The sequence below is a fragment of the Nicotiana tabacum genome, chromosome 6 (assembly GCF_000715075.1).
Source record: "Nicotiana tabacum cultivar K326 chromosome 6, ASM71507v2, whole genome shotgun sequence".
In the NCBI taxonomy this organism is placed as follows: domain Eukaryota; kingdom Viridiplantae; phylum Streptophyta; class Magnoliopsida; order Solanales; family Solanaceae; genus Nicotiana; species Nicotiana tabacum.
Window position 1 is genome coordinate 108763102 of NC_134085.1, and position 72089 is coordinate 108835190.

The 72089-nt window shown below is 39.1% G+C and overlaps 3 protein-coding genes across 4 annotated transcripts; 1 reads left to right on the top strand and 2 right to left on the bottom strand.

Moving 5' to 3' along the window:
* The first annotated feature begins 450 nt into the window (after positions 1-450).
* LOC107778693 (putative aarF domain-containing protein kinase At5g05200, chloroplastic) lies at positions 451-29679 on the top strand. Its single transcript, XM_075255123.1, has 11 exons — positions 451-630; positions 712-838; positions 1707-1849; positions 25724-25837; positions 26110-26298; positions 26411-26566; positions 27160-27425; positions 27516-27613; positions 28397-28575; positions 28852-28968; positions 29297-29679. The coding sequence occupies exons 1-11, from the start codon at positions 565-567 to the stop codon at positions 29468-29470; spliced, it is 1629 nt and encodes a 542-aa protein (XP_075111224.1). The 5' UTR covers positions 451-564; the 3' UTR covers positions 29471-29679.
* A 4333-nt stretch (positions 29680-34012) lies between these two features.
* On the bottom strand, positions 34013-39599 carry LOC107778692 (uncharacterized). Of its 2 annotated transcripts, none has more exons than XM_016598979.2 (3): positions 39188-39599; positions 37345-37492; positions 34013-36907 (listed from the first exon to the last, which is right to left on the bottom strand). In XM_016598979.2, exons 2-3 carry the CDS (start codon positions 37463-37465, stop codon positions 34437-34439), a joined length of 2592 nt encoding a protein of 863 aa, XP_016454465.1. In that variant the 5' UTR covers positions 37466-37492; positions 39188-39599; the 3' UTR covers positions 34013-34436. The 2 variants fall into 2 exon arrangements, with proteins under 2 accessions (XP_016454465.1, XP_075111225.1); XM_075255124.1 differs by lacking the exon at positions 39188-39599 and adding an exon at positions 39026-39097.
* A 21669-nt stretch (positions 39600-61268) lies between these two features.
* Positions 61269-65542, bottom strand: LOC107804223 (uncharacterized). Its single transcript, XM_016628073.2, has 2 exons — positions 65414-65542; positions 61269-63089 (listed from the first exon to the last, which is right to left on the bottom strand). The coding sequence occupies exon 2, from the start codon at positions 63064-63066 to the stop codon at positions 61447-61449; it is 1620 nt and encodes a 539-aa protein (XP_016483559.1). The 5' UTR covers positions 63067-63089; positions 65414-65542; the 3' UTR covers positions 61269-61446.
* Between the last annotated feature and the right edge of the window lie 6547 nt (positions 65543-72089).

A 72089-nucleotide genomic window follows, 5' to 3' on the forward strand; every position in this document is an offset into this window, starting at 1 on the left:
TAATGTTATGTTAGTACCAAATTAGTTATGTTAGTAAATATTGCATTTGTATTTTCATGATATGTATCATAGTCATTATATTTTCAAAGAATTAGCACGTCAAACTTTGCCGCTGATAATGACATATCTAAAGGCGGTAGTGCCCCTGCGACGCTTAAATCCTGGGTCCGCCTCTGCCCGTGACATCCCGATCACATGACATCAACTTTACAAGCTAAACAAAAAAAAGCCGATCTTATAAGGTTGCATATTTTTAACAAACCGACACAAATTTTTTTGGGTAAAAATTGAACCAATAGTCAACCGTAAATACCCCTAGGTACAAAATTAAAAAATAGGAAAGAGAAAACAAAAATCAGGTGTTAAACCTGTGAGGAAATGCTACGTGGCCTCCTATCTTTCACTGTTTCTATCCCAGATATTTACAGGACGTAAACTATGAAAAAATTGTGTACAGTAAGTTATCACATACTACATCATTTTCCCACGTAATAAGTAATTTACTTGTACTAATTAATTAGCTAACAAAGAATTGTGAAGATCGAGTTCCAAGGAAAAGGGGAAATGGCAGTAGTTACAGTGTTAAGGGGCGTCTCTCATGGCCGCTTACCACTACTCCCCCACTCTCAGGTTTGCTTCTTTTACCATGTGGGTATCCTCAAGATTTTGAGTCTCACTATTCTTGAGAATAAAAATTGAATTTTGTTGCAGTTGCCAATTGTAAGCGTCACAGGTAGACCAAGAAACATTGGTTATTATGGGAATCATCGTCCCAATTTTTTGCGAATTTATGCTCGTTATTCACAGGCTCAGGATCTATTTACCACTCGTCTTCAAGGTACTTCTTTTTCTGCTCTCTTGATTTTTCCCCTATTTCATTTTATAAGCTGTTCAATTCCCTTTCCAATTCCCACAAGGAAAAAAAAAATATAATCAAGACATTAGTCAAGCATGCTATCTAAATAATGATAATGAATACAGTTAGTATGATCAAAAGAGGGATTTTGCCCAATTGATTAGTAGCAGAATTACAAGTTTCTGTCAAAAAGCTTCTCTCTTTATTTAATGGGACTCTAAGGGGTCATTTGGTTGAGAAACAAGTTATCCCAGGGTTAATTGTCCCATGATTGTTATCCCATCCTCCCATAGGGATAAAATTAACACTATAATCCCGGTATTAGTTATGCCGCGATTTTATCCCAACCAAACATGGGATGAACTCATCTCAAATTTAATCATTGGATTAATTATCCCTCGTACCAAACGAGCCCTAAGGCAGTTGCATGATGAAGCTGCTGGCATCTTTATAATTGAGGGGCAAAATTACATAAGAAAGTACGAGTTTATGAGTTTCTTGATTGGGATTATGTTGTCAATTATCATAGAAAGAATTACCCTAAAAGAAAGAGAGTATGATATATTGAACTTTGCTACTTTACTCTATTAATTTGCAGTAGTCAGTCCTGATGCCTTTTGTTTGGGATTGTTCCGACTTTTGATTTTGGCAAAGTTTTTAGGTGTTATAACTCGGCTATCATTAAGAAAACGACATCAGTTTGGCACCTTTCTTATAGGCTATGAAGACAGCGAGCATTTGGAAGATGCTTTGCATTTCAAGTATTCTTAAATAGCTTAGTTATATAATTTGGTAATTTCTGTCATTATTGAGCTTAACTCAAATTGTTTTTTCCCCCCTTATCTGGTAGATCGTCTAGAGAACTTGCCCAAACTTGTGGAGGATATTGTCCAAACATCTCTAAACACAGGTCCTCGTGGAGTCTTAAGGCTAGCTCAGGGTGTCCAAGCTGTAGTTGGAGTAGGCAGCGAGTGGCTGCAAGACGTATCTAAGGTAACAGCTGATATACTCTGCCCTAATAGTTGATAAAAACATTTTAATATAAGTAATTGTCACACCTCCTTTTTGCGCGCCCGGCCCCGAAGGGTTAGATGCGCGGGTGGAGTTTTTTCCAATTTAAGTGACAATATTCGAAATGGGATTATTTATTTAATTCAGAGTCGCCACTTGGGAAAGGTTTGGCTTTTTGGTGTCCCAAGTCACCGGTTTTATCTTGAATCCCAAATCGAGGAAATTTTCGACTTTTCCAAATGAAGTCTGCGAACCAGAAATTCTAAGTAAGGAATTCTGTTGACCCGAGGGAAGGTGTTAGGCACCCTCGAATCCCGTGGTTCTAGCACGGTCGCTTAAATTGTTATAATGGCTAAATATCTGATTTAAATACAGGTTGTGACTTATGTGCCTTTATTAAGTTTAAACCGCTTTTATTATTATCATTTATTTTATAGAATTACAACGTCGTGAAAATGCATCTCGAACCACGTCACAATCAATGCACCCGTAGTTGTTAACACATTTTGACTCCGTTGGGACTTGGACTTGGGTCACATCAATGTGCACCCGATTTTTAAGAATATAATTTACTAAAGGTCGCGCCTAAAGAATCTAAACGCGTTATTATCTTCGTAGAAGGCCATGAAATTTATTAAATGGCCTATCTTGAATTCTAAATAATTACCATGGTTATTTATTGAGGGCCCCGCAATTTTGCATCTTTGTTTGGCGAGGCTCATCTCTATTTTAGAAAAGGATATCCTAAAATCGCTAAATTTCTAATGCATTTGTCTCTAAAACTAGAAGAAAAGGTACATGCTAATTCAATTATAGGCTTTGGCCTAATCCGGATTTTTGTTAGTTTCTGATTAACTACTTATAAAGTAAAAACGTCATGCCTTGCGGGGATGTTTCAGTCGAACAAAAGACTACATATGAGATTGATGAAATGCAATACCTAATCCGAACATTTTTGAGTTGAACTTAACTGAACTTATTTGGCCTAGATTAAAGGATAACTGGCAAGTAAAATACTTTAGTTTGGCAAGGAATCATGTACGAGCTAAACGAAATACAACACTTAATCCGAATACTTCTCGAGTCGAACTTAACTAAACTTGTGTGGACTAGTCTTAACTAAACAAAAACCAAATGAAACAAGAACAGTATTGTATAAGGCCGAAATATACATGCCCCTACTGACAAACAACTACAGAGTTAAAGTACAACAGGGTAAACTCAGTCAAATATCAATACATACTTTCGAACTGTTGAATCATAAACTAAATCAATTTTCACAGGCCTGTTAATGTACTATGAATATTACAACAAATACTTGAACTTCTTCAACCCTTTTTCATTTCATGCTTTCCAACTGTTTTAATTACATCAATATGGGACTTGAAATGTGTACCTGGAAATGCTGAAAATGCAAAGGAGAAGAAGAAGAAGATGTGGAAATCAGCAGCAGAAAGAAGCAGGACTAGCAAATAGCAGCGGGACAGGGCAGCAACAATAGTGAGCAGAATAGCAACAGCAATCAGAACAGCACAAAAGAAAAGGATTCTGATGCGAGGTGGAACTAGAGTTGAAGGAAAAAACAGCCAAACGAAATAGCACACAGTGTGATGGCAACAATGCTCCAGACAATCCAATTCCGGAATATACCAAATGCCACAAAACAACTAACAATAATCTCGATTGAATTTTAGGAGGAGCAACACTGCCTAATGTATTGACAATAGATGAAGTTCAGACCAACGAAACCAAATTTCTGATTTCCTAATCTGTTTTATCTCTTTCTTGCTCTCTTTCTATTTCTGTCAACTCTCTCTTTCTCTTTTCTATTCTCACAGTGTATGTATATCTTCTAATCCCTCTGCCTCTAATTCTGTCTCCTCAGTCAGATGTCTGCCCCTTTTATATGCCTTCCTTAAACCTTTAATAGCCTGTTTTTTTAGAGTATCCCAGTACCCTCCCATGTGCCTTTAACCTTTTTTCAGTTCCACTTTAGTTAATTAAGTATTAAAGCCCATTCACCTTCCCTGGCAGATTCAACTTTTTCATTTTATTATCTAAAAACAAGTATGGGCAGTAGAATATATTGACAGCATATGCTGTCAAACCATTTTAAAATTAAACAAGGACCTTTATGCAGGCCCCAGGCTGTGCACAATGCACATGCGGTGCACCAATGCACATGAGGTGCACCAATGCAAATGCTGTGCAAGAGTGCACATGCCCTCCAATTCAGCATTTAAACCAAACATCCCTTTTACATTACTAATCCAAATCAACAGCTATAAGTAAACAAAATTGGTTCTTAATTGATTTAACAAATGTTCAACAGAAGCCAATCGATTTACTATGCTCGGACAATTGAAACTAATTGACGACTCATGTCGACTCGACTATATTAGCATTAACGTACACAATCGTAGCCAAAAATCAGACATTCAGAAGTATGGGACACATGACTCGACTTATACTGATTAAAATAGAATGGTACTTCGAGGAATCAGTTAGTCAGTGCAAATTTGGAATACAACCAATACGCATGCCGTATCAGAATAGGAGGAGAGGGATTCAGACAAACACAGATGTTCAAACAAAGTGGACAAACAAAAGTTGATAAAAAAAAAATAAAATTAAAACAAATATGAACAGTCTTTTAAAACAGATCATACGGACTAAAAAACAAATAAAGGAAAAGAAAGCAGACTTACCTTAAAACTTGAAAAGTTAAAAGTTTGAACTCGGATTGGGACAAACTTTCCTTAAGGCTGAATGGACTTTAATCGAAGTGTTTCTCAGATGAGAAACACTTTGATTAAAGTCCATTAGACCTTAATCTCTTCGGTTGAACCGGTATGAACCAGTGACGAAGAACCACACAATTTTTCAAAACTCAGATCCGGGATTCATGCTTCCCTGGTCAGATTCGGACCAAACCAAGTATGGTTTGGTCACGAGGAGGGTCTGGGGAGTATCTGGTGTGAAGCTGGGGTTGAACCGTGTAGATCGAGTTTCGACTCGAACCTTCAAATGAAGATTCGAGAAGGTGGGGAGGGATTCGAACTACAGGGTTAATGGATTCATGTTCAGGATGGCAAGGGGGTTCTAGGGTGTTAAGGGAAAGGTCACCGGCGTCCATGCCGCCGGTTTTCATGGTGGAGGATACAGGGGCGGCTCTAGGGTTTGATGGGGATGAGGTTGAAGACGGGAGCTGGGGTATCTGATGGGGGGGGGGGCAGGGTAAGGTTATAGGCTTATATATGGAATAGGCGGCTGATCCCAGCCATCGGATTAACTGGAATCAATGGCTTGGATCTAAAGGCCTCGGGGAAACGATGTCGTTTCAACTAAAGGGGATTTGGGTTGGTCCGGGTGGAAACGGGTCGGGTTCTGTTCGCGGGTATAGGAAATGTGATCTTGGCCGTTGATCAATCTGAGATCAACGGCCCAGATCAAACTGTATCCATACGACGTCGTTTTGGATTCTTTCTGGGCATCATCTGGACTGGACCGGGCAGGCCTGGGTCTTGGGTTGTTTGTTTGGGCCAATTTTGTTAAAATTGGCCAAATCCGGAAGAATAAAGGGACCCTTTCTTTTTTTCCTTTTTTTTTGTTTTATTTTATTTATTTCCCTTTTTTTTTATTTTAAAACAAAACTAAGCCAAAAATCAAATTAAAATTAAATACACTTAATGCAATTATTTGCACACTAAAATATTTCAAACAAGTAAAGTTAAACAAAATAAAATCACGGACGAAGATGCCTACTCATGATTTTCTAGTTAACGACCGGATTACGGTTTGAATTATGCAGGACACATATATTTTTTGAATTTTATTTTTAATAAAGTAAATAAATAAAAATGGGCCGAAGTCACAAATAAATCAACAAGGTGCCGCACAGAAATTAAAAATGGTACAGCAGGGCCAATTATTATTTTTTATTTCTTTTTGGAGCGATTGTCGTGCGAAAAACAAAAATCACGTGCTCACAGCTGCCCCTCTTTGTTCGGAAACACGAAGGGTTTTCGTGCAAAGACAAAGTGAGCGTGTATGAGCGATTTTTTGCCTATAGACCACTCCGTATGAAGCATTTTTTTTTTTTTGAAAGATCTGACCGAATCTTGCTTCAAAGATTTCCTACATATCCTGGGCTAAACAGGAATCAGGTCAATGTAGTTCGGAAAGTTTTGGTAGCTGGGACTACCATGGAATTGCAATGCTTGCTGCTACTACTGCTGCTGTTGTCACTGCTACGTCACTGACCGCCTTATTACAACCAAACGAAAATTAGAAACTGAACTAACTATTTATATGTATGTCAACTGCTAGTTACAAGATTCCTATCTATGATTCTTTTACGACTTGATCTTGGGTCTTAGCTGATTCTGCTTTGTAGACTTTGATCTGAATCTTGATGCTTGCGAGTTGCGGCGACTTGTGTAACCTCGGGGATACTGAGTGAGACGCGATTGGCAAGGTTCAGGCCTTTAATTAAACGTTGGAGTCAATCTGCTCTCCATTCACTCTGATATCTCGGAATGTCTTCTTTTGTCTTTTTCTTCTTTGATTCTGAGTTGAGACTCATCTCGTAGGTCATTTCGATCCGTGTGGCTCGAGGTTAGACCTGCGGGAAAAAACAAACAACGAACGAAATTTTCTGCCCCAGTTTCACTAGGAAAATTTCGTTAATTATTCACCAGGAAATTCATAAAATTGATGAAAGATGATATGCATGCTCAGTTCAGGGTTGGAGCCCTAACACCGGCTAGCTGGGGAGAGGTTCGGTTTGGGGTTTAAAACCCTAATGCCGAACAAAGGAAGAATTCAGTTTAGGGTGCAAAACCCTAATGCTGGCTGGAAGAAAAAGTTCAGTTTAGGGTTTAAAACCCTAATGCTGACTAAAAAGAAAATTCAGTTTAGGGTTTAAAACCCTAACGCCGACTAAAAGGAAAATTCAGTTTAGGGTTTAAAACCCCAACGCTGACTAAAAGGAAAATTCAGTTTAGGGTTTAAAACCCTAATGCTGACTAAAAGGAAAATTCAGTTTAAGGTTTAAAACCCTAATGCTGATTGCATGGAAAATTCAGTTTAGGGTTTAAAACACTAATGCTGACTAAAAGGAAAATTCAGTTTAGGGTTTAAAACCCTAATGCTGACTGAAAGGAAAATTCAGTTTAAGGTTTAAAGCCCTAATGCTGATTGCATGGAAAAAGCTCAGTTTAGAGTTTAAAACTCTAATGCTGACTAAAAGGAAAATTCAGTTTAGGGTTTAAAACCCTAATGCTGACTGAAAGGAAAATTCAGTTTAAGGTTTAAAACCCTAATGCTGATTGCATGGAAAAAGCTCAGTTTAGAGTTTAAAACTCTAATGCTGGCTGAAAGGAAAATTCAGTTTAAGGTTTAAAACCCTAATGCTGATTGCATGGAAAAAGCTCAGTTTAGAGTTTAAAACTCTAATGCTGGCTGAAAGGAAAATTCAGTTTAGGGTTTAAAACCCTAATGCTGATTGCATGGAAAAGCTCAGTTTAGAGTTTAAAACTCTAATGCTGGCTGAAAGGAAAATTCAGTTTAGGGTTTAAAACCCTAATGCTGATTGCATGGAAAAGCTCAGTTTAAAGTTTAAAACTTTAATGCTGGCTGAAAGGAAAATTCAGTTTAGGGTTTAAAACCCTAATGCTGATTGCATGGAAAAGCTCAGTTTAGAGTTTAAAACTCTAATGCTGGCTGAAAGGAAAATTCAGTTTAGGGTTTAAAACCCTAATGCTGATTGTATGGAAAAGCTCAGTTTAGAGTTTAAACTCTAATGCTGGCTGAAAGAAAAATTCAGTTTAGGGTTTAAAACCCTAATGCTGATTGCATGGAAAAGCTCAGTTTAAAGTTTAAAACTTTAATGCTGGCTGAAAGGAAAATTCAGTTTAGGGTTTAAAACCCTAATGCTGATTGTATGGAAAAGCTCAGTTTAGAGTTTAAAACTCTAATGCTGGCTGAAAGGAAAATTCAGTTTAGGGTTTAAAACCCTAATGCTGATTTCATGGAAAAGCTCAGTTTAAAGTTTAAAACTTTAATGCTGGCTGAAAGGAAAATTCAGTTTAGGGTTTAAAACCCTAATGCTGATTGCATGGAAAAAGCTCAGTTTAGAGTTTAAAACTCTAACGCTGGCTGAAAGGAAAAAGTTCAGTTTAGGGTTTAAAACCCTAATGCTGACTAAAAAGGGAAATTCAGTTTAGGGTTTAAAACCCTAATGCTGATTGGCTGGGGATAAAGCTCGAGAATACTACACGATCTATTTTTTTGAGTTTTCTTGTTTTAATAGAAGATATAAGGGAGTTTTGCGGGAACTTACCTTTTGAGTGAATTCCTTATTGCCAAAATGTTTCTTGTACCCGTGTACCTTCTTCTTTGGGCGACACCTGCTTCTTGCACGGTTGTCTTGGATTAACACCTGTTTCAATTTCTCAGACAAAGAACAATTGTTAGTTTGAAAATGACGGTCGGTTTGGTGACCTTGATCGTTCCCAATTGCTTCGTTGCGTTTTTACTTCTGTTGCGAAGTCCCGCCATTGATTCGAATTGAATGGCGAAACCTTTAGACTGCTCAGGCTTGTATTTCCGGATTCTGTGATGATTTGCCTCGTAAGGCCCTTTTTTTCTTTTTGTCCCGTTTTGATTGAAGGTTCTCAACGGGGATTTTATTGGAGGTATTCTGTGGGAACTTGTACAAGAGGAAGCTATGTGGGGGAAATATTTACAAAGTGGATTCTTTGTGCGGATTCTGTACAATGGGGTATGCTGGGTTTTGGTTTCAAAACGGGTTTCCCAGGGTTTGTTGGGGTAAGCTTGTTGGGGAATATTTACAAAAGAACTCGCTGGGGATGTGCTGATGAAATTCCAACAGGGATTTTTTTTTTTTTTTTTACTGGGGATACTTTGTGGGAGATTGTACAAAAAGAGAGACTCTGTGGGGTTTCGTACAGGGGGAGACTCTGTGGGGACTTGTCCGAAGGTGGACTTGCTGGGGAAGATTTCAAGATTTCTCTCTTTCTTCCTTACTCCGGAACACCATCAAACGTCATGATTCATCATGCTTGGGTAATCATATCACCGAGATGAGGTGTTTTCCTTCATGAGACGGGATTCCGTGCAAACAAACCATGCCACCTACTCTTTCCGGTGTGTCCTGAACTCGGGGTTAAAATGCAAAAGGGATTTGAAAAGAAACAAAGCAGGGGAAAACAAATCAGAAAAGGAATACCCCTTTTCGGGACGAGAAAGACTTATCTGAGGAAGATAACGCTGGCTTTAAATGACATGACATGCTCTTTGGACTGGACGTCCGACCTTCCATGAACTTGCGTTTTCCTGAACCAGAACAGATCTGTGATTCCAAAACCGGTGGAACTTTGCCGAGACCTTCTTGGGGTGGCGTCATTCCTTTTCGGCCAACAGCGCCCTTTGCGGGTTTTCGCTGGCTGACCTCTCTCATTTCTCTTCCTGTCATCGCTTGATAGCACTCTTTGCGAGTTTTTACTAAACAAGCTCTCTCATTTTGGTTTCTCTACTCCCGTCGCCTCATGGTGCCCGAAGGTTTTCACCGCCGAGACTCTCTCATTTTATCTCTCTCAATTCAGAGTGTGCTGGTCTCCATTTGTGACGCTTATTGGTTCCCCACCATATTCGGTAATTGATTTGAAGGCTTGTGCTTGGTAAAGAGATGGTAGTGGATATTAAACTTCTCAAGTGTCCGACGTGCCCCGGTTTTCAATTTCAGGGTGGATGGGATTTTGTTGTTGGTGTGACTGAACCTCAGGGAGAGGCTGCCTACGTATCCTTTCGGAATCAAGTCAAACGTAGTTCAGGCCTCAATCAAATTTTGTTTTGTTTTTCTTTGTTTTGTTTTTTTTTTGTTTTTTTTTTTGTTTTTGTTTTTTTTTTCTTTTCGTAGAGAGGATTGGGTAGTGTTTGGTAGTAGTGGGGGATAAAACCTTTGCCATTCTCAAACGTGTTAGGACCACTGGAGTATGATTTAGACGTAGTACCTCTTGACTGCATCTGCATTTACTGCTGTGTCGGGGTCATTTCCTTCGATATCACCTAAATACAATGCTCCTCTTCGCAATATTTTCCTTACGATGTATGGGCCTTTCCAATTAGGGGCAAACTTTCCTTTTGCTTCCTCATGATGCGGCAGAATACGCCTCAGTACCAATTGTCCTACTTCGAAATTCCGGGGTCGGACTTTCTTGTTGTAAGCGCGGGCCATCCTTCGTTGGTATAACTGTCCGTGACAAACTGCAGCCATCCGCTTTTCATCAATCAACGTCAATTGCTCTAACCGAGTCTTAACCCACTCGCTGTCCTCGATTTCTGCTTCGACAATGATTCGAAGCGAAGGGATTTCTACCTCTGCCGGTATTACAGCCTCGGTCCCATAAACCAAAAGATAAGGAGTCGCTCCCACCGATGTGCGTACCGTAGTGCGGTACCCCAATAATGCAAAAGGTAACTGTTCATGCCACTGTCGGGAACTTTGTATTGTTTTCCTCAAAATCTTCTTGATGTTTTTATTTGCAGCTTCTACAGCACCATTGGCTTTTGGCCGATAAGGAGTGGAATTCCTGTGTGTTATCTTGAATTGCTCACACACATCTCTCATCAAGTGACTGTTCAAGTTTGTTGCGTTATCCGTAATGATAGTCGCAGGAATACCGAAGCGACATATAAGATTTGAGTGTACAAAATCCGCCACAGCTTTCTTGGTGACCGACTTGAGAGTGACAGCTTCTACCCATTTTGTGAAGTAATCGATGGCAACCAGTATAAACCTGTGTCCGTTCGAAGCCTTTGGTTCAATTGGTCCAATGACGTCCATGCCCCAAGCGACAAATGGCCAAGGTGCGGACATGGGATGCAGTTCCGTGGGAGGTGCATGAATCAAATTACCGTGCACCTGACACTGATGACACTTCCGGACAAAGCTAAAGCAATCCTTTTCCATGGTCATCCAGTAATAACCTGCTCTAAGGATCTTCTTCGCTAAGACATACCCGTTCATGTGAGGTCCGCACACACCTGCGTGTACTTCGTGCATGATCTTTCTTGCTTCCTCGATATCGACACATCTTAAAAGATTGAGGTCCGGAGTCCTCTTATATAACAATTCACCGCTCAAGAAGAAACCACTTGCATGTCGCCTAATGGTCCTCTTTTGATCTCCAGTAGCATGCTCGGGGTATTCTTGCGTCTTCAGGAACCTCTTGATGTCATGGTACCAAGGCTGCGTATTTGATCCCGCCTCGATTACACTGCAGTAACCGTGTCTTTCCTTGATTTGGATTTCCAAAGGATCGACGTGGACGTTGCCCGGGTAGGGTAGCATAGAAGCCAGAGTAGCAAGTGCATCTGCCAGTTCATTGTGACACCTCGGAATATACCTGAACTCTATTGAGGTAAAGCGCTTACTGAGGTCCTCTACATGTTGTCGGTATGGGATAAGCTTGACATCCCGAGTTTCCCACTCGCCTTGAACTTGCCGGATGATCAGGTCAGAATCTCCCATAATCAGTAAGTCTTTGACATCCTGATCGATTGCCATATGTATGCCCATAATGCAGGCTTCATATTCAGTTGTATTATTTGTGCAGAAGAAACGAAGTCTAGCTGTGGCGGGATAATGCTGACCGGCAGGTGAGATCAAAATTGCCCCAATCCCTATACCCTTGGCGTTCACGGCTCCGTCAAAGAACATCTTCCAAACATGAGCTTCCTCCGAGATCACTTCTACGGTGTTTACCTCTTCATCTGGAAAGTAGGTATCTAATGGCTGGTATTCCTCATCGACCGGGTTTTCGGCCAAATGATCTGCTAACGCCTGGGCTTTCATTGCCGTGCGAGTGACATGAACTATGTCGAATTCCGTAAGCAAGATTTGCCATTTAGCCAGTCTCCCAGTAGGCATTGGTTTCTGAAATATATATTTCAAGGGATCCAACCTGCTTATGAGGAATGTAGTGTGGGCTTGGAGATAATGCCTCAGCTTTTGAGCAACCCATGTGAGAGCGCAGCATGTCTTTTCCAACAGAGTGTATTTGGCTTCGTAGCTGGTGAATTTCTTGCTCAGGTAGTAGATCGCCTGCTCCCTTTTCCCGGTTACGTCGTGTTGCCCGAGGACGCAGCCAAAAGAGTTCTCCAAGACTGTCAGATACAAGAAGAGTGGCCTCCCTGGTTCTGGAGGGACCAAGACTGGGGGATTCGAAAGGTACTCTTTGACTTTATCAAAGGCTTCTTGACACTCTGTTGTCCACTTAATCGCCGCATCTTTTCTTAACAACTTGAATATGGGCTCACACGTGCTTGTCAGCTGGGCAATAAATCGACTGATGTAGTTCAGCCTGCCCAAAAGACTCATCACGTCTTTCTTCGTTCTCGGGGGAGGTAGATCTTTGATAGATTTTATCTTAGTCGGATCTAGCTCGATACCTCTCCTGCTTACGATGAAACCCAAAAGTTTACCCGACGGAACTCCGAAAGCGCATTTGGCTGGATTTAGCTTCAAGTCATACTTCCTTAGCCTCTCGAAGAATTTCCTCAAGTCTTGGATGTGATTATCCTGCGTCCTGGACTTGACTATTACATCGTCCACGTACACCTCTATTTCCTGATGCATCATGTCATGGAAAATGGCGGTCATGGCCCTCATGTAAGTAGCCCCAGCATTCTTTAGACCAAATGGCATGACCCGATAACAGTAGGTGCCCCAAGGCGTGGTGAAAGCGGTTTTCTCGGCGTCCTCTTCATCCATCAGTACCTGATGATACCCAGCATAACAATCTACAAAAGACTGTATCTCGTGTTTGGCACAATTATCAACGAGGATGTGGATGTTGGGCAGCGGGAAATTATCTTTGGGACTTGCTCTGTTTAGATCTCGGTAATCTACACATACCCGAGTTTTCCCGTCCTTTTTCGGTACTGGAACCACATTCGCCAACCATGTTGTATATTGGACTACCCGGATCACTCCTGTTTTCAGTTGCTTGGTGATCTCCTCTTTAATTTTGTCACTGACCTCGGTTTTGAACTTTCGTTGCTTTTGTTGAACCGGAGGACAATCAGGATGAATTGGCAATTTGTGAACCACTAGATCGACACCTAGTCCCGGCATGTCATCATATGACCAAGCAAACACGTCTTTGAATTCGAAAAGAAGTTGAATTATCGCCTCTCTCGTTTTCTTGTCCGTGTGAATGCTTATCTTGGTCTCCCGGATTTCTTCCGGGGTTCCTAAATTTACCGGTTCAGTGTCATTTAGATTCGGCTTAGGTTTATTCTCAAAATATTCCAACTCTCGGTTTATCTCCCTAAAAGCCTCTTCCGCATCATATTCTGGTTCTGGGTTCATTAATTCGCAGTTAAATAGCTCATTGTGATCTGGGCGTGAAGTCCGCGAGCATGTCATATTTAAAGCCGCGTTATTAGGACTGAAAAGGAAGATGAAAGGAAAACTAATAAAAATCAGAACAAAGAAATAATAGGAAAGCAATGATGATTTTTTTTTGTATATTTTCTTTGGAAAATTGGAAGACAATAATGTTTACAACTAGGAACAACAATTGAAAAGAAGAAAACGTTCAAGTCATGTCCCGGAGATAACTTGTGATACAGGAAAGGTGGCAGGACAGGTCTACCCGGACTTCCGTCTAGTTGGGAATGGCGTGATCTCCCAGTTTTGGAGTTTGGCGTTTGGCCCCATGTACATCATCTCAGCAGTGCTCGTGCCTTCGCCTGGTTGAACCATGTGGACCTCGTAGAGCATTTCCCTCATTGCCCCACATATTTCCTCGATTTCCTCCGCTGTGAAGACCTCATCATCTTCTTCTTCAGCGTACCTTGGCCTGACGAAAGTCGCATATAAATCCGGCAGCGGTTGAGGCAGCTTCCAGCCCTCATTTCTCCTTTTCTTTGCCCATTTTTCGTCTGTTGGAGTAGGTTTGAAACCTAGCCCAAAAGGTTTCTTGATGACTGGCAAGGTAACGGGTTCTGTTATTCCCTGAAGGGTTCGTCCAAGTCCCTTCCCTGGCCTAAATCCGTGCCGGATCATCTCTTTGGCCACCATGACCGAGGCGTTAGACAAGAAAGGCTGGGGGCAAGGTACTCCCTCTTCGTGCTGCCAGTACCACCTCGAAAGCTTGATAGACCGTATGTTCGCTCCCTTCTCTCGGTTCAAGATACGGGATGGATGGGTCCCGATAAATGGCATGTTCGTCTTCCCCATGGACCACGATCTCTTGGTCTTCGTACTCGAACTTCACCATTTGGTGAAGAGTGGAAGGCACGGCTCCTGCCGCATGGATCCAAGGCCTGCCAAGGAGGAAATTGTAGGACGTGTCCATGTCGATCACTTGGAAAGTGACTCGAAATTCGACTGGTCCTATGACCAGCAGCAGGTCTATTTCTCCCATGGTGTCTCTCTTGATGCCGTCGAAAGCTCTTACGCAGACGTTGTTGGGTCGGATTCTTCCAGCCTCAATCTCCATTCTTTGCAGCGTGGAGAGCGGGCAAATGTCAACACCTGATCCCCCATCCAGCATTACCCGCTTGACATAGTGGTCCTCACATTTGACTGTTAAATGCAATGCCTTGTTGTGTGCTGCTCCTTCCGGGGGTAGATCGTTCTTGCTGAAGGAGATTTGGTTGACGGCGAAGAATCTTTCTGTCATCCGCTCTAATTGCTCCACCGAGGTTTCAACCGGCACATATGCCTCATTCAGGGTCTTCAGTAAGATCTTTTGATGCTCGGCCGACCTTGTCAATAATGATAGCATGGACACCTGCTCAGGGTGCTTGCGCAACTGATCTATCACTTCGTAATCCGGCATCTTCATTTGTTGGAAGAACACTTCCGCCTCTTCAACACTCACAGGCTTCTTTGGAGGAAAGCGCCTTTGTGTGGCGTCGTTCAGTTCTTGGGTATTTGAGTATCTGATGAAAGTATTTTCTGGAAGTTCTCCCACGACCTCTTTTCCTTTGTACATCACCAAAGTCTTTTTATAATTCCACGGCACTGTGGTCGGGTTGGTCATTGGCTTTTGTGGCACGCGTCCGATAACCACTGGCTCATTCAGCCGAGGTGGTTGAATCGTCCCCCGGACCACATAGGCCCCTTTTGGCACGTACATAGGTTTTGTCTTTTTGATCCCGGATTTCTGCGTCTTCTCAGCTTGGCCCCGTGGTACGTAAAGAACTCCGCCCTTTGCTGGTACTACTTTCTTTTCCACCTTCTTTTCAGACTTGCTCTCTGCGACCTTGGCCTCCTCCTCTTTTTCTGATTTTTGGTCTATTTCAGGCCTCTTCCCCGTGTCGACAATGGCAATTATGGCTTTCAAAGCAGGGTCGAACTCTTTGTCTTCACAAATCATGCCGATCAATGGCCCATTATTGTGAGCGGGCAATGGGTTGTTTGTTACATTTGGGATCTCCTCGTCCCTTAGCACTATTTTCCCCTGCTCTATCAAATTTTCGACCACTCTTTTCAATGACCAGCAGTCGTTTGTATCATGCCCCTCGGCCCCTGAATGATAGGCGCATCTGACTCCGGCTTTGTAAGAAGGAGATGTCGGGTTTTGCCTTGTTTGAGGGATGGGTTGCAAGAAACCCAACTGAACCAACTTTGGGAACAAAGTTGAGTATGGCTCACCGATGGGCGTGAAAGTCCGCCGTCGAGGTGGCTCTTGGGGGCGGTAGTTATTTTGCGGGGGTTGTGGATTATAGTGGTTGCGGTAGTGAGGCTGATTTCTGGGAGGTGGAGCTGGGCCTCGGTTGGCTGGTTGCGGTGGATGGTTATAAGGTTGGGCATTCATGACCATATAAGGTTGATGAGCATATGCCGAATTTGAATGGGGGTAGTAGTGTTGTGGGGCTCTTCCCGGAAAATGGGGCCTGGGATGACGATACTCCCTTGCTTCAGAGGCTGCCATAGTCGTTTCTTCTTTCTTCTTCCCCCTTGTTGTTCCTCCCGACCCGCTTTGGACGGCCTGAGAGGTTGCCCTTATGGCTGCTTGACTCAAAATCCTTCCCGTTTTCAACCCGTTCTCCACCATCTCTCCAATCTTGATCGCTTCCGCGAATGGCTTACCCATGGCCGACATCATGTTCTGGAAATAGTCAGACTCTTGAGCCTGGAGAAAGGTAGTGACCATTTCCACTTCATCCATGGGAGGCTTCACTCTCGATGCCTGTTCACGCCACTTAATAGCATACTCTCTAAAGCTTTCTGAAGGCTTCTTCTTCAAATTTGAAAGAGAGTTTCGGTCTGGCGCAATGTCGATGTTATACTGGAATTGTTTTACAAAATCTCTGGCGAGATCATCCCATATATGCCATCGGGACATTTCCTGATCCATATACCATTCCGAGGCTATCCCTACTAAACTTTCCCCAAAGTATGCCATTAGCAATTCTTCCTTTCCGCCGGCTCCTCGCAATTGGTTGCAGTATTTCTTAAGATGTGCAATGGGGTCACCGTGCCCATCGTACTTCTCAAACTTGGGGGTCTTGAAACCCGTTGGCAAGTGTATGTGAGGAAACATGCATAGGTCGGCGTAAGAGACGCTCTTTTGCCCGCTCAATCCTTGCATATTCTTCAGACTTTGCTCAAGGCTTCTCATCCTTTTGGACATCTCGTTTTGTTCTACAACTCTGGGGTTCTGATCCTGCCCTGGTACAAGCTCGCACTGAGGTGGTAGAGGATTAGTACTGGTAGCGAACCTATTTGGTTCCATTGAGAACGACGGTGCTTGGAATGTAAAAGAGGATGAGTCAAGGCTTGGCTTGTACGTGGCAGGCTGTGCCGTAGCTGGGCAAGGCGATGCAGTAAAGATGTTCATGCTTGCATCATTGGCCGACATTCGGGGATGAGGCTCAGAAGGTGATCCTGCAGAGAAGGCGGAGGTGGCTGGGTACCCAAATGGGGTAGCGGGGTAATTTATGGGAACATTAGAAGTCCCACTTGACCTGGAGAATAGTTCAGGGAATCCGGGGACGACACTTGGCGGCTCTTTCCCATTGTTCCAGTCATCCAGCATTTCCAACATGCGGAGCCGTAGGATCCTATTTTCCTCCGCAGTTGCGGATTCAGGTGTGAGGACGGCTGAGATTGAGCTCTCCTCAGAGACGGGGACTGTTTGCAATGGAATTTCCGAAGACATTTCCACACTTCCTTTTGACCTGGTGAAGTAAGTGTGAGTACTGCTTCTGGTCCCAACAATAGGTAGTTGAACACCTCTCCTTGACCTTGTGAAGTATGAGTGCGAGGCCAGACTTTCACCAAACCAACCGTCTTTTCAAAAACCCTGGGAAAAATGCTCAATGACAAACGCACGGTTAATTCTGCAGCAAACAATAGATAGTTAATCTCACGTTGGGCATGATGCACCTATGCAGTTAAGTGGATTACTATATGTTTGCTACGATAGCATGCGTCATTCCGGCATTTTTCTCTTATTAGTTTTTTTTTATTTTATTTTATTTTATTTTATTTTAAAAGAAATGCGACCGGATCCGATGAGGATTGCCTACGTATCACGATGCCTACGTGAATCAGATCATTACGTAGTTCGAAAAACACAAATGGACGTGAAAGAAACAACCTCTTCATTGTTGAAATGTTCTATTACAAGCTACATTCTGCAAAAGGAAAAGCAAACTTGGAAAATGAACCTAGACTCAAAATAGACTGAAAATCACCTTGATAAAAAAACGAGCAGAAGATGCTAAAAATACAGATTTGACCTATGAATGCATTATGGTTTTAAAAATTGGTTTCCGCGGGGCATCGTTCGGCCTCGCCGCGGTCCTAGGCGCGAGATCCCTCTCAAGTTATTCCAGCTCGTACATAGTCTGCTTGACATAACCCATTACTGCCGAGAGGACGGTAGTGCTGGACATGTTCTCACATCGTAGACATCGTCTGGTGATGGCATGGGCAATGGCCTTGATCCTATCTCTGGTTTGCTTCTTCTCTATGAGTAGGTGCCTTATCTGATCACTGCTCGTCTTGAACACCTGTGAGTCCTGTATGTGCTGATCCCTCAACTGCCGCACTTCTTCCTTCATTTGGGCCAACAAGTCGTAACAGTATCTACTCTCCATTTGGAAATCCCTGGTCTGCTTAACTGCTTTAAACTCAAGTGCAGCCATTTCCCTTTTTATTTTGGAAACAGCCTTCTCGTGATCACGTTTTAATTGGTTCAAACATCGGCGATGCTTATCTACTCTTGTTTCCCACCGTGCCTTGAATTCTGTCATGACCTTTTCGGATTCTTCTAACCTGTCTCGCCATTCCGTGATCTCTCTTTTCAAACCCTTTATCAACCGCTGGTCTGATTGACTTCTGGGTTGCTCATCAAGAGACAATCTCAATTTTTGGACTTGGGCCTTAAGTTCTTCATTCTCTTGGATCAACCTATTCTTTTCGCTTCGATCCGCCGCGATTTGTACGCTGTTATCGAATTTCAAACTATCTATTTGTAGCTTCAAATCGCCAATTTCTGCTCGATAACCCTTCTCTTTTGCTAACCAGTTCCATTGCCCTTGGGATGATTCTACGAAATCTTTGAGATGCGGCCTCTTAGCCGGTCTTTCGTAAGACAGGCTACCTCTAAACCAAGCGTGATATCCTGGGGCGACTTCCCCTTTTGCCGTATCGATCACACAAGTGTTTGCTGTCAGATGTTGGCATTCACTCCAGATTTGGCGAACTTCTTCTTCAGGGAACTGACCGTGCGGACTGATTTCAATCACTTGGGTACTCAAATCTTCATCTTTCGGTACCACTTGGTACCTCCCAAGTTGCCTCAAAACCCGATACGGTGCATAGGGTTGGATACTTTTCAGTCCCATCAACAGAAAGTGAGGCCGGGTTGCCGGCATGTATATGATTTCCTCGATAGGTGACCATCCGAGCGTCCATTGGATTTGGCTGGCAGTGAGAGTTCGGAGAAATGAGGTCCATGATGTGACTCCCTCAGGTAAATTGAGCCCTTTGATTCTCGTGTAGAATTCTCCAATACATGTTTTCTCTGGCGAACCATAACCCACAAGTGAGGAGCGATGACATAAATGATCGGTCATCCATACTTGCAACAGTAGGTTACATCCTTCGAAGAAGTCACCCCTGGCTCGACAAACAGTGAGAGCCTGGAAAATGTCAGCCATAATCATAGGCGCCAGAGTACTTTTATCTTGGGTAAGCAAAGTACTGACAACCCCAGTTATTCTTAGATCGATGTTGCCGTCCTTCCTTGGGAACACTATAAGACCTAAGAAAGCCGTCATGAAAGCCAATTGCCTGTGCTCGTCCCATTTTTGCCGGTTGCCTTTACTACATAGTTTGAAATCCGGCTTATTGAACCCACCCTCATGACCGTATCTAGCATACATGAGATGGAGACTGCAGAAGCCTTTGGCAAGATCTGGATGGTGAAATGTTCGGGGTATTTTCAGAAAGTCCAAAAATCGGTGTACCGTGACGGCTCTAGGTGCAATCAAGTACTTGAACCTTAACGGAGCTTCATCACCCCTAATGTATCCCGCTATTTCCTCCAGCGTCGGGGTGAGTTCGAAGTCTGAAAAATGGAATACATTGTGCGCCGAGTCCCAGTAAGTGACCAATGATCTGATAATATCACCCCGAGGCTGAATGTCTAGTAAATCCGGGAGATTTTTCAGATATTTCCTCACTTTGCCTTGCCCTTCTTTGCCTAAGTCGTTCCACCATAATCGCAACTCAAAAGGGATCTTGGTCATTATTGAAAACGATTCATTTTGTATCGTGCTCATCCTGCACATTTATTTAAAGCGATAAACTTTATTAGACTCAAAAAATTAAAATTATCTAGATTTTTTTGAAAACGGGAGGTTGGACCCGCCGAGGGTTGCCTACGTATCTCACCCCGTGCGAGAATCAAACCGGCGTAGTTCGGTCATATCGCGAATAGAAAAAATCAAATAAACCTAGTAATTAAGAATAAGCATTTTTATTGTTTTTGGAGAAAGATAAATACTAAAAATGTATTTTTTTTTTTTTTTGCAATATTTGGACTATTAGCCCGAATTTATAAAAGGGTATTACAAAAGAAACAACACATTTTTTGAATTATGAGTTTTCCATTTTTTTTATTTTTTTGAAATAAATACCCTCTTTTTCTTAAAAGAAAAGAAACAATTTTTTTTTTTTAATCAGACTAAAAGGCAACTTTCGGTTTTATTCTTTTTTTTTTTTAGAAAAATTCCGACGAGGTTTCGACACTACTTGGACATTGGTTTTATTTTTCCAAAATAAGTAATTATCTCCCTGCGCTGCTATTTTCCCCCTTTTTTAGAAACCGATCAACATGCGGAACCGAAGCAAATAAATGTGCAAAACAAATAAGATGCAGCAGGGTGGCCTTTTCATTTCTGGTTGCTTGTCCTAGACGGACCCAACCCCTGTGTTGAGCCCCCTAAGTCAAATGCAACATGATGCAGATAAGCGTTCCTACTAGGGATCCGGCGTGAAGTCGAGTTATACTAGGTTTAAACCTTGGTATTTGTTCTAGACTGTGTACCCGAGCGGACAACTCGAGTCGAGGGGGGGCAACTTACCGGGAACCAAAAGGCCGTCCGGCTTCGTAACTTATCCGTCCTCTTTCTTATTTCGGGTATTGACACTAACAGAATAGGGAGTCTCGACCAGCGAGCTTCTCCCCGGAGGTGAAGAGAGAAGGGTTTCGGCACAGTTTATATACAGTTCAGATAATATCAAAGCGGTAAAAGACAACATTTAACACGTTATGCAAAAATATGTAATAAAGATCAGATAATAAAGCCAAATATAACAATTATTCTAAGCTCGAATTCTTGAACCCTGAACCAGTGGTTCTGGGTTAATTAATTCCCCAGCAGAGTCGCCAGAGCTGTCACACCTCCTTTTTGCGCGCCCGGCCCCGAAGGGTTAGATGCGCGGGTGGAGTTTTTTCCAATTTAAGTGACAATATTCGAAATGAGATTATTTATTTAATTCAGAGTCGCCACTTGGGAAAGGTTTGGCTTTTTGGTGTCCCAAGTCACCGGTTTTATCTTGAATCCCAAATCGAGGAAATTTTCGACTTTTCCAAATGAAGTCTGCGAACCAGAAATTCTAAGTAAGGAATTCTGTTGACCCGAGGGAAGGTGTTAGGCACCCTCGAATCCCGTGGTTCTAGCACGGTCGTTTAAATTGTTATAATGGCTAAATATCTGATTTAAATACAGGTTGTGACTTATGTGCCTTTATTAAGTTTAAACCGCTTTTATTATTATCATTTATTTTATAGAATTACAACGTCGTGAAAATGCATCTCGAACCACGTCACAATCAATGCACCCGTAGTTGTTAACACATTTTGACTCCGTTGGGACTTGGACTTGGGTCACATCAATGTGCACCCGATTTTTAAGAATATAATTTACTAAAGGTCGCGCCTAAAGAATCTAAACGCGTTATTATCTTCGTAGAAGGCCATGAAATTTATTAAATGGCCTATCTTGAATTCTAAATAATTACCATGGTTATTTATTGAGGGCCCCGCAATTTTGCATCTTTGTTTGGCGAGGCTCATCTCTATTTTAGAAAAGGATATCCTAAAATCGCTAAATTTCTAATGCATTTGTCTCTAAAACTAGAAGAAAAGGTACATGCTAATTCAATTATAGGCTTTGGCCTAATCCGGATTTTTGTTAGTTTCTGATTAACTACTTATAAAGTAAAAACGTCATGCCTTGCGGGGATGTTTCAGTCGAACAAAAGACTACATATGAGATTGATGAAATGCAATACCTAATCCGAACATTTTTGAGTTGAACTTAACTGAACTTATTTGGCCTAGATTAAAGGATAACTGGCAAGTAAAATACTTTAGTTTGGCAAGGAATCATGTACGAGCTAAACGAAATACAACACTTAATCCGAACACTTCTCGAGTCGAACTTAACTAAACTTGTGTGGACTAGTCTTAACTAAACAAAAACCAAATGAAACAAGAACAGTATTGTATAAGGCCGAAATATACATGCCCCTACTGACAAACAACTACAGAGTTAAAGTACAACAGGGTAAACTCAGTCAAATATCAATACATACTTTCGAACTGTTGAATCATAAACTAAATCAATTTTCACAGGCCTGTTAATGTACTATGAATATTACAACAAATACTTGAACTTCTTCAACCCTTTTTTCATTTCATGCTTTCCAACTGTTTTAATTACATCAATATGGGACTTGAAATGTGTACCTGGAAATGCTGAAAATGCAAAGGAGAAGAAGAAGAAGATGTGGAAATCAGCAGCAGAAAGAAGCAGGACTAGCAAATAGCAGCGGGACAGGGCAGCAACAATAGTGAGCAGAATAGCAACAGCAATCAGAACAGCACAAAAGAAAAGGATTCTGATGCGAGGTGGAACTAGAGTTGAAGGAAAAAACAGCCAAACGAAATAGCACACAGTGTGATGGCAACAATGCTCCAGACAATCCAATTCCGGAATATACCAAATGCCACAAAACAACTAACAATAATCTCGATTGAATTTTAGGAGGAGCAACACTGCCTAATGTATTGACAATAGATGAAGTTCAGACCAACGAAACCAAATTTCTGATTTCCTAATCTGTTTTATCTCTTTCTTGCTCTCTTTCTATTTCTGTCAACTCTCTCTTTCTCTTTTCTATTCTCACAGTGTATGTATATCTTCTAATCCCTCTGCCTCTAATTCTGTCTCCTCAGTCAGATGTCTGCCCCTTTTATATGCCTTCCTTAAACCTTTAATAGCCTGTTTTTTTAGAGTATCCCAGTACCCTCCCATGTGCCTTTAACCTTTTTTCAGTTCCACTTTAGTTAATTAAGTATTAAAGCCCATTCACCTTCCCTGGCAGATTCAACTTTTTCATTTTATTATCTAAAAGCAAGTATGGGCAGTAGAATATATTGACAGCATATGCTGTCAAACCATTTTAAAATTAAACAAGGACCTTTATGCAGGCCCCAGGCTGTGCACAATGCACATGCGGTGCACCAATGCACATGAGGTGCACCAATGCAAATGCTGTGCAAGAGTGCACATGCCCTCCAATTCAGCATTTAAACCAAACATCCCTTTTACATTACTAATCCAAATCAACAGCTATAAGTAAACAAAATTGGTTCTTAATTGATTTAACAAATGTTCAACAGAAGCCAATCGATTTACTATGCTCGGACAATTGAAACTAATTGACGACTCATGTCGACTCGACTATATTAGCATTAACGTACACAATCGTAGCCAAAAATCAGACATTCAGAAGTATGGGACACATGACTCGACTTATACTGATTAAAATAGAATGGTACTTCGAGGAATCAGTTAGTCAGTGCAAATTTGGAATACAACCAATACGCATGCCGTATCAGAATAGGAGGAGAGGGATTCAGACAAACACAGATGTTCAAACAAAGTGGACAAACAAAAGTTGATAAAAAAAAAATTAAAACAAATATGAACAGTCTTTTAAAACAGATCATACGGACTAAAAAACAAATAAAGGAAAAGAAAGCAGACTTACCTTAAAACTTGAAAAGTTAAAAGTTTGAACTCGGATTGGGACAAACTTTCCTTAAGGTTGAATGGACTTTAATCGAAGTGTTTCTCAGATGAGAAACACTTTGATTAAAGTCCATTAGACCTTAATCTCTTCGGTTGAACCGGTATGAACCAGTGACGAAGAACCACACAATTTTTCAAAACTCAGATCCGGGATTCATGCTTCCCTGGTCAGATTCGGACCAAACCAAGTATGGTTTGGTCACGAGGAGGGTCTGGGGAGTATCTGGTGTGAAGCTGGGGTTGAACCGTGTAGATCGAGTTTCGACTCGAACCTTCAAATGAAGATTCGAGAAGGTGGGGAGGGATTCGAACTACAGGGTTAATGGATTCATGTTCAGGATGGCAAGGGGGTTCTAGGGTGTTAAGGGGAAGGTCACCGGCGTCCATGCCGCCGGTTTTCATGGTGGAGGATACAGGGGCGGCTCTAGGGTTTGATGGGGATGAGGTTGAAGACGGGAGCTGGGGTATCTGATGGGGGGGGCAGGGTAAGGTTATAGGCTTATATATGGAATAGGCGGCTGATCCCAGCCATCGGATTAACTGGAATCAATGGCTTGGATCTAAAGGCCTCGGGGAAACGATGTCGTTTCAACTAAAGGGGATTTGGGTTGGTCCGGGTGGAAACGGGTCGGGTTCTGTTCGCGGGTATAGGAAATGTGATCTTGGCCGTTGATCAATCTGAGATCAACGGCCCAGATCAAACTGTATCCATACGACGTCGTTTTGGACTCTCTCTGGGCATCATCTGGACTGGACCGGGCAGGCCTGGGTCTTGGGTTGTTTGTTTGGGCCAATTTTACAAATCCGGAAGAATAAAGGGACCCTTTCTTTTTTTCCTTTTTTTTTGTTTTATTTTATTTATTTCCCTTTTTTTTTTTATTTTAAAGCAAAACTAAGCCAAAAATCAAATTAAAATTAAATACACTTAATGCAATTATTTGCACACTAAAATATTTCAAACAAGTAAAGTTAAACAAAATAAAATCACGGACGAAGATGCCTACTCATGATTTTCTAGTTAACGACCGGATTACGGTTTGAATTATGCAGGACACATATATTTTTTGAATTTTATTTTTAATAAAGTAAATAAATAAAAATGGGCCGAAGTCACAAATAAATCAACAAGGTGCCGCACAGAAATTAAAAATGGTACAGCAGGGCCAATTATTATTTTTTATTTCTTTTTGGAGCGATTGTCGTGCGAAAAACAAAAATCACGTGCTCACAGTAATTAGTAAAAGGATTTTATGGTGTTGTTTTGTTTTGTCAACGAGGGGTAATTCACAGTTGAATGTATGCTGTTTCCCAAGTCTCAATATGGTGCATGGTGTTCTGAACTAAATCACTATTAATTGTATAATACTTTTAGACTTGTGTGGTAAAATCATGTACCAGCTCTGGTCGTAGTCATTTCTATTGCGAAGCTTCTCTGGTCAAACTCCTTGAGCTTTCAGAACCACACTAAGGCAACTTGTACCTAATACTTTTAAGAAAAGTTTATCATTTCCAGATTTTGGTGACTTTGCATTGCAGTTATCCTACTGGTCAGAGGACATCCAAAATTTATTTACTAAAGTTGCTGGGGTTTGTTTTAGAGTTACCAGATATCTCCACAACAAAAAGGGAAAAAAGAGAATTTGCTTGTTCTCTTTGACTTGTCTTTCCCAATAATCTAATACACTAAGGGGTCGTTTGGTAGGGTGTATAAGAATAGTGCGGAATAAGGTGTATTAGTAATGCATGTGTTAGTAATGCAAGCATTAGTTATGCAGATATTATTTCTTATCTATTGTTTGGTGTGGTGTATTAAAATTATAATGTATTGCATAATTTGTAAGAAAAATAGTTGTTTACAAAAATGCCCTCCATATTCTCTAGCCTTAAGGGACTTTAAGGACAATTTTGTCTTTAACCATACTAATGCATGTATTAATAGCCTTGATATTACTAATACCATGGTTTTCTATGCATTACTTATACATAGGATAATACCAAGTATGATGTATAACTAATACAAGTAGTATTAGTTATACACATGTTGAAAAAATGTACCAAACAAAGTATTAGTAATGCATAAAGCTAATGTTTGCATTATTTTTTCTAATACCTCCTACCAAACGACCCCTAAGTGCTTCCATAGATTTAGACTCTTAACAGGTGCCATTTTCTTTAATTTAATTTTGTTTTACTTTTTAGACAGCAAACTCATCCACGGGACTACCAACTCAGCTGCAGCTTGGGCTATTATCTCCCCTATATTTGAGGAAATTGTTTGAACGCATGGGTGCAACTTACATCAAATTAGGTCAGGTAAGCATGACACAAGATCATCTTAGTTCCCTTTGAGGTGAGAAGTGTTTATTGCAACTGAACATTACTTTAATGAGGTCCCTGTGATGTAAAAAGTTAGCTCTCTCTCTCTCTCTCTCTCTCTCTCTCTGGGTGTGCCTTCGTTATTTTTATAGCGATGCTAAAGTTATTCCTTTATTGAAATTACACCCACTCACGTATTGTCATACTCTTTCATTTACATGACTATGACACACGGCTTATATTTTAACATATTATCATACCATTTGCAGTTTATTGCCTCCGCACCCACGTTGTTTCCACCAGAGTATGTTCAAGAATTCCAGTACTGTTTTGACAGGGCTCCTGCAGTTCCTTTTGAAGAGATCCAAACAATCTTGCGTGAGGAACTAGGCAGACCAATTGATACCGTGTTTGAGTATATTGATCCCACACCACTTGCCTCTGCATCAATTGCTCAGGTTCATGATTTTTTTCCTTCAGTATCTTGCATTTTATTACATTTGATGATTCCATTCCTACAATGTTTTATCAGTTGATCTCTTAAATGGCTCAACTATGCTAAATCTCCAGGTGCATGGTGCAAGGATAAGAGGCACAGGAGAGGATGTAGTGATAAAGGTTTTGAAACCTGGAATCGAAGATATTTTGGTAGCAGATCTGAACTTTGTGTACATTGTAGCACGTATCCTGGAGTTTTTGAGTCCTGATCTAAGCCGTGCATCTCTGGTATAATAATGCATATAAGTTTTTAACAGTTTACTGGGGCTGCTGATATGATTATTTTTTCCTCTAGAATTTGTACTCTAGTTATCTTTTGATTAATACATAAAACTAATTCTGAACTTCTTAAGAAGCACTCCCCTGCAACCATCTTTTAGATTTTGGAGCAGTGGTTCTTGAAACACATATACTACTTTCTGGCAAAGCTTCTTAAACTAAAGCAATGGGCATCTCTGACATCATAACTCAAATTTAAACCTGTCCAATTTAAATCCTTTTAGCTCATTGGTCGGATTATACATTGTCATATTGCAATGTTCTATAGATTTTGCCAATAGGTCGAAGCTATGGTTCTGTTGCATCTATTTCTTTCATACTACTATTTTTCGAATCATACTTCTTTGTGGTTCTAATTGTTATTTATTGCTTTGCTGCTCTATTTCAATTTTGATGACTAGTTGTTGTGAACTTGTGGACACTGGAGCATGTTTCCGTATAAATAACATTTTTGCTTTTGTATTTGTCTCACTCTTCCTCACCATCCCGCCCCAAAGTAATGGCGTCAAGCTTTTGTTTCCTAACATGCAACTTTTATACAGGTTGCCATTGTCAAAGATATACGAGAATCAATGCTAGAAGAAGTTGACTTCAAGAAGGAGGCTGCAAATGTTGAGTCATTCAGGAGGTATTTAGAAGCCATGGGACTTACTAAGCAGGCCACTGCTCCAAAAGTCTACCCTCTATGTAGTACTAAGCGTGTTCTGACAATGGAGAGGCTATATGGAGTTCCTTTGACGGACTTAGACTTCATTAAGTCACTGGTATCTAGTCCTGAGACCAGTCTTATTACTGCCCTAAATGTTTGGTAAGACTTCTTTTCTTGTTTTAGTCTGTTTGGCTTTTTTGTTCAGTTTATTCTGACCAGCAGAGTTCGATTTCTTTGGCCCATATGCAGGTTCGGAAGTCTGCTCGCCTGTGAATCCTTCCACGCAGATGTACATGCTGGCAATTTGTGGCAACTACGTGATGGGCGTATTGGGTTCCTTGACTTCGGTACCCATACATCTCGTCTCTTTCCTTCCTTCTTTTGGGCATTTTTGGCTACTAGGTTTGGCAAATGTTGTCAGCTACTTCATAATTTTATGTGTTTCTTCCTAGTATATATAATTCTTTTTTTTTTTTTTAATCTGAGCCCAAGGCCATCGTGAGAATCATTTAAAAGAAATAAAGTGCAAGAGAATAGTTGTCAGATAAAGGCAAGAAGGAAAATGCACTAGAAATAGAACTTATGACCTAGCGGATATTCTGCTTAGTTAAGTGGATAATTGTTTAAATTGCCATGTAGCAAGACACCCATTTTTGCACAAAGTTCTTACTATATTATTATCTACGTTATGTTTTGTAAAAGCTTATATCTCTATAAATGAAATGCAGTCTTAGGAGCACCAACTACTTTTGCTGCAAATAGTTTATCAACTTGGGTAGCAAAGCAATTTCTGACTCATTTGCTGATTGAGAAACTGCTGACTGGTTGTCGTGTGTTCTTTTTCTTAATTAAGGATTCAGAATACTTGCGTTGTGTCTCTTTTCTGATCAAGCTTTAATAGGTTATTTAGCTCTAGTTTTCCAATGAGAATGTTATTTCCACCTAGTTTGATTTATTTAACCACTTGATCTTGTGCTGACTCTACATTAAGTTTTTCCTATGGTCGGGTTGTGGGATGCTAATTTAAGTTAAATATCGAAAAATGGGCATTCCAAGTGAGTTAGAACTTCCCTGTTAACAGTTTTTCCAATCAAATGGAAATATAAAATAATTAAGGATTTTCAATGCAGGAATTGTTGGTCGTATATCTCCAAAGACATGGGCTGCTATGGAAGTATTTCTGCAATCTATAGCAATTGAAGATTATGAGTCGATGGCATCTGCTCTAATTGACATGGGTGCTACTGGAAAGGATGTGGATTCAAAGGCTTTTGCGAGCGACTTGGAGAAAATATTTTTGTCAATTCAGGTAAAATGTAACATCCAGTATAAATTCTGTAGATTCTGATGAAATTTTAGATACTGCTGTTTGACTTGTCTGCTCTTAAGGTTCCTGTGTATACTTGTCCTTGGGTTCGGATAGGATGGATGTCTTGTTATAGAACTCTCTTTGTTTGAAATCCTAGACAAGTAAAAAGATAAGAGAGAGGAAGCTCTTCTGGGAAATAGAAGTTATTAGTCTTACAAAATCTTGATTTCATTGGACTGAGCTTCATTTTCTGACCCATATTTTATTTCTACACAGGATTTGGATACCGAAATCATTGTTGCTGCTGCAAGGGACACAAATACAAATGCAACCGCTGTCGCTGCCAATGTAGTATTTGATGAGAGGCAGATGAATGCTCTATTTGTGGACGTGGTAAAGCAATTTTAGCTCTAGTATTAAACTATACATTTTCGTTTCTACAGTTGTGGCATTGTGCTTCAAAATTATGACATAACTAAAATCAGAAACCCTATCACTTTTCTGTGTTTGCGTGATTAATAAAAATCATGGAACTGCCTTATGTCTAGAACGATCAATACCCTCCTATTCTTCTTCTTTCTCTGGTACTCAAGAATGTCCTAATACTAAGTTGATCGGATGTGAAATGAAAAAGAGTTTCATTTCTTATTCTAGAAACTTTTTTGCTGTTATTTCCCACCTAGTCTTTGTAAAGCTGATCCTTTCTCTTCAATATTTGCAGGTTAGAGTTAGTGAATCTTACGGATTGAAATTTCCTCGTGAGTTTGCACTTCTGTTGAAGCAACTTCTCTATTTTGACCGATACACCAGATTGTTAGCTCCAAATATGAACATGTACCGAGATCGGAGGATAAAGCTTGTCTCTGATCGAAGACAAAGGAACATATACCAATGATAATTGTAAGTCGCAACCCAAGAAATTGTTGCACATCCTGAGATTTTATAGTATACTGTATATAATACCAAACTTTGACACCAACTTTACACAATAGAGGACAAAATCATTGTATCTATCATATTTTAATAGCATCGTGTAAACTGCTGGTTGACATATACCCTCTTTTTGGGGATGAAAGAAGCTGATACACTAATGTTACTGATCAACTCTAAACATTTAGACCTTTTCAACGGACAGTGAACGGTTGTCAGTTCTATATTAAGTCCCTTCGGTTTCTTTGCAACAAGGACATTTCATATTCAGATATCCTTGCATTACCAATCGGTTAACTTCCATGGTTTTTGATGAAAGTGCCTCAAGATGATGCGAATGTAGCTTACAAGGTTGTTTGTTCTTTATATAATTTTTATTTTTATTTTTTATAATGGCAGGTTATGGAAGGGGAGTCATGGCGTAACTTGTAAAGTTATTGCCATGTTATTTCCATGTGACCAGGAGGTCACGAGTTCAAGCAGTGGAAACAACCTCTTGCAAAAATGCAGGGTAAGACTGCGTACAATAGACCATCGTGGTCCGGCCCTTCCCCGGACTCCGCGCATGGTGGGAGCTTAGTGCACCGGGCTAAGAAAAAGAAAAAAAAAGAGAGAAAAATGACACTGCATAGCCGCTCTCAAAATAATAGCCGAAAAATATATGTATACACACACACAACAACAACAACAACCCAGTAGAATCCCACAAGTGGGGTCTGGAGAGGGTAGAATGTACGCAGACGTTACCCCTACCCCGGAGGGGTAGAGAGGCTGTTTCCGATAGACCCTCAGCTCAAGAAGACGAAAATAGACAATAGAATTTGTGACAACAACAAAAATCATAAAGATAATATAAGCATCGTAGGAAACAAAAACTAGATGGAAAAACAACAACAACAACCAGTAATAGAGCCACTGTACTATATAAAAAAAGGGAAAAATAGTGTGGACACAAACTTGCACCACTAATAATCAAAGACAACACTCTAACAGGCTAGCCCCACCCCCGATACGAAGAAAGAAAAACACTCGACTCCCTCCTAACCATCAACCCTAATATTCGACCTCCACACCTTTCTATCTAGAGTCATGTCCTCGGAAATCTGAAGTCGCGTCATGTCTTGCCTGATCACCTCACCCCAATACTTCTTAGGTCGCCCTCTACCTCTTCTCGTACCCGTCAAAGCCAACCGTCACCTCCTAACCGGGGCATCTTGACTTCTCCTCCGCACGTGCCGGAACCATCTAAGCCTCGCTTCCCGCATCTTGTCTTCTATGGGAGCCACGCCCATCTTCTCCCGAATATCTTTATTCCTAATCTTATCTAGTCTAGTGTGCTCACACATCCATCTCAGCATTCTCATTTCGGCTACTTTCATCTTCTGGATATGAGAATTCTTGACTGGCCAACACTCAACCCTATACAGCATGGCAGGTCTAATCACCGCTCTATAGAACTTACCTTTAAGTTTTAGTGGTACCTTCTTGTCACACAGGACTCAAAGAGAACTTCATAACAACTACCTGTTTGAAAACATTAGACCAATGGAGCTTGATGCCTCAATTCCACATATGCTACATTGCCCTCATTTTAAGCCACGCCACTTGCTGCTTTCTAGACAAAGATTGTCTATTTTACCACAATTTCTAAGAATTTGCCAATCTTTGGAAATAATTTTAAACTTTCATCAATCCCTTGCATTTTAATTTCCTAGTTGTGTGAATCTCTGTATCTTACTTCCGAAAAACGATTATATCGTTGTAGATACTGAAATTTTAACAGATCAAGAGAAATCCTAAATTCAAGACAACTCTTGAAATATTAGGAATCTATTAGAATTACATAGTGGCTACTCCACCCAAATCCTAATTCATGCCTATAAATAAGGCTACATATGTCCTTCAAAGAGGATCTCAACAATTCCATAAACTCTCGGAATATGCACAAAGAGATCAAATGTGAGATCTCCGAAATTCCATGAAATTCTTGGAATATTCATTAAGAGATCAAAGACATGTCGAATATGTCTTGCTAAAAGTCCTACGTTCGAGAAATACGCCGTTAAGGCCCTCGAATCACGTGGAATAAATCGGAGGGAAGAATCAAGGGATAAACAGAGGTGTAACCTACAATGTTTATCAATAAAATCCTTTTTTCTTTATAGTTGCTTGTGATTGCAGTTTTATTTTTCTCTGCATAAATTTGTTACAAACAAATTGGCACGCCCAGTGGGACCAGTCATGCCCTTCATCTCTTCCTCCTGCAAATCAAAAACTTCAAGTTGCAAGATTATCTATTGTGATGGTTGGGTACTTCAAGTGTCGTCTTCAAGTTTTAGCAAGCCTACACCTCGACAAACCTTGAAGTAAGGGGCATTTGTAGATACTGAAATTTTAACAGATCAAGAAAAATCCTAAATTCAAGATAACTCTTGAAATATTAGGAGTCTATTAGGGTTACTTAGTGGCTACTCCACCCAAACCCTAATTCATGCCTATAAATAAGGCTACATATGTCCTTCAAAGAGGATCTCAACAATTCCATAAACTCTCGGAATATGCACAAAGAGATCAGATGTGAGATCTCCGAAATTCCATGAATATCTCGGAATATTCATTAAGAGATCAAAGACATGCCAAATAAGTCTTGCTAAAAGTCCTACGTTCGAGAAATACGCCGTTAAGGCCCTCGAATCACGTGGAATAAATCGAAGGAAAGAATCAAGGGATAAATAGAGCTGTAACCTGCAATGTTTATCAATAAAATCCTTTTTTCTTTATAGTTATTTGTGATTGCAGTTTTATTTTTCTCTGCATAAATTTGTTGCAAACAAAATAAATTTGCGTCGAGAAAATAAAATCAAGACCGAAAATATCGCAACAATTGTAGTATTTTATTTCAAATATTTGAGTGTTACAACCTCTATAAATCCTCTGATTCTTCTTTTCAATAATAAATAAATTCATGGGCCTTTGAGCTTGATCTTGAATTTTATTTTATTTTAATCTAAGTGCTTGAGGCCTGATCTTGATCTTGACGTATTTTTAATCCAAGGGCTTGCAGCTTGTTCTTGAATGTTGACGTATTTTAATCCAAGGGCTTGAAGCTTGTTCTTGAATCTCCGTCTTGATCTTTTAATCTTTAGAACACTTGAATGCTTGTAGCTTTTAGAGAAATCTGCAGCGTTTGATCCACGAGCTCCCTCTTGCTTCTTGTTATAACTTTTGGTGTCTTTTCTGAGTTACGAAGACCCCTATTTATAGTTGTGGAAGGGAGGAGTCATGATAAAAACAAACTATTTCCGATCAATCAAATTGAAGTGTGACATGGCCGCATTTGATTGGCCAGGACATTCACTTGCACACGTGGCGCGATTTCATTGGCCTTTCAGTGTGACTGGGCATGCCTTGTCATTTTGACACGTGGCATGGTCCTATTGGCTCTTCCGCTTGACTTGGCGCGCCACATCATTTGACACGTGGCACCAAACTGTGCCTCTAGGAAGGTGACATCTTGGGTTTAATGAAGTGGGTTCATCACTTTACCCCAATTAAATGGGCTAGCCCAACAATATTGGACTTATATATAATTAATCCAATTATATTAGCCCAAAATATTTATTTGGACTAATATATTTAAAATATAATCCAAATTACTTATTAAATTTAAATTCAATAAATTTTGTATGCCTACAATCGTGTTAAATCACAAACACAAGGGTTCATTTTCAATGAGGAAGTCAGGTATCCTAAAAATATGAACATATTGGATCTTGAAAAATTAAAGTGTGTCACATACAGAAACGGAGCTAGTGCTAAATATTCAATTTTTTCTAGAATTACACAGAGGCAAACTAGCAAATTTGACATGCCACGGGAATATAAGATGAGACTATATTTTTAGTTCACTTAAGCACATTGGTTTCACTAGAGAAATGCAGTCTAACTGCGTAATATCTAGGCTGTCTAGCCATCGCTCGAGTATCATGTAATCATGGTTCAGGTCGACAGAGGACAAAGGTGTTATGCAACTACCTATATCAAACATCAACTAAATTTTGGAACTAAGATAAAAGAATGACCCACTTTTGTAATGAAAGTACTCAACTGGTATGATTTGACAAGCTCAAGAATCTCATATATATATATACACACACTGTATGTTATATTTAAAAATTATACAAATTTTATACACTTTTTCGGCTACCAAATATAAATAGTTTCTGGCGCGGGCTAAAAGTGAAAACCCCCCAAAAATGGCATGTTATGAGTTTTCCATGATTTTTTAACCATTTGGTCCTAAATCCAGTTCCAATTAGGCAGGCAGTCCTAACTAAGAACCACCAAACCTGACTGCGATCCATCATTAATTATAGACGAGACAAACTGCAACCTACTACAATTCACATTCAAACCAGCAAGTCTTTGCGAGCTCATTTTGTAGTTACAAAAGAATAAGGTGAGGAGTGGAAAAGAAAGCAATCTTAAAGATAAAAAGAACTAAAGAAAAAAAAACTCAGGAATATGTCCTTTATTCTAAATACATATTCATTATCATCACACAAATAACTGGAAATCAAAAAGTACCAGACTCTTCTATCCATGAACACCTCAAATTGCTATATAACCAACAAGCTGCCACTTTGGTTCACCTGTACACAGTGTGGAAAGTGAAAAACTAAAAAATAAAAACTATAAGGAAATGATATAATCTCCTTGCTCAGGATATTCACACGGATGAGCCTAAATGGAATATTGTTTGTGTTTCAACATCTTCTGTAGGTATATCTTTACCACCAAGAAACCTGTTCCAAGAAAACCCCTTCACATTTAAGTATCTAATAAAAGTTGCTGGATCTTTTGCACTTTGTTGCCTAATGACCTGCATCTTTCTTTTTGAATCTTGGTTCATTTCCTGAAAGTTGATCCAGTCACCAATGTATGACCTCACTTGGCGAAGAATAACCCATTAGCCGATGAAGGGGAGAGCCTCCAGATGGTTGAACTTCCTTAATTTCTGAAGTTCCTTTTCCCCACTTAGACATCTTAGCCGAACGCCCTGGTGATTCCCTGTGAGGTTCCCTCAAAACAGATTTCATTTTTCTACCTGAACTGCTAGAGGATATCTCTCTGTTGAAAGATTTCCTTACAAGAGGTTGAATTGGAGGTAACGAAGACTCCCCTTCAGTAGAGCAACTTCTGCAGAAAGACGGTCCCAAATCATCAGAACAAGATATCGGATCAGTATGCGGACAAGAATTAAAATGATATGCGGATGCCAGATTCTGTCGATCAACAGCATCAGTGTTGTCATCAACCTCACTTGGTGGAGGAGCTAAAGCCTCTGCATAGAATGGGACTACATGTGTTTGGTTTTGGAGAGAAAACTTCAAAACCTTTCTACAAGAATTGCATCTAAGCTGATGGCATCTCCTTTTGGAAAAAAGAAAGTCCGCAGGCAGCTGTAGGAGTTCGCTGCAATAGTAACAAGCAATTATTGGCGCTCCACCAGCTACTGGTCGGAGATGACGCATCTTTGAGTATTTTTCTCGCAGGTATAGTTTCTTCATCTCATGATCTTTGTGCCTCCTATCATCAGATTTTGTCTCATGGTCCCATCGGGAATACTCGGAGCTTGAGTAATGCTGAGGACTTGAAGAAGTAGACTGGAGGTGATTGCAACAGTTACAGCTGGAATAGGCAACCCGGCGACCTTTGTTATAGCAAACTGAAGGATGCAACTGTTCTGAGCTATGCCGGACCTGAGGGGAGCAGTGTAAACACAGGCAATCAGCTTGGTGCCTGTAATGTGCAGCCTCTGCAGAAAAAGGTATTCTGGAGCTTTTACGTTGTTGCGGCCAGCCTTTTCCATGACTGCATCTTACAGGATATCTCGAATAGTTCAAATCAGCACTTACTTCACCATCTGCCAAAAACTGATCATAGTATAAGGGGGTATACTCTTCAGCCCTCGTTACCTCTGCAGAAAACCGTCTGTTGGCCATACTTTTAGTAATGCGTGTCTGGCGCAATTGATCTTCAAGTTCATAAACCATTCTCAACAATTCTATTTTGTCTGGTTCTGAATTTGAGGGAATTCTGGATGGATGAAGACTAGAATTGTGGGCCATATTATTCCGATAATTTGAAGGGTTTCCAAGGTTATGTCCTGTGTGAGAACTGGTTGGAATAAACGGAAATGCTGTGGTTTGCTCATCCTTGTCCAATCTCATCCTACTTCCGGAGGCCTGACCATGTTTCCTAGATGGAGGCCATTTGTCAGGACTCCAGTTGCTCCCTGCTGTAGCGTGATGTCTCCTTCCTGGTAATGCTGTGGACAAGTTCATCGCATTCTGTACTATCTTTGACTCGCTGCTCATTGTGTTGTTTACTCGGCATCTATCATCCAAATGAAACTCGCTAGAGCTAAACTTTCTTTTAGGTTGCTGATGGAACTGATTAAGTAAATGATCATCCTCATCACATGAAGATGCACTGCCATCGTAAGCATAGTAACTTCTGTGTGTTGGAGATTTGATCATATTTCTGAGATTAACAGGAGGCTCAGAATTTTCTAACGTATCCATAGAGCTTATACGGTCAAAACCTGAGGGAATCTCTTTTTGAAATTGCTCTAACTGCTCATGATCAGTAGACATCAAAGTGTCTGTTATGATGCTTTCATTCAAAAGACTTTGGTACATGTCAGAGCATACAGATAACTGCTTCTCAATGCCATCACGGGCTAACTCATCTCTGTGGTTGATACATTCAAAATAAGTAGAACTCATGGAGTTGAGCCTCTTTTGGTTAACTCCACTTTCATTTTGATCATTTACAGTGCAGTGATCCACAAGGAAGTTGTCTTCATCCAATTCCAGTTGTTCCGTCGCTTCAAGGGCTAAACCTTCGGCATCTTGTTTGGTTTCAGGGGTTGGACATCCAGTGTCTTTATCCAGCTCCAGTTGCTCTCTCTCTTCAATGGCTGAACACTCTGCATCTTCTTTGGCTTCAACGATCGGACTTCCCAATTCATCACAAGTAAGTTGACCTGAGCTAGAAAGTCTATTGGAAAAGTTTTCTCCTCCTGAGAACTCTTTTTGGTGTTCATATCGTTCTGTCTTTTCGTCCAAAGCACAACTGTGTTCATCTCTTTTATGTTCTTCAGATTTGGATAAAGAATCTTCATTCTCAAGACAGCTAAGCCCAGAAGAGCGTGGAAGCTCATTGGGGGAATTTATCAGTCGAGGTAGATCCTTGTTACAGTCTTCAGCACCCCTTTGATCGGACTCGTTCAGTGAAGCATCTCCATTCGAAGGAGGAGAAGCTTCTTCACTTGCGCTGCTTATTTCTTTCTGATCAAGTCCGTTGTTCTTTATTGGAGCTCTTTTCCTGTTCTTAGCTGCATCCAAGATAAATTTGTGAGAAAGTCATTTCAACTTAAACCATAATCACTCATCTTTTTTTGAGAATTAATCACTCATTTAAAATTTAGTTATTTAATTCTATTGACGTAACTAACACAAACCTAACGCAAACCTAACACACCCTCCCTAAAATAGTAAATAAATGAAAAAGAAAAGAAGAGATGCGCGAATATGTGACTAGATCTTTTCCTGACACCATATGTATTTACATAGAATGATAACCTTGGACAATGTAAGAGTTGTCGCCATGTAGGTTCAAGCCGTGGAAGCAATTTCTGTAAAAAATGCAAGCTAAGGTTGACACAATAGACCCAATATGGTCTAACTCTTTCCTGGACCCAGCACATAATAGGAGCTTACCGAACTGCGATTAACAAATAAAATTGTAAATATACATGGAAAGAAAAATTACCTTGGAGAATTGTGCCACATCCCCCACACTTGTAGACAGGAACCTCTGCTAACTCCGGAAGAACTAACTGGCATTTGGGACATCTAACCAACCGAACTTTAGTGTTCATTTGACTACTCATATCACTCCTGTTTAGCAGCAACCAAAACTGCAAGACGTGGTAGAGAATCAGAGATCTGTCACATAATGTAAACACTCATAGCTGAAACCACTTGAATTGTTACTGTGATACACAATCAGACAAATGAAATGACTTGGATCATTCTTTTTCTTGCTCTTAGCAAATACTTTATGAGTCATAGATATTATGATTGTGTTACTGTTCAAGATAAACCCAGAAGACTAGCAATAATTCAATTTTTTCAAATTGTTGATTCATATTTCAAATTTCCTTTTCTGGGATTGGAAGATACATCTAAAAAGTGATAGAGGAACTCAGTAATTTCTATAAGAACAAGAATACCAGACTAATACACAGTCCATAACTTGGACCGATTAGCTAATATTTCATTAAAGTGGAGGAATGGATCTTGCAAGTATCCAGAAAATTAAATGGTAGCATATAGCAGCAAAAAGCTCGAGGGAACATTTTGAATTCAATAAATAGGTAAAAAAAAAGAATAGAGGCTAGCCATTATGCATCCAGAAAAACTCTCATTCTCATGAAACAGAAAAAAGTCAGACACCTTGTTTAACCCAAATATATCAAGGAGAAGAAGGTTCTCTTATTTTCTCCTTTTCCTTATAGGCAGTACGCATAGTTTCAGGTATAATGTTCCATCTATGCCTAATGTTGTAGTTGTAAACACAAACAAGCCCGTCTTCAAGATATTAACGAGGCATAAATAGTACTAGCAAGTAAGAGATTCTTGAGAGTGCAGAGGAACTACATAGTAATTACCAACATGGTCACTCTTTAGCTAAAAGGGACAGCAGAGACAAGGACAACACAAAATGAAAAATATGTAAATTCATCGAGTACATCCTGCAAGTTTGAACATAACTTCCTGTTATTTTATCTGATAAATATGAACCAATAACATGTCAATTCTTACAATCAATCGCACCCATAAACTGAAGTCATTTTGTAAGATTTTAACCAGAAAGATATAATGGATTAAAGAAAAGCCCAATTTGTCAAATAGATTTTAGTCCTAAAAATATTAGCTGCTCAATTTTTTCGAAAAGTCCGTTGTTAATACCGTGCTAAAACAATAATATACAACACCAGAGATCATTTTGGTTAAGTGAAGGTCCTGATTAATCTAGGATACCAGGTAATTAATAAAGTTGAAAAGCAAGGATTAATATATACTACTACTATAGTACTATAGATGGTTTATAGCTCACATTTATACCAGCATATGCTACTCTGTGATAGTACCTTCTCTTCGCACTCAAGAAGAAAGAAGATATAAAACCAACTTTCAACAAAACAAAAGAATGATATATGCAGATTATTATAAACTCTTAATTAAACCCAAAAAAAAATTAATAGCAGCTAATTATGAAGGAAAATTCAAGCTTAGTAATCTACAAGGATCAAAATTGCTTGTAGAGCAAACCGCGCACACACACAAAATTCAATTGAAGGCCACTCTATTAAAGACCATTACCAGATCATAAAAACTGAAACTCACCAAGCCACATAATAATGGCTTCATTAACAAGACATATATACCTTTTCTCCACAGTTAAAAAAAGCTTAACAGCAGCAAAACAAATTGTGAAAAAAAAACACATATACCCAACCCATTTCATATACTTTGCTCATAAACTAATTATATTAAAAAACCAAAGATGGGAATTAGAGAAATGAGTCAGAGGAATGAGATATACGAACCTAGCAAGAAATTGGGTGTAAGAAATTTATGTAGATCTTTAGTATTGCTCTACTTGTAATATTATCAATACCCTTCTTCTTCTTTTCTTCTTTTTCTTTTGTGGGAGGAGAGAAAAGTCTACCCTGCCGTGTAAGAGAAGCTTGTCAACCCGTAAGTCCAATTCTCGAGTCGTTTATATGACGCTGTTTTTCTCTTCCTTTGTTGTCCAATACTTAAATCTTTCTTCTTTCTGTGTGTATGCAAAATCATAAGTATAATAGTAATTCTTTGTTGTGAACAGAAGAAACAAGATAACAGATAAAGGAAAGAGGAAGTTGGAGTCGGCGCCTAGTTTCATGAAATATTTAAAGCCGAATAGTAAGACAGGTGAAGTGCCATGTTATTATACACATAATAATACCACGACCTTCCTCTTATTTTTATTTCATTTCATAGTTATTTTTATTACTTACTTTTTTCGTCCCTTTTGCTTGTTTACTATATTAAAAATATATTTTTCATATTTTACCATTATCATTAACTATTCATTCCTCAAATTATTTTTTAAATTTTTTTAAAAATGCTATCATTATTATGAATAAAATTGTAAAATATGTATTTCATTTATTTTTCTTTAAGAGAATACAAAGTCAAAAGTGGACAACTAAAAATGAACAAAGAGAATAATTTTTATTTCAAGATCAAACTCTTCCGTTAGAAGTTCCTGATTCGAATCGTGGGAATATAATTTTTTTAGTCACAAATATTTTCCTCTTTAATAGGTTGGCGTGAATCTGAATTAATCAGGTTCTAAATAGATACTGAACAGTGTATAAAAGAAAATTAACAACAAAAAGATCAACTTCTTCCTTTTCCTTAATTTTCTTTTTGGTTTTGTAGCTAAAAAAGTAGTTATGGACCAGTATTTTAATGGGGTATTATCACTTTTAGTCCTTGCCAGAAACTATTTACATCTTGTAGCCGAAAAAGTGTATAAAACTTGTCTAATTTTTGTATAAAACATACAATATATATTTTTTTGGCTATTATTTTTACAGCGGCTATACAATGTCATTTTTCCTATTTTAATCAGAAATTGAGATGCTATAATAAAGCCATCATTCCATGTTTTCTTATCATGCATGCTTGAGGTCATTGCACATTCGCACTTAAGAATTGCCATAATTTATGTCTTTAAGATCGAAAAGATTTTAAAAGAAAAAAATCTACACTGATAAATTTATAAATATTGATTAATGAAATCCATTTTTAATTTATAGATAACTTATATACATTTTTTATCAGCCATCTCTCTGCGCTAATTTTAATACCCATCTTTATTAATAGTAATTTTCTTATATTTGCGCTAGCTAAGTTAAAAGTTAAAAGATGATTGTTATAGTAATGTTTTTCTTTTTCACCAAATCCAGTCAATGAAAAATGAAGAAATTAATGCTAAGAAGAGCCCTAATTCAACTTTTCTACGTGTTGTTTGGGAGTGTAGGGCCTAATTTAGAAAATAGCCTCTCAAGTCATTTTCGTTTCATCTAAAGATTGCATTATTAATTAACTAAACAAATATATACCACAATTGGCAAAACTCTGTGTTAGGACCACCTCATTTTCATGGAATTATTATTCAATTTCTATTTTGTGGATGGTATAAAAATTTTGGAACCCAAAAATCAACAAGAAGCTAAAATCTACCAATCAAATGCCTACAAAAGAAGGTTTTTTCTGCCAATATGATTATAATGCTAATCTATATATTTTTAGCAAGTCATTAAATAAAGAACTCAAATTCCAAATGAAAAAATTAAAATGAGAAAGAAATTACTTTGTTAACGATAAGAGAATGAGATCAACAAATGGTTTTGGTGGAGTGATAAGCATTCTTTCATCCTTAATCAAAAGTTTCGGGTTCGAACCATGAGTATAAAATCGATTTTGTTAAGAAATATTTTACCCCTAATATAAAACTTTTCGGCATAATTTAGATTTAAACGGGCCTAATAGGAATATCTAACATGTGTTGGAAACCCACAAAAAATAAGAAAGAGAGAGAGAATGAGGGGAAGGACAAAAGTAAGGATAAGAGAAGGCTTTGCAACTGAGTCAACGTTCCAACTCGGCGAGGAATTCATAAAAACTCGGCATGAAATGGTCGTTGACGAAGCGCTAAAATCTTGCAACCTGAATTTTACACGTGGCGGTCGTTGGTCCAACCAGCGCTAGCTGTAAAGCTCACAGTAGTTTCTCTTTTGCCTTTTCCTTTTCACATTGAATGCATACGGAAACACTTAAAGTTAGACACGATTTTTCATTTAGATACCCGAACTTAGGAGTGTTCCTAATGAGCACGCACATTACACGAACTTTGTTTCAATTAGACACACTTTTGACTATTAGTGAATCTTACAAAGTGTGTGCAATACACTCGCTACTGATGTGGCGAATGACGAATAAAATGAGGACATATATCTTTTTGAGTTAAAAAAGAAAGAAAAAACTATGTTAAATCTATTAATGTGTGTTCTTGGTGTTCTTCACTATCTTCATGTATGTTCTTGTTCCAACCAAGATTTTAATCCAAACTTTTAAGAGAAACTCCTCCAAATTTGTTATAACTTGATCTAAAGATTCCCCAATACAACCCGAAGGCAACCCCAACATTAATTTCACAAACTTTCATCAAATCAAGTAACTCATTTTAAACCTTCAAGCTTTTTAAAGACCCCATTAATGGTGTTTCGATTTGAAATAAAGAACTCGGACTCATTTTAGTTTTAATCAATAGGGGGCTGCTCTTGGAGAAGAGTGACGGCTGGAGATGGAAAGGGTGAAGAAGAAGGGTTCGGCGATGGGGGTTAAAGAGGAGGGTGGCGGAGGATTTTGTGGCGATGAAATTTTCAGCTATAAGACAAGTAGTAACTGTTGAAAGCTAGATGCAGAAATACTCTAAGGCTGCAACAGTCAAATAAATGGGGCGCCATTCTTGTTGTGTGAAGCAGAAGCTAAGGAAAGGATTATGGTCACCAAAAGAAAATGAGAAATTGTGTAACTATATCACAAATTTGGTGTCTCCTGGAGTTCTATCCCTAAGCTAGCTGGTAACTGAGAGTCTTCAATTGGATATGAGTAGTGATACTGATAAAGAAGGAAATGGTGAAAGCGGAGGAGGCAATTGTGGAAATGGTGGTGGACATAAAGAAGAAGAAGAAGGAAAATAAAAAGACAAAAAAAAAGGAAGAAAAAATCTTTTTTTTGGGCTCTTCAAGTGCCTGTATTGGGTGAAACTCACTTTATATGCCAACTCAGCAAGAAGTTCCTAATTTGAACAAAGTTCATGTAATGTACGTGCTCATTAAAAACACCCATAAATTCAAGTGTCTAAATGAAAAATCGTGCCAACTTTAAGTGTCTCCACGTGTATTCAGCCTTAATCTTTTACAGTTTTTCGACTTTTGGTCTCTCAGCAATGGATCCCACAGAAATGGACCCCACTTGGCGAGCCAATTGATAGGACGGGGCCAAAATTTAAAAAGAGCGGTGAGCAGTAAATGGGACTCTGCGTTTGAGCCAACGACCTCCAGCCTGGAATGTAGATCAACCAATAAGATTCTGCCGTCTGGCCAAGAGAAATGAGAGTTTGAGGATGACAGCATGCTTTTGCTGTCATGACGATCCTTGTCCACTTAATTGACTTTGGGGGCAAGATTAAGTTAGGATAATTACTTGTTTAATGGTTAATCAGAGGAGATGAGGATTCAAGATATAAACTTTATTGGCTCATTATTTAATACTCTTAATATTAAATATATTATATTTTTAATGTTATGAGTTTATATTTATTATTTTATTGGTATAATTTTAGTAAATTTTATGCTTTTTTCTGTAAATTTTTATACTAAATTTATGCTTCACGTTAAGAGTACTGGATTCAAATGGTTACATAACTAAAGTAATTGAATTAGTGCTCCATGCTTTTCTTTGTCTCCTGTAGAGTTGTAGTCCAACCTTTTAGTATATATATGGAGATCTTATTAGAGGATATTATGGATAAAAACTTTTGAAGCACGATGTTTGAAAGGATTAATGCATTAGGTATTCATAATATTTTTATGTGTTTTTTAATTGTCACCCAAACAACTTGATTTTTGTTTCCCACTCATTTAATCTTAACCTCAACTTGGACTCAATATCATAGGAAATAAGTAGATTTATAGCCTGTTTGGCCAAGCTTATTTTTGGCCAAAAGTATTTTTTTTTTTTTTTTTGCCAAAAGCACTTTTGGCCTCAATTTGAGGTATTTGGCCAAGCTTCTAGGAGGAAAAAAATTATTTTTGAGGAGAAGCAGAAGCAGTTTTGGAGAAGCAGAAAAAAGTAGCTTCTCTCCAAAAGCACTTTTTTGAGAAGCACTTTTGAGAAAAATACACTTAGAAGCAGTTTTTTAAAACTTGGTCAAACACTAATTGCTACTCAGAAGTGCTTTTCAAACTAATTAGCCAAACACAAACTGCTTCTCACCAAAAGTACTTTTGAGAAAAGCACTTTTGAAAAAAACACTTCTCAAAATAAGCTGATTTTTGCAGCTTGGCCAAACGGGCTATTAGTCGTAGAACTGTGAATTTTAATAAGAGGTTTTTAACGAGGGTGTTAATCTCATGCTTAATAGTTAGGCATTAACATGAGTTATTACTCCCATTGTTAAGATTTAAGTAATTAGTAAGTTATAATAATATTGGCATATCCAATTTGTATGCAGTTAAAATCATATTGGTGACAAATGAACACCTTTTTTCTTCCTGTTTGAACAAAAGATGTCAAACCTTTATGATTAAAACAAATAATGATAAAGATGAGGTCAATCTTAGTTAAACACAATAAAATCTAGATCAAGAGATGGAGAAAGTGTATTAGTGAATATTAGACTCGCCATGTGGGTCTATTAAATGGCGACACGTATTAGTAAAGTTTGAAGAAAAGTGAAGAATGACATGTAAAGATGATATGTTAAACACCCCCGGGACCGAACATACTCATACCGTGCATGTTAGTCCCGGAACTGATCATCATGAAATAGCCCAGATCAGGCGCGGGAGAATATCTCATAATTACAAATGAGGAAGGAATAAATTAATCCCGGATTATATGGGATTTACCATCATTACACCATCAGTTACAAATCAATTATTAATAAATGCAATAAATGATTGTAACGGTCAGAACAAGGCAATCAATTACGAGATTGACTCAACATGCACGAGATTGACTCAACAGGCACGAGATTGACTCAACAGGCACGAGATTGACTCATTATTTACGGAATTAACTCATCAGTTACGGAATTTCAGCATTTACACAGCTGTTACAAATCTTCCAAAAGTAATGGATGGATTGAGTAAATGCTCATAATGGACCCAAAATTCAAGAGCTGTTACAAGTCTTCCAAAAGTAATGGATGGATTGAGTAAATGCTCATAATGGACCCATAATTCAAGGAGACTAGTTACTTAGATTTAGCCATATAAATAGACATACTTTTACTACCATCAGGGAAATCTAATTTTCTTCTCTACAATTTTATACATTGTAATTCATAGCATCTTGCTCCCAAGTTAGCCATAATTCGGCCCTTCAAGCTCTGTTCGGCTCATTATCCTATCAAGGATCATTCAATAAGAATTCTTTCTTCTCTGCTTTATTTTTATTATATTATCTATCATTGAATTTATTTTCCACCTCTCTATCACGTTGTATTAACAAAATTTTATATCTTTCGGATTAAATCGGTTGCTTGTGGCTCGTCATATAAAATTATTGTTTTGACCTTGAAAACCATTTTTTGGGTTAAACAGTTTGGTTCCGTTACCGGGAACTCAAGCAAATTTGCTATTCATCCAAAGATAGTAACAAATTTTGTTAATATTCGCTTGTTTTCAATTTAAACTTTCATCATGGCCAAAATTACCAATCAACACAGTTGAGGACAACCAAGTTGGAGATGGCGTACCATGCAAAATAAAAAGGGAAGAATATCCATGATAATGATATGTAAGTAACAAGCAGAGAAAAATAGAGAATGTACATCGATATATTGGTACCGCAACTATCTGTACTAGAGCTGATTATAACGGATCTGTACGAAACAGTTCCGAAACAGGAGGTTCAGATACACCAGGTAATTTTAATTTGCAAAATTTAGTTCTAACCTTACAGAAACAGATCAAGGAACGGAACGAGCGGATAAAACACCTCCGGGAATTCCTATATATCCTGCAAGAATGATATGCATAACCGTTGCAACACCGGAATTTAAATAGAAGAAGACACAGTAAGTCAAATCGACAGTAATAAGTGTCCAAAAACATGTTCGAAAACCAAACTGAGGTGATTCCAGATATGATTGAAGGAGTCAAAAGAATAATGTCGGACCTTCCCGGAACTGAGGAGTAAAATTTTACATTCGATATTATACAAAGCTTCGAATAGAGGAAGACACGTTCATTCAATTGAAAGTCAAAACAGGTCCGGGATCAAGTGGATGTGATTCTTGGGTGATTCGAATCTAAATGCAAAAATCTAAAAATAGGTCTGAGCAAAGAGATACGAGATTTTCTTCACGGGCTGGAAAAGATCCGGCTCTACCCGAACAAGCAAGGAATTACCTTGCTAAATTGAAAATTTTCACAGGAGAAGAATGAAGAATAGGAAGAACATGGGTAAAACACCCACGAGATTGCTTACAAAGACACCACACCTAACAACTGAAAAAGAAGAGATAACTGCGGGATGGAATAGACACGAGGAAGGAAGGTTCATTAATAACCTTGGACAATTATACAAATATTTTCGGAAGCAATCATTGAACCGAAGGAATCAAAAGCCACGAGATCAAATGCTTAAGAACTAGAAATTATCATTGACTTCCCAAATAGGAAGGTTTACATTGGTCGAGACTCGACACCGAATTTAAAGGTAAGGTGATTAAACTTTTACATGCTAACAAAAATTGCTTTGCTTGCCTCCATGCTAACATAGCAGGTGTACCACCGGAGGAAAAGTTTTATATGCTCAATATTGACCCGCGGTATAATCCGGCCAAGCAAAAGAAGAAACTAGAGTCAAATCATAAAAGATAAAGTTACAGATCTTTGAAAGATCGGTTTATTTCGAAATGTCGAATCATTTGAACTTGCTATCTAACAACAACGCATCATTACTTTCAAAATTCCAAGGAGAAAGATGATTGCCAGTACACCAAATTGTCTCGGATGTCTCGGTAAATGCAATTTTAATTCAAGAAGATAAAGGTACACATTCTCTTATCTATTATAAAATGCTCTTATATACGGAAACTACATATCTACATTTTGATAAGTTGGCATTAATTGTAGTTTCCCTAAATCTAAGGCTTTATTTTTAATGTCATTCAATTCCCATAGTCACTATATTTTCATTACGCAATATTTTGCATAAACATGAACTGTCAGGAAGGCTAGCTAAATGAGTAGTCGAACTAAGTGAATATGATATTGTTTATCAACCACGTACGACTATAAAATCACAAATTTAGCAAATTTCATGATTAATTTTAGCTCGAACATATTACCCGAACATGTTATTTCTGGGATAATTCTCGGGATCTGGACCTTCTACACAATTAGGTCCACAAGTACTAAACTTCCCGAGTTAGGGGAAATGCTTAATTCCTACCAGGGAAAGTAGTTAGATAATTCATAAAAGTTATTTTATTACTAATAACAAAGCCGAGTATGAAGCATATGCTACAGGGGTTAAATTAGCTTGGGGACTCAGAGCAAAATATTGATTTAACGATTGATCAAATCCAAGAAAACTATGCAGCCCAAGAAAATTGAGCTAAATATCTAAGCCTTTCTTAATGGCTGATTGTATTATGACTCGGATCAATTATCCCGTAAATCTCAAATATTATTTCGGACATGTGTCCCTCTCTACTTAGAAGTATGTTCATATACTCCAATTTAGATTTAAAATCCAATCAGATTAAATGTCTCTTCAGGACAAATCTACTAAGATATATATTTATTTGGGATCAATACTCCCTCAAACTCAATGTCTTACCGGGGTCAATACTCCCATAAATTTTAATGGGGTCAATACTCTTATAAATCCTACCGGGATTAATATTCCCTCAGACTAAAAGTCTACTCGGATCAATCGATCCTATTTTATGCCTGATTGAAAAGGAGACGTCCTCTTCATAGCGTTTAAAGTATATAAAAGAGCTCTCTTTCATATAAAAGTTAGACACCCAAAGGTGCAACATTAAGACATCGCACATGTAACGATGCATCCAAATATATATTTTAAGTCTAAAAGACTAAGTATGAGCACTCAAATAATTTTTTAAAGTGCCAAGAAAAAATTGGTACTCGGATAAATTCTCTAAAATACCAAATGATGATATTAGACCCGAAAGACACGAGGAACACTGTATTAATCCCGGTCTAGGTTACAACCCTTTTGGTAAAAAAAAGGGAGGGAGGGTTAAGCAGTCATCATCTAAATATATACCTCCGAGTCCCGTATGTTTTCCTTTTCAGGAAATGGACCACGTGGAAGGAATAATCAAATGCTCGAGATTTCATACTTCAAAGCTCTAACACTTGGGGACTATATATATGGAAGGCAAAGAAGACTAGAAAAATCAAAATTCAAGTCAAGCCTAAGGTCTACCCAACAAATCGAAAGTTAAGAGCAAAGTCACGAGCCAAAAACACAAGCATGACTCGAAAACCTTTGAAAACATATTCGTAAATATAAACGAATGTTTCAAAAAGGTTAAAGGCAGAATATTAGTTACGGGTAAAAATGCACATCTTTGTAATTACTCAAAAACTATTGTAACTGAAAACAGTTACGGATGAAAAAGCATTAACCTTGTATTCATTTGAAAACTGTTATCAATAAAAATAGTTATGGGTAAAAATTCATACCCTTATATTTAAAACTGTTGTAAACAAAAATAGTTATCTCCTTGTACTAATTCAAAAAAAACTGTTGCAAAAGAAAAACACTTACGAGTGCAAGCTTATATCGAATTTGTTAAAAGAAAAAACAGTTGCAAAATGAGTTATAGACAATACACAAACACATGTGAAATGTTATGAAAGTTAAATGTAAAAACTTTCTTCAAAACATTGTTAAAGGAAAACATGTGAAAATTCCTATCTCTCTTTTGTATATTTACACCATTATAAAGTTGAGACGTCTTCTTCATTAAGTGTCATTCATAAAAGGGCCCTCTTTTATAATTCGTGCTTATTCAAAAAAGTCACGGAGCATTGAAGCATTTTTAATGCAAAGTTAAAGGGTGAAATAAAAACCCAAACATTAAAATAGGCAGAAAATAAAGTCGAAATATATATATCAAACTTTGCAAACATAAGGCAAAGATTTGTCTTCAAACCCAGAAACAAGACAGGGGTAAATCAACGGATTATTGACGAAAGGAATATAAGCGGTGGGGTTATCATCTGAATATCTAAATTCTGCACTCTTTTTTCCTTTGTCCGGTTTTTGTCCCTATTGGGTTTTCTGGCAAGGTTTTTAATGAGGCAGAGGCAAGGATGAAAAGGATAAAATCTTCCACTTCCCGGTCACATCATAGTGAGTAACCGGAAAGTGGGAGGACTATCTGTATTAGTGAAAATTAGACTCGCCATGTGTGTCTATTAAATAGCGACACGTGTTAGTAAAGTTTGAAGAAAAGTGAAGAATGACATGTAAATATGATATGTGAAACACCCCCGGGACCGAACATACTCATACCGTGCCTGTTAGCCCCGAAACTGATCATCATGAAATAGCCCAGATCACGCGCGGGAGAATATCTCATAATTACAAATGAGTAAGGAATAAATTAATCCCGGATTATATGGGATTTACCATCATTACACCATCATTTACAAATCAATTATTAATAAATGCAATAAATGATTGTAACGGTCAGAACAAGGCAATCAATTAGCAGATTGACTCAACAGGCACGGGATTGACTCAACAGGCACGGATTGACTCAACAGGCACGGGATTGACTCAACAGGCACAGGATTGACTCATCAGTTACGGAATTAACTCATCAGTTATGGAATTAACTCATCAATTATGGAATTAACTCATCAGTTACGGAATTCCAGCATTTACACAGCTGTTACAAGTCTTCCAAAAGTAATGGATGGATTGAGTAAATGCTCATAATGGACCCATAATTCAAGGAGACTAGTTACTTAGATGTAGCCCTATAAATAGACATATTTTTACCACCATCCGAAAAATCTAATTTTCTTCTCTACAATTCTATACATTGTAATTCATAGCATCTTGCTCCCAAGTTAGCCATAATTCGGCCCTTCAAGCTCTGTTCGGCTCATTATCCTATCAAGGATCATTCAATAAGAATTCTTTCTTCTCTGATTTATTTTTATTATATTATCTGTCATTGAATTTATTTTCCACCTCTCTATCACGTTGTATTAACAAAATTTTATATCTTTCGGATTGAATCGGTTGCTTGTGGCCCGTCATATAAAATTATTACTTAGACCTTGAAAACCACTTTTTGGGTTATATCTTTCGGATTGAATCAAATGAATGCTCATAAATGTGAAGACTTAAATGCATAATCAAGCTTGAAAGGTGCAATCGGCGTTAAAGAGGGAATAAATATGAGATGATTGGCGAATCTTTTTATCTTCTCAAATGAACAAGACTTCTTTTGTATTCACTCTCAGAGGATTCTTTTACAAAGTGTTCTTTTTTTTCCCGTTTCCCCCTTTTCTTTACTCACCCTTCCTATTTATAAGGGACAATTTCCCAAAAAACCCTAGAAAGTACAACATAGAGAATATTCGAAAGGCATATTCTTGTTGTCTCCCACTAAGTTTACACTGTTGTGGATGTCATGCATTGACTGACCGCCCTCAATCGTTGCCTTTCACCACGACGACCACCAGACGGTGCATTATGATAACCTCGTTCCTTGTCCTACTTGGTCATGGTCGTGGTTGCTAAATCTGGACCCTTACAGTTAGTCCCTCTACTTTTTGAGGTCCCGGCCTTGTGCGTCCTTGATAAGCGAACGTCGCCCATACCCGCGGAGAAATTTGGTGGTTAGGTTGTAATGGTTTGATCACTAACGAAAGAGTGATGCATTCCACTGTATTCCAGATAGTATAACATATCGGGAGATGATGCCACTCCCACGTGCGTCATCATTGCGCGTCTTCTTGAGGTAGAGACCAATTGGCTTGCCACTTTGGTTTTGGTGCCTCTGGCAGCTTTTCTATACGATTCTGGCACCACACAACCTTATAAATAGACGAAGGTTTGGTTCTTTCAAGAACTTTTGGTCATTTCCTCTATAGTGTATGTGTTGTCTTCTTTAGCTATTTCTTTTCGTATCTCCAGCTCTGTTTTCATAATCTTTCTTCTCATTTTTTTCCGTTCACCGTTCTTTGCTCTGTGTTTTATCAATATACCTTCTGCCATTGAGATGCCTAGAGCACATCGGTCATATAAAGAGATTTCCGAAGCCACCCCGCTATTTATGGCACCTCCCTCTGGTGGTAAAGATATGGCAATAGAAGAAGGGGACAGTTTTCCCATCATGGAGGAGATATTACCGAGAAACCCCATGTCTCGAAAAGATTTTCTTAAGGAACCCGTCCCTTCTCCTGCTCCAGTGGTTTCCGAGACTGAACAGGCTCACATAGATGACCTACGATCTACGTATAACGTTCCCTCTCATATCGAGTTAGTTCCGGCTGGGAGGGGCTTCGTGGATGTCCACAGACCGGGGTATTGTGCTTTTTACGTGTACCCTTTTGTGATCAGCAATTCCTTCCCTCTTCTTCGTTAGCAGAGGAATTCAATCGATTATATGAAGTCTGCCCGGTGCAGCTATCTCTGTATACGTACAAAATGTTTCTGGTATTGACAAAGTACGCGGAGTTGGCGGGGTGTGAAGTCGGCCTTCATCACCTTTTACACTTGTTTTCCCATAGTTTTCACAGGGGTACTATGATATGATACACAAGGCATCGTGGGACCAAGGGGCTGGTGGTCGGGACAGATGACCGGGAAAGTCGCAAATATTGGCATAAATACTTCTTCTTTAGAATTGAGCATCTGGTGTTGGACCCCACCGGATTCCAGGAATGGTGGAATCATAACCGTAGGTGTTGGTATTTGTCGTTTACTTTCATTCTTTCCAACTTTGTGCTTATTTGTAACCTTTCTATGCGGCTGCAAGACGCACACATGAAACGCTTTGGGTCGAGGGTTCCATCTGGTAAATGTTTTTTTGTTCTGACCTTTGGCCGTTTGTCGCCGTTTATTGATACGACTCTTTGTGGTGACATGTCGTAGGGCTTCCAGGAAGACAGCCCCAGTCCCTGCATTTTGCCAGGTCATCGCATCAGCAGGGATGCAATTTACCTTGGCTGAGTCCGTCCGAGGGGGTCGTGTGCAACCCATACAGGCCAGAGACCCTTCTCATGACATGATTGTTTGGGATGAGATATCCTCCCGACCAGTCTGTCATCTCGTGGATGAGCCCTCTAATGGGGATGAATCTCCATCGAGAAAAAAGAGGAGGGTAGAACTCGGGAAGAAAGTTGCCACTGATGCTGGAAAGAGCAGAAGTGGTGCATTGGAGACGGCACTGGTGCCTATTTTTATGGCGTATACCATTTTGGCAGGACGGTCTCCCCGAACCGAAGGAATATACCAAGAAGGAGGATCTGCGCGCTCTGTCGAGGGTGGCGCTTCATCTGCCGTTGAAGGCGTCATACACGCTGATGGTAACGGTTCTGGAGGTGGAGTTGTCCGCATTAAATGAACAAGTTGCTGCTATGAAGGCGGAGGACGTGCGATGACAGTCACAACCCTCTACTTCCCATCCTTCGGCCGACCCTGTCGTACCTCGAGAATTATATGAGCTATGGGTCTATACCGAAGCCCAGCTTGACGTATATAAGTCTTTTCACGCTGATGGGAAAGTATCTGAGGCAGAACTCCGAAAGGTTCGTATTAAAGCACGTGCCGCTCAAGAGGCGTGTGGTTATGACCCCGGCAAGCCTGGCGGAGACGAAGTCGATTTCGGTGATGCGGACAAGCTCGCCTCCGATTCTTGGTACATTGAGGAGTATGCCACAAGGGGTGATGTGACATAGGGCTTGGTTTTATTTATTTTGCTTTGCTATTTTTGTGGGGATGTTCTTGAGCCCTTTGTAAAAACTTTTATAATATAACAGTTGTAATAGAGCAGTTACTTTTTATTGTGTACCTCTGAATCATTTTCTTGTTGTGTTTGTTTATTTGACGATGACCTTTGTCATAGTCGTACTTATCTTGAGTTGTCGAAATGTTAACCCATTGCGTTTCGAGCGATGTCGAACTTATGTCAAACTTTTTCCTTTAGTAACGGCCTTAGCCATAGGGATGTTATTTTCGAGCTAATGTCGAAGTGTTATCCTGTCGTGGTTCAAGTGAAGACAGACTTATATCTATGGTGATGACCCTTGGCCGTAGGGGTGTTATTTCAAGTTGGTTAAAATGTTAACCTGTCGTAGTTCGAACGAGATCGAACTCTTCATTTTTGTAATGGCCCTTGGCCGTATGGGTGTTATTTTGAGTTGGTCGAAATGTTTACTCGTCGTAGTTCGAACGAGGTTGAACTCTCCATTTTGGCAATGGCCCTTTGTCGTAGGGGTGTTATTTCGAGCTGGTCGAAATGTTAAGCCGTCGTAGTTCGAGCGAGGTCGAACTCTTCATTTTGGCGATGGCCCTTGCCCGTAGAGGTATTATTTTGAGCTGGTCGAAATGTTAACCCGCCATAGTTCGAACGAGGTCGAACTCTTCATTTTGGCGATGGCCTTTGGATGTAGGGGTGTTATTTTGAGCTGGTCGAAATGTTAACCCGTCATAGTTCAAATGAGGTCGAACTCTTCATTTTGGCGATGGCCGTTGGCCGTAGGGGTGTTATTTCGAGCTGGTCGAAATGTTAACCCATCGTAGTTCGAACGAGGTTGAACTCTTCATTTTGAGCGGAGATCAATGGAGAGTGAAATGCTCGATTAAAATGTTGCATTATTTCATTTATTGGAGTATTGTACATGTCAGTTTCATACACATCGGAGAAGTTTCCTTGTATCTAGTCCTTTCATTGTTCGGCCTGGAGATATTATCGGCAGGCGGGGCGATAAATTATACTTTGAACTTTGAGACGTCCCCTTCATTGCCTCGTTAAAATCCTCCCCGTGAAAACCCGATTAGGACAAAACCCAGGTGAGGGAAAAAGAGTACGACTTAGGTGGCGTCATTTTTCAGAAGTGGAAATATTTGAGGTGGGTGATATTCCAGTTGTTCTGTAGTAGTTTTTCCTCCATTGTTTCTAGTTGGAATTCCCTTTTACTTGTCGCCGCTGTAATTTTATATGGTCCGTCCCAGTTGGTTCCCAATTTTCCTTCTTTTGGGTCTTTGGCTGCTTGTGTTTTGGCCTTGAGGACGTAGTCTCCGACTTTGAGCGGACGTATTTTGGCTTTCTTGTTGTAGTACCTTTCCGCCTGTTGTTTTTGGGCGACCATTCTTACATGAACCATATCTCTCTGTTCCTCTACTTTGTCGAGGTCCTATATTCTGTTTTCGTTGTTGCTTGATCCACTTTCGTTGGAGTATCTTAGGCTAGGTTCTCCGATTTCAACGGGTATAACGGTGTCAATCCCGTAGACTAATGAGTATGGCATTTCACCTGTGTTGGTCTTAGACATGGTGTGGTAGGCCCATAATACTTCCGGTAGCAATTCCGGCCATAATTCTTTGGCGTCCTCGAGCTTCTTCTTTAGTATATTCAATATTATTTTGTTGGAGGATTCTTCCTGACAGTTGCTAGCTGGATGGTATGGCGTGGAGAGTATCTGCTTGATGCGCCATTTGTCAAAGAACTGGGTCGTCTTTCTTCTGACGAACTGAGGTCCATTGTCGCAGCTGATTTCTTTGGGGATGCCGAAACGACATATGATATTTTTCCATATGAAGGAGGTGACTTCCTGTTCACGTATTTGGGCGAATGCACCTGCTTCCACCCATTTGGAAAAGTAGTCAGTTAAAACCAAAAGGAAACGTGTCTTACCTCGACCCATCGGGAGAGGTCTGACAATGTCTATTTCCCATTTGATGAACGACCATGGTGAGGTGACGGAGTGTAGGAGCTCGCCTGCTTGGTGTATCATTGGTGCATACTTTTGGCATTGCTCACACTTCTTGATGTACTCCGCTGCTTCTTTTTTCATAGTGGGCCAGTAGTATCCTGCCCGAATGTGGCATCTAACGAGGGCCTAGTTGCCTATGTGGGCACCGCAATGACCTTCGTGTACTTCTTCGAGAACACGCCTTGTTTGATTTGGTCACAGGCACTTGGCCAAAGGGTCGCCGAACGTCCTTTTGTAAAGATCGTTGTTTATGAGACTGTACCTGGCTGCCTGCATTCGAAGCTTTTTGGCTTCCTTTTTGTTTTGTGGGACTGTGTTCCTTCCTGCAAGTATGTCATGATACGGTTGCGCCAATCCCAAGTTAAATCTATAGAATGTACCTCTAATTAGTCTATTGACGAGTGGAGGATGGTGACACATTTTCCTTGGTGATGTTTTGGTTGTTGCTGCTAGTTTCGCGAGGCCATCTGCTTCGATGTTCTGTGCCCGCAGTATCTGATCGAGTTGGCATTCGTCGAATTCTGGTAGTAGCTTATGGATTTCTGCTTGGTATTTCTGTAGCCTTTATTCCTTGATTTGGAAAGTCCCAATAACTTGATTAACGATGAGTTGTGAGTCGCACCTGAGGACGACTCATCGTGCACCGTATTTGAGGGCCAATTTCAATCCTGCAATTACGGACTCATACTCGACCTCGTTGTTAGTCATATCAGGGCACCGTATGGACTGACAAATTACTTCACCCGTAGGGACTTCGAGTACGAGTCCCAGTCCAGATCCCGACGCATTAGATACGACATCGGTGTAGAGGACCCAGAGGTCGGGTTGATCAGGAGAGGTGCGGAGCACTTCTTGCTCGACCTCGGGTAGCATTTCGGCACTGAAGTCGGCGACGAAGTCAGCGAGCACCTACAATTTTATCGTTGTTCGCCGTTGATAGGTGATATCATGCTCACTTAATTCTATGGCCTATTTGGCCAATCTTCCCGACAGCTCGGGCTTATGCAAGATACTTCTAAGGGGAAAGGTTGTCACCACCGATATAGGGTGACATTGAAAATATGGTCTAAGCTTTCATGAAGCTACGAACAATGCCAGAGTCAGTTTCTCGAGGTGGGGGTACCTCATTTCGGCGTCAATCAAGGTTTTGCTAATATAATAAATCGGGGATTGTGTTCCTTTGTTTTCGCAGACCAGAACTACACTCACTGTGACCTCTGAGATGGCCAGGTAGATCAGAAAACGTTCGCCGGGGTCTGCTTTAGCGAGTAGTGGCGGTGAGGACAAGTACGCTTTTAGCTTTATCAAGGTCTCGATGCAATCTGAATTCCACTGAAGCCCGTTGTCCTTCCTTAGTACGTTAAAGAATTTATGGCATTTTTTGGATGACCGTGATAAACACCTTGACAGGGCGGCTATCCGGCCCGTCAATTTTTGCACCTGTTTTTTGCTGGTTAGTATTTTGGGTATTCCTTCGATGGCTTTGATCTGGTCTGGATTGACCTCAATGCCTCTCTGTGACACCAAGAAACCAAGGAATTTGGCCGAGGTTACGCCGAAGGTTCATTTTTCGAGATTTAGCTTCATTTCATACCACCTTAATATGCTGAAGGCCTCTGTAAGGTAGTCAATATGGTCCTCTTTATTTTTGGATTTGACTAACATATCATCGATGTAAACCTTCATCGTTCTTGCCGAGTTGGTTTTTAAACATTTTGGTGATCAATCTCTGGTATGTTTCCCCCCATTCTTCAATCCGAATGGCATGACTCTGTAGCAGTATGTTCCCTGGTGGGTGATGAAAGTGATTTTTTCCTGGTCTTCTTCCTCCATGAGGATTTGGTTGTAACCCAAATATGAATCTAGAAAGCTTAGCAGTTCGTGCCCTGCTGTTGCATCGATGAGTTGGTCGATATGGGGCAATGGAAAAGAATCTTTCGGGAAGGCCTTATTTAGGTCTGTGAAATCAACGCACACCCGCCATTTCCCGTTTTTCTTTTTTACCATGACTACATTTGTAACCCATTGGGGATATTTCGATTCTCGGATAGAACCGTTGATGAGTAGCTTATCGACTTCAGCGCTGACAGTCTCATTTATTGCGGTATTGAATTTTCTCCTCATCTGTCGCACCGACAAATATAGTGGGTTGATATTCAGCTTATGCGTGGCGATGTCATTCGGAATGCCTAGCATATCTGAATGGGAGAAGGCAAACATGTCGGCATTGTTAGTTAAAAATTTATGGAATATACCTGGTTCTGAGAGATTATGTCCGATATAGGCCTTTTTTTTGCAATCGTTGCTATCTAGTTAGACGAGGTCAAGATCCTCGATGGTAGAGTCGACGGCCTCTATGATTTTAGGATCTTTGATAACATCTGTTTGCGCGTCGGGTTTGGTTCCTGACGCTGCTAATTGTTATGATTCCGCGTTTGCTCCCTTTAGTTGATGGGTGTGTGCGCAATCTTGGGCGATGCGATAACATTCTTGCGCGGTGCGTTGTTCGCCTCGTATGTTAAATATTCCCCATGGAGTAGGGAACTTAATTACCTGGTAGAGACTTGACGGGATGGCTCGCATGACGTGTATTCATAGTTGCCCTATAATGGCGTTGTAGGCTGTGTCTTAGTCCATGATGTGAAACGTTGTTTCCAGGGTGACTCCCCTAGATAGGACAGGTAACATTATTTCTCCTGAAGCTCATTTGACTGCATTATTAAAACATGTTAGTGTTATGAAGCGCAGTATTATTTTACCTTCGAGCCCTATCTGTACGAGGACTCGAGGATGGATAATACACGTGTCGCGTCCTTCGTCCACCATTATTCTTTTTACATCACTATCTGCAACGCATAAAGTAATAACTAAAGCATCGTAGTGGGGGAAAGACAAACCGTCGGTATCTAACTTATCGAAGACAATACTATCTTCGAGGTTGTCATACCGTTCGTAAGTGATCGACCATTTAAGTTTGCGTGTAGTGGTGAATTTCACATGGTTGATTGTTGTCCCGTCACCTCCACCAATGATCATTTGTATGGTGCGAGCTGGAGAAGGTGGTTCTGGAGGTCCCTGGTGTTGCTCGCGTCTGCGGGCGAAATTGGCTCGACCTCGGTCGCTCATCAGTTCTCTCAGGTGTCCCTGATTTAGCATCCTCACCACCTCCTTCCGTAGACCTATGCAGTCCTCAGTTTTATGACCCCGTTCCCGGTGAAATTCATAGAGGTAATTTAATTTTCGAGTACTTAGATTGGACTTCATCTTCTGCGGCCATTGTACCTTCACGTCGAGCTTCTCTAGTGCATACACTATTTCTGAAGGAGAAACACAAAAATTGTGAGCAGATAAAAGTAGAAGCACCTCTTTCATTTCGCGGTGTCGTGGTATGTCGAGGAGGGCCATCCATGTGCCACGGGGGGTGTGTGATGGTTCCTCTGATGTAGGGCTGGTGTCTCTCTCGATCGAGACGGGGACCCAGTTGGTCCCTTCGACCATCATTGCGTCGATCTTTCCTTGCCTCTACTTGAACTGATGTCAGCCGTTGGTTCGGGCCATTAAGATCGTCCTTATCGGCTCTCACCTCGGCGCAATAGACGTTGTGAATTTCTTCCCAAGTGGTGGGAGGATATTTCATGAATCTGCTTACTAGCTTTCTGGTTGCTCTTGACCCGTTTCTGCTCAATCTGTTCTGAAAGGCTACTACCGTCATCCCTTCCGATACATTCGGTAGGCTCATTCTCACCCCGTTAAACCGGGCTAGGAAGTCCCTGAGTCCCTCGCCAGGTGTCTGCCTGACGGTGAATATGTCGTTTACCCTGGCTTCTGCCTTTTTGGCCCCTGCATGGGCGGTGATAAACTTGTCTACCATTTCTTCGAACGTTGCTATTGACCGTGCCGGCAGTTGTGAGTACCAGGTTAGGGCTCCCCCTGTCAGGGTTTCGCCAAACTTTTTCAGTAGCACCGACAGTACTTGCTTTCTCGAAAGATTGTTGCCTTTTACCGTTGTGACGTAGTGAACGATATGATCTTCTGGGTCTGTAGTACCATCGTATATCTTCAGGTACAGTGGCATTTTGAAGGTTTTAGGAATGGCATGGGGGGCTTCTTCCTCATTGTATGGTTGTTCGATGAATCGGCCAACGTCTCGTTTTGGTAACAACTTTGGGGCGCCTGGTATCTTATCAACCCTTTCTTGATGCTCCTTCAGCTGGTCACGGAGTGCCTTATTTTCATTTTCCATTTCCTCCACTTTCTTTAGAATGGATGTGAGCGCGTCACTACCTGCATCAACAATAGTATGGGTGTTACCAGTTCGGAGGGCATCTTGCTCGTCAGTGTCTGTCGTGATTTCTACGTGTGCAACATCCCTGTTCTCCCTTTGGGTGGGTTTGTCAAGTATGTTGTTCCAAGTGCTTGTTAGCCATTCTTCCAGTAACCCTTTCACCACCAGTGGAGCCTCTTCTGTCAATGACGTGGAGGCTTTCTTTTCACGTGAAACAATAACGCTTTCGGGGGGGAAGCATTTCGCCTAAGCGTAGTGCTTGGCGTCACATTTTCATTGTCCTCCCTGTCGTCTTCATTGATAGTATTCAAAATGTTGGCGGTGACATCTGCTATCACTTTCAATCTCGCATCTCTTTTCCCTGCCATTGTTAGTTTATGCAAAGCTAGGAAAAGATGGCTATGTATTCCTTTCTATGATCTATATGAAACTATGATTTCAACTAAAGAAATCCCCACAGACGGCGCCAAATTGTTTGACCGAAAGATGTCAAAACCTTTATGATTAAAACAAATAATGATAAAGATGGGGTCAATCTTAGTTAAACACAATAAAATCTAGATCAAGCGATGGAGAGAGTAAGCAAAATGAATGATGTAACAAATATGTTGGAATCAAATGAATGCTCGTAAATGTGAAGACTTAAATGCACAATCAAGCTTGAAAGGTGCAATCGGCGTTAAAGAGGGAATAAATATGAGATGATTGGGGAATCTTTTTATCTTCTCAAATAAACAAGTCTGCTTTTGTATTCACTCTCAGAGGATTCTTTTACAAAGTGTTCTTTTTTCTTTTTTCCCGTCTCTCCTTTTTCTTTACTCACTCTTCCTATTTATAAGGGACAATCTCCCAAAAAACCCTAGAAAGTACAAAATAGAGAATATTCGAAAGGCATATTCTTGCTGTCTCCCACTAAGTTTACACTGTTGTGGATGTTATGCATTGATTGACTGCCCTCAATCGTTGCCTTTCACCACGACGACCACCAGACGGTGCATCATGATAACCTCGTTCCTTGTCCTACTTGGTAATGGTCGTGGTTGTCAAATTTGGACTCATACACTTCCCATGTTATTTGTCACCCTAATCGACCGAGGAAAGGCGAAAAAGACAAGAAACAAGACATGATTAACATCGACATTTTCGTCTCTTTTGAATTTTTGATGAAGCTAGTTCACCCCCTTTCTCAGTTTTGACTGTCCTCCAAATTTAGCGTTTGGACTCGAATGGCACAAATTTCCAAATGGCTACACACAAATGATCAATCCGTCTTTCTTTCCATTAATAACATCACCCTATGTTTGCAAGTACTAAGCTCTTTTCTGATGTCGTAATCCCATCTTGATTTCGATGGATTTGTTTTCATTGTCTTCTTAATTGGTAATCAATACTCTATTATACTCCTTCATTCTATTTTATATCTTTTAGTTTGACTGCGCATCAAATTTAATAATGTAAATAAAACTTTTAAATTTGTGATTTTACACTAAATATATATACTATAACATATCAAAACTCAAAAGTACCTTTGAATCTTGTGATCCTAAACATATTTTGCCTTTCCTATAGAATTGTGTCATCAAGGGTAAATGAGAATATTGGATTTAAGAGTAGTTAATTATAACAAGAGACATTCTTAAGAAAAATAAACTAAAGTTTTGGAGTACAGATTTGCATACACTTGGCATGAATAGATCGTATATATCTTTTTCTCCAAATGCTCAAGTTCACTTCGCTTCTTTGTTTATCCTTTTCTTCTTTTATTTATTTTGATAACAACGAAATATATGGACCACAGTAAGCAGACTTGAGCCTCAAGTTGTTTTGGTTCACGAAATTTGAGCTGCAGAATTCATATAGAAATCCCTCTCCTCCTCCAAGTAGCAATCATTCATTTATTTTCATACTGAATATCTGTCAGTGGCAAATATTGCTACATAATTAAGGTGAAGCCAAAGGAACCTACTCTCCCACCAATTTAATGCTCAAATTACTTGGAGTTATTATTGGAGCGTGTTGACTATGTACTTCTTGAAATGGTCAAACACCACCTTAGGAATGAAACTCAGTAAGGAATTAGTCAACCCTTAAAACAGAAATTGTCTTTTCTACCAAGAAAGTCTAAGTCAACACCCTTGCAAAAATTCTGGTTCAAGCACTAGCTGATTATTTTTTGGAAGAAAATTTGACTAGTGGGAGCCAAGCAAACCTAAAACAGACACAAAACACTTTAGTCAATGATATATTCAACTCTATTTGCTGCTGGAAACCAACAGAAGGCGAAAAACTTATCATGATTTTCTCTCTAGAATTTTTTTTGGCATAGCTAATAGGAGCATGATATATGTTAAAACTCGTGTAATTCTTAATTTAAGGGGTACGGTACTCTAAGCTGAGGTATATTACTATCAGATCAGTTAGCACCACCAACATATGAAAAGGCAAACAGGAGAAGAAATGATATATTCAGCTCCAGCTCTAGTATGTTTTGCATTTTGGAACTTCAAATTTCTGCTTTACTCTACCCTCAATGACAATGTGCCCCCTGGTAGCGAGTAGTGACATGAACTTTCAGTTAAATACTATAAGAAGCATCCACATTTGATCTAATAATTAATACAAAATCATCCCATATAATAAATACAACACGATGCATCAAAGGTAACTATAATAAAATGTAAACAATCCAAACTCTTAAGCATAAAGGTGTAAACAAATAATGAGGCTATTAAGTGAATTATGCAGCTATAATTGCATGCCTTCTACGCTGCAAATAATCATGGAGTTCTTGATATCCACTTCTGTAATGCTCCAGTGAGAAACATAGTTGCCGTATAGCCTCCCTTTTCTCCTCAGCTCTATCTGAGATTACCAATGTTTGTCTCTCCACTTCCTTCTGCAACTCCTCCACTCTTAGCCTTAATTCCTCTATTGATCTCTGTGCACTTTCAGATCCTGCAATAAGCTGCTTCAGGTGATCCTTCATTTCTTGGATTTGAATGTCTCTTGACATCACTTTTGCACCAAGTCTCTGTACCTTAGCATTAACCTCATCTTTCTTTGTCATTAGTGTGTCATACTCCAGTTTAAGCTTGTAGAGATCTTTATTCAAACCATGGACTTCTTCACCTTTCTTATTTATCTCCATTTTCAAGCATTCAGTTTCAGCCTTCCATTTGATTTCTTGTACTTCATGCAAAGTTTTCATTTCAATCTTCTCAGCTTCACACTGTCTTGCCTTACGTTCTAATGATCTGTTTTGCATCTCTAACTGTTCAGTCTTTGCCTCTAGCAGGGTCTGCTGTTCTGACAAACTAGTTATTTGAGACTGGAACTGCTCTTTCTGCCCGCAGAAGCTTTCTTGGGCGTCCTCTAGTACAGCACTGATTCTCCTGATCTCTTGGTCACGATCTGATATGTCAGCTTTGTTCCTCATAATGCTCTCCTGTAGTTCCAAGGTATGCCTTTCCTCAGAATCAAGCTTGGCCTTCAGCAAGATTAACTCTTCCTGAGTTGATTCAAGCTGATCAGCCAAATAGCAAGTGTTCTCGGTGATCACTTTTGAACAGTCATCCTTTAACCTGGCAACTTCTTCCTCTGACGCCTCAAGCTTATCTCTAGTCATTTCCAACTCACTCGCCAATTCCTCAATCTTGTAATCAGAGTTTGATATCCGACTTTCCAGAAGAGCTACTTGCTTTTGTAGTTCTTGGATCTTTCCTTTGTCCGTTTCGAGATCATCCCATAGCATCTCAACCTCACTTTCTGCTGAACTAAGCTGCACTTTCAGGAAAACTATCAGCTTGGCAACTGATTCATTTCTCTCAAGCTCATATTTCAACCCCTGTAGCTCTTCTTCTGAGAAATGGATTCTTTTGCTTGAAACACTGATCTCATGTTCATGATCCAGGATACTGTTCAGCACCATTTCATATTCCCTATCTTCTCTATGGGCAATTTGGTTCTTGCTTGGCGGTTTGGTCCCCATGTCCAAATAGTTGCCTTGCAATGTCATTTGTGCCCCACTTGAGGCCAATTTTCGGTGCCCATCAGGAGATGAGCTGTATGATTCTAAATCAAATTCTGGTAATAATGATGAAGAATCAAAACCTTCCTTGACAGATATATCAGAAGAACTACAGCAAGAGCTCGCAGATGAGTTAGAAAGAAGAGCCTGATCTGCACCTTCATTATGAACCAATTTCTGGTTTTGAGTAAGCAGGGAGGAATCATTCTTAAAAAAAGCAGCATCTTCAGAACGCTGCACTGGAAGGGAAGCTGGACAGAGATCTTCATTTAGTTGAAACTCACCTGTCTGAGCAGAATATTCTACATCTTGTTCAATCAAATTCTCCATTTTCTTGACAACTGTTTGAACACCTGCATTTATGTGATTTTTTTTAGCCTTTTCATGTGCTCCAATTTTAGTCATAAGATGAGTGATAAAAGAATTGCTACTCTACCCAAGATCATTGTCCAGCTGTTTGCAATTTTAACAACTTACTAAGGCATTCGAATCCAAATTATGGCAAGACATGAAGCACACTGTAAAGGAGTTATTTGAACCCTATCATTCTTTTTAAATTAGGGAATTAACCCATTATGAGGCTACATAACATCAATAGTTTCAGCAAAGCAATCCAAGCTTTCACGGAATGTACCATCTTTGATATATATCATTAAAGTTTATGACATTAAAGAAATGATTCAATTGGCAAACACCAAAAATATAAGATGTAGAGAAAAAAATCTTTTATTTTTTCTAAAAAACATGTGAAACAGAGATAATCACAAAAGCAAGCAGTGAATAAACAGAATGAACTAAGATTGCTTAGAAGATTAAGCAGAGTGTGAAACTAGAAGCTTTCGAGACTCATACTGCATTGACTTCAGGTAGAAATGAGTTACTTTAGTGACAAAGAACGACGTAGTAATCATGTTCAAAATTAGATTGTGTAGAACAATGATCAGAAAAGCATGTAGTGTCAACTCCATTAACATAATCCATCAAAGGTCAAACAGATACTCTCAATGCTCAATATGACAGAACCATTAAGCACATAATACAGATCATTTTTCATATGTAATGACAGAGTTCACCATGATTTCCAGTGGGAGCAACTTGAAACGAAGCAAAATGAAGTACGACTCCAATTAATAGCTCAACAGTTCAGGAGAAAGTCGTCGTATTTGATCACATATTCGTGCATCATAGTGATCTGCAATTAAGCTCCCCTTGAACATTATCTCTCCCTTAACCAAGAACGTCTATAGATATCTAACCAACAAAACCAAAAGAACACTTCCTCCATTTTAATTTACATGATAATGTTTGACCAGCACAGAATTTTACAATACTCACTTTTTAATTACTTATGTATTAAGGTAGTGGTAGTGGAAAAAAATAATTATATTAGTGATAGTGCGAAAAAGATTAATAGAACATATTGAAAAGTTAGTTTGAAAGAGAAAACATCATAATAGAGTAGAATTTACGTTAATGGATTTGAATTCTTAGAAGATCTGAAAGTTGATAAAAATAGAATAGTGTCAAACATTTTGGAATAGCCTCAAAGTGTCATACAAATTGAAACATATCGAGTAATTCCTTCTACCATAAATGGTGGAGTAGAAGTTTATGGATCGAACATATATGATATTACACTTCGACAATGAAGCTTAATTATATCTGAATCTAAGTTGCTCGGACACGGGTGTGAGTGCCTGACACAGGTACGGATCTAGAGGTCGGATCTTTCGAGATGTAAATTCTAAGATTCGGGTATACAGGGATCCGACTAAAAATAATTCAAAAAAATAAAAATATAAAAATATCTTTAAATTATGAGAAATTTTGTGGAATACTTATGTATAACTTGTAAAGTGTGAATTTCTTTTTTATTTTCAAGTTGTAGATAAGTAAAGAAGTGATTTTCTAGATAAGGTATGCTATTTTCTTCAAATTTACCCTAGTTTTGGTTCTAATTTCGGGAATCAAATTATATCTTATCTCGAATTTTTTCGTCCGTCGTGGTCAAAGTAATCAAAATCGTTTGACCAGATCCTGTATGGATCCCATACCCACATCCACACTAGTGTCGTATCGACACGGGTGCGGCACCTAAACTGCCATGTGGGAACAACTTAGATCTGAATAAACTAAAGTTCTAAAGAGTAATCTTCTATCCTAGAGGCTATGTATGTATTTTCCTTGTTCTTATACCATGGGAAAGTACCTCTGCCAACATTTTCCCCCCGTCTCATTGAGTCACCACTCCAATTTAGCGGCTTCTATCAAATTTATGAAAATGGACAAAAGTAAACTATGAATCAACTACATTTGCACTATTACTCTTGCAATTTGGCAACTAAAGCTCGTGTTTAGAGATCTCAAGTGGAGAGTAACGAAATGTTTATACGCCGGAAGGGTGTTTCGTCACATAACATGGACTAATGAGAGAAGACAGAAGCAAATAGAGGAATAAAAGAAGATAGAAAATCGAAGCAGAAAGAAGAAAAAAGGAAAAGAAAACAAAGAGATATTCAAATTGAATCAATGCAAAAGAAGATACCGAAATATAAGTGAAACAGAAATACTGTACAGAGAAAACCACAGCAAGTAAACAACTCAAAAACACGGAACAAACAGAAAAAGAAAAACCATAAATAAATGAAGCATGAGGCGTTGTAGGGATGAAACATACCTCGAATTGAGCGAAGAAATGCGACCTCAAAAGAGAAACCCCCAAATTTGCAACTGATAGAAAAAGGAAGATGGATTTGAGAATTGAAAAGATTGGGAGTGAAAGTGAGAAATACTAGCTGGTTTGTGAGGATTTTTAAAAGACAAGTAGAAAAGGGTGAGAAGAGGTGGAGTCCACCACAGAACACGACAATGACTCGGAGGCGGGAAAAGTATCTCAATTTCCGGCCTCTTTGTTTCCCCCCTTTTCTCTTTCTATTTGTCCCTTTCTTTCATTTTCAACATTCTTTTAACGATTTATTTACTCAAATGTTCTTTGATTTATGTTTACAACGGTTTAAACAATTAATCAAGTATCCCTTTTCGCTTAATACAATTTAACTACTCTTTTAGTCCTATGAGTGTCAGACTATTTTAATTTTTAAGTTTTTTGAAATAAAATATTTAAAAATTACATAAGATGAACTAAACTCATAATAATTAACAACTCAAAATATTTTATAGTTGTATGTGCGGTCAAAGAAATATTATTTTGATTCTCCAAATAATAATCTCGGCATGTAGGATAACAATCCTAGCTTGAGAAATCAAGTGACAAAGTTACTTCTCCAAAATTCTTTTTCCCAAGTCATTTAAAAAGGCAAAGTTTAAGTTGAAAATAAAAGTTTTTCCTATTACAAAATTAAATGCATATTTTATATTATATCCAATTTATTTTCCTAAATGGTCAATCAACTTGATGAATTTACCTAGCAAAGTTATTTTTTCTTTGTTTTAGGACAAAAAAGTCAATAAAAGTATTCATTTGTTTCTCCAAAAGTTATATACCCTGTAAAACCCACTTTTTATATGAAAAGATAATATATCTGTTCTGAAATGTCACCTGAAGATGACGCAAAGCAGTTTTCTCTTTTTTCGGCGATAGCTCGAGACGTGCTAAATATGTCAATTTCAACAATTGCATCAAAAAGCGCATTTTACCAAACAAGGCAGCAACTAAGAGATACTGTCGAGACCCAAAATTTTCACCATCAGGACCGTGATGGTGCCTAACATCACACTCGCTAAGCAAGTCAATGTTAGAGTTTTATTGACCATTTTCCTTTACATTTCATCGATTAAAATTTAACAAGCTAGAATAAATAGAATTAAATGCGGAAGTAAGTAAATAATCTTTTTGTCCATATACTATTACCAATGTCATTGCCATTACTACCCAATATTCGGTGTCACAATCTACGAACATACTATGATTTTCTACAAATATCGATCCGAAAGAAATTACATCTATTTTGGAAATAAAAAAATAATAATATAGAGATGTAGAAGGGGATGCCAGGGCCTGTGGGCGCTAACAGGACTACCTTGGGTCTCCTAACTTTGTAATCTGAAGCCAATCTCTCAATCAGCCTCTACTAGCTCCAAAATCTGCATAGAAAGTGCAGAGTGCAGTATCAGTACAACCGACCCCATGTACTGGTAAGTGCAGATCCTAACCTCGACGAGGTAGTGACGGGGCTACGGCAGGGCAATTACAATTTAACCTGCATACAGTGTACAATAAAAGCAGAAAGAAAAACAGAACAAAATAAAGCAGTAACTTGCAAGGAATGAATACAGAACTCAAGTATTTTTATCACTATCCAGCTATAACCAATCCTTAAGTGAAATGTAAAACTACAGAATAACTTGCACAGTAGAAGAAAGATACATAAACACATAAACTGATGCTGCGCGCATCCCGATCCCACCATATAATCAATATCAATATGAATATCCATCCTTATTACTCCATATCAATCCATCCTTATTCCTCCTGTCGCGGCGTGCAATCCTATACCACCGTATAATAGAATTTCACCCTTATTCTCCTCAATATATCACCCTTATTCATCTTGTTGTGGCGCGCAACCCGATCCCACCATATCAGTATCAATTATTCAATAAGTACCAAAATTTCACAATTTAACTCAACTCCCCATAATATTTAAACCTCAAACCAAAGCAAACAGAAAGCTTGTACATTATGAAACGTTACACAATTAATACTACTCAGCGAAATCAAATCCAAATTATACCCTAGAACACCGATAAACCAACTTAAGCCAACAGTATGAAATGATGAAACTACGACGTAGCTAATACCTTCAACAATGGAAAACAATGTCTGACAAGTAGTAATTAAGCATGAAAATAACAGTATAACATGTAGCAGTTAAGGTAGGGAAGACAATATAATAAGAACGGGAAGAAAACAGGTAAAACAGATAAATTGGCAGCGCATAGATACTCGTCACCTCACCCATACGCCACTCACATGGATTTTCACATAGCAATTAAGTCAAGGGTTCCTAATCCCTCGAGTCAAAGTTAGACACGTCACTTACCTCGATCCATAGGCCATTCACTGCTCAATTACCGCTTTTCCTCTAGATTACACCTCCAAACCACTCGTATCTAGCCATAATTAACTTGATAACATCAAATATTGCTAAAGAAATCGATTTCAATACATAAAATTAGGTTTCCCAACATTTCCCCCAAAAATTCAAAAATCGATCCCGGGCCCGCTTGGTCAAAACTCGAGGTTCGAAACAAAACTCATTCACCCATTTACCCTCAAGCCCGAATATATAATTAGTTTCGAAATCCGACCCCAAATCGAAGTCTAAATTCCAATTATACAAAAAAACCTAATTCTACCCAAACCCCCAATTTCCACCATGAAAACTCTAGATTTTAGGTTGAAAATTCATGAAATGTAATGGGTAATTGAAAAAAAGTAGTTTGGAATCATTTACCAACACTTTGGGGAAGAAATTGTCTCTTGAAAATCGCCTCTAAGTCTTCTAATTTTTAAAAATATGAAAGAATAGCTTAATCCCGTATTTGAGTTCTGTTTTAAAAGGCTAGGTAGGCCTTCTTCGCGTTCGCGAAGGGCCTACCGCGTTCGCGAAGAGTGTCACACCTCCTTTTTACCTACACCCCCGGAAGGGTATAAGGGAGTTTTTCCAACTTAAAGTGATAATCGAAACAGGATTTATTTATTTAAAATCATTTAGAGTCGCCACTTGGGATAATTATGGTGTCCCAAGTCACCGGTTCAAATCCCGAGTCAAGAAAAAGGTTGACTCTATATTACAGTCTGCGAACACAGAAATCCGGGTAAGAAATTCTTTTAACCCGGGAAAAGGTGTTAGGCATTCCCGAGTTTCGTGGTTCTAGCACGGTCGCTCAACTGTTATAATTGGCATATTATCTGATTTTAGTACATGTTTAAACCTATGTGCAAATTTTAACTTAAACCGCTTTTATTCATTTTTTAAAGAAAATTTCAACGTTATTAAAATACGTCTCGAACCACGTCACATAAATGCACCCGTGATTTTGACATATTTTAACATCGTTGAAATTTGAATTTGGGTCACATAAATGCGCATCCGAATTTAAGAATGTAATATTATTAAATTAACGCGCCTAAAGCAATTACGAATTTGCAACTTTGCGAGTGCCATGGAAAATTCGCTAAATCGCGCGCCTTGATTTCTAAAAAATAAACAAGTTAATTAAACGAGGGCCGTGCATTTAAGAATTTTGTTTGTCATGGCACACCTCGAATTTCCATACAAAATGTGTGACAAGAAACCAATAACGAGCATCACCAAGCAAAACAGAGTTGAGTCACTGAAACTTGATACACGAACTTCAAACAAGAATAATAGGGAATTGTGGCAAAAAATAAATAAATAATGGCACACCAGTTGATCTCCAATTTTCTCACTACTGCACAATCAACTAATAGCAAATAATAAGCTAAGAACTATGAGCTGCTAATTTACATGTAAGACACCGTACAACTTAACACATTAAATACTAAAAATAAGTAATCCAGTGCGCTAAATACTATGCTAAATGAAAACAAGGAAAATAAATTTCTTATCACCTCAATTTAATATATATCCAATGATGAGTTCAAAACAGTAGCACCTAAAGTTAATTTAAAAACCAAACTTTAATTCATGAGCTTCAACCAAATGACAACAAACTTAAACATACTCCAAAAAAACAATCGGCACATGTTGTACAGTTGTTTAAGCTAAAGCAAAAGCTAAAGCTAAAGTTAAAGTTAAAGCAAAAACAAAAGCAAAAGCAAAAGCAAAAGCAAAAGGGTACTATTATTTTAGTCGCTTTTAATATTTCGGAAAAAATTCAAAGTTATTTAAAACACGTCGTAAGCACGTTACATGAAATGCACCCGTGAGTCACGACACATTTTATTTAACCTTGTTGGAAATTAGAACCTCAATGAAAGTAAACTAAAAAAAAATCTGTTTCCTAAGCCAAGCCGTTAAAATTTAGGTCTAAAATGCAAATCAAATAATATGGCAAAGAAATATTAAACATAGAATGTTCTTGAAATTAGCTCTTCAGCCTGAAAACGACTATGCGGTAAACTCGGAATCTTCACGTTTTACATTCAAGAATTCAATTTCTAATCATTATTAGTGAATATATGGTTAATGGACGAATCTATGTTATTACTTTAAAAAATAATAATTAAGTACCAAGATAATTAAGTTACAATTAAAGCTAAGATGCACCACATTTCTAAACTTCTGAAAATGTTCACGAAAATAAATCCAAAATGGGCTTCAAAGCCTTGGCCTAACAGTGTCATATGAAATGGATCAAGATCACAGTAACAATATCCCCAAACTTTGAATAATACTTTTAAAAAATGTCACATGCTTTCAACTAAGTTATTTCCATATTTCCAACAGTCCAAAATTAAATACAATGGTAAGAATTCAACTGTTAGAATCAGAAATTAACTAGGACATTCAGTGAATCTGGAAATGAGACATAATACAATGTAGAAGATTGAATTATAGACAGATAAGTTGATGCTATACTTTGAACTCCATTTTTCATTTCATGCTCCAAATTTTTACTTCACGTCTAGTATAGTCCAAGGATATGTACCTGATTACAGCAATCAAAATAAGGACAAATGAGCTTGCAGTTTAAGAAGAAAACAACAGCAGCAAGACAGTAGCAAGCGCAGTGATCAGCAACAGAGACAACCAAGAAAACTAGCTTTAAACCAAGCAATGAGGTGCAACAATCAACCAAGCTCGACCAAACTTCAAACCAAGCTTTTAAAACACCAAACTCAAATCCTTTCAACCCAAATAGATCAGAAAACTGTTTCCCGAATTAGAAAACTGAAGAAATCCAGAAAGAGTTCAATGAAATAGTCCCCTTTAGTTGTTAGTATTTTTTTTCTCCCCTCCTGTTCCCTCTCTTTTCCCTTAAGGTCTGTATCTGTCTGTGTTCTCTCTATCCTCCCAGAATGTTCTCCTTTCAATCTCCTAAGCTCTCCAACTCTCTTCTCCTCTCTTACTGTCTAGCTTCTCCCCCTTTATATATCAGTGAGTGTCCCCCTCTTAAGGTGTATTCAGTCCTTTCTTAATTCTGTTCCTCTTCCTTTCCAGACTGTGTACCCTTTTACACCTGTATATTTTAGCCTTTTAATTATATCCCCCATGTTCTCTGATTTCCAGCTCCTAAAGGGCATTAAGCTAGCCATTACCAGTCCCCTTTTTATTTTTTAATTCATTCCACTACTTAGTACTTTTTTCTTTTATTAATTCAGTAGTGCACCACTACCCTTTGTTAGCAGACCCCCTGGATTAAGACCCCTACAGTTCTAATTCAATCAGTTTGAAATTCTGAACATTTACAGACTCAAAAATGAAATCACTTGGGCAATCAGGATCAAATGGTAAATGCAAATATTATCAATTGAATACAGAAGATAATTAATAGACCTAAAATCAAAAGACACAAACAGAAACAACTACATTGAATCGGGGACTAAAATTAAGGGAACTACGAATAGACGAACATCACCTAAGTCAAAGAAATTGAATCTGAAGCTAATCGTAACTTCAATCAGAGAATGGATCAATTAAAACATGTAGAAGAAAAGAAGATGAGGAAGAGGTAAAGCGAGTTTGAAGATGAGCAAAAATAGTAAAGGGAATTCACCGATTAGACTCTGAAAACATCGTTTGCCATCATGATTCACACGAAACTGATAATAATCGCTTGTTCTTGTAAAGAACAAGTGAGCAGTATCAGTTTTTGTGAGGAATCAATCTTCGAATCATGGAACGCTAAGGGCCTGGACCAACATATATCATTGGTTCGCGAAAAAATCAAATTTTGAACCTCTAGGGCTCATTCTTAGATTCAATATTCGAGCAGTTTTGGTAAGATTCGAAGGAAACCATTCTGGGATTTGTAAAGAGGGGGTCAAGGTGGTCATATGGTGTTAGTTTGGGGTTGATTGGGTAAACTAGGGTTTGGGTCCGATCTTCGATCTGAAATTCGAGGGATTTGGCTAAGATTCGAAGGCAATGGTTTGGGGATTTGAGATGATGAGGTGAAGGAGAATCAAGGGTGTTAATTTGGGGTTGTTTGGGCCACCGGAACTGCCGTGAGGCGATTTCTGGTGGGCGGAAGAGGGCGGCGTGCGGTGGTGCCTGTTCTTGGTCTCTGAAGAGACGAGTGGGGGTGTTTGGTATATTATAATGGGGAATTAACCGGGGCCGTTGGATTAGAGGGGATCGACGATCCAAATTGATCAAGGGGAAAAACGGGGTCGTTTGGTG

What these genes read in the sequence shown, in the direction of transcription:
- LOC107778693 (XM_075255123.1), top strand. Translation starts at nt 565, where the DNA reads ATGGCAGTAGTTACAGTGTTAAGGGGCGTCTCTCATGGCCGCTTACCA. An exon ending in ATTTACCACTCGTCTTCAAG is followed by an intron (nt 839 to 1,706) that starts GTACTTCTTTTT and finishes CTTATCTGGTAG; the next exon opens with ATCGTCTAGAGAACTTGCCC. An exon ending in ATGCTCTATTTGTGGACGTG is followed by an intron (nt 28,969 to 29,296) that starts GTAAAGCAATTT and finishes CAATATTTGCAG; the next exon opens with GTTAGAGTTAGTGAATCTTA.
- LOC107778692 (XM_016598979.2), bottom strand. Translation starts at nt 37,465, where the DNA reads ATGAGTAGTCAAATGAACACTAAAGTTCGGTTGGTTAGATGTCCCAAA. An exon ending in ATGTGGCACAATTCTCCAAG is followed by an intron (nt 36,908 to 37,344) that starts GTAATTTTTCTT and finishes TCTTGGATGCAG; the next exon opens with CTAAGAACAGGAAAAGAGCT.
- LOC107804223 (XM_016628073.2), bottom strand. Translation starts at nt 63,066, where the DNA reads ATGGAGAATTTGATTGAACAAGATGTAGAATATTCTGCTCAGACAGGT.